The sequence below is a fragment of the Hyposmocoma kahamanoa genome, unplaced genomic scaffold (assembly GCF_003589595.1).
Source record: "Hyposmocoma kahamanoa isolate Upper Pololo Valley unplaced genomic scaffold, ASM358959v1 102, whole genome shotgun sequence".
Taxonomy (NCBI): domain Eukaryota; kingdom Metazoa; phylum Arthropoda; class Insecta; order Lepidoptera; family Cosmopterigidae; genus Hyposmocoma; species Hyposmocoma kahamanoa.
In genome coordinates, this window is record NW_020653337.1 from 16311144 (window position 1) to 16383232 (window position 72089).

The 72089-nt window shown below is 34.8% G+C and overlaps 3 protein-coding genes across 4 annotated transcripts in view; all 3 read right to left on the reverse strand.

Moving 5' to 3' along the window:
• LOC113231509 (alpha-tocopherol transfer protein-like) overlaps positions 1 to 5382 on the reverse strand; it is a 13770-nt gene extending 8388 nt beyond the window's left edge. The window contains exon 1 of the mRNA XM_026465836.1: positions 4783 to 5382. Coding sequence (XP_026321621.1) covers positions 4783 to 4966 — 184 coding nt within the window. The 5' untranslated portion in view covers positions 4967 to 5382. The remainder of the gene's footprint in view (positions 1 to 4782) is intronic.
• Positions 5383 to 9122: 3740 nt separating this feature from the next.
• Positions 9123 to 50630, reverse strand: LOC113231518 (clavesin-1). 2 transcript variants are annotated; one of them, XM_026465850.1, is made up of 6 exons: positions 50362 to 50630; positions 46625 to 46871; positions 28216 to 28372; positions 23387 to 23529; positions 11644 to 11805; positions 9123 to 11326 (listed from the first exon to the last, which is right to left on the reverse strand). In XM_026465850.1, exons 2-6 carry the CDS (start codon positions 46850 to 46852, stop codon positions 11141 to 11143), a joined length of 876 nt encoding a protein of 291 aa, XP_026321635.1. In that variant the 5' UTR covers positions 46853 to 46871; positions 50362 to 50630; the 3' UTR covers positions 9123 to 11140. The 2 variants fall into 2 exon arrangements, with proteins under 2 accessions (XP_026321635.1, XP_026321630.1); XM_026465845.1 differs by having other exon boundaries at positions 9124 to 11326; positions 50447 to 50630.
• Positions 50631 to 71489: 20859 nt separating this feature from the next.
• LOC113236060 (general transcription factor 3C polypeptide 5) overlaps positions 71490 to 72089 on the reverse strand; it is an 11549-nt gene continuing 10949 nt past the window's right edge. The window contains exon 8 of the mRNA XM_026472063.1: positions 71490 to 72021. Within this exon, the coding sequence (XP_026327848.1) occupies positions 71938 to 72021 (84 nt within the window). The 3' untranslated portion in view covers positions 71490 to 71937. The remainder of the gene's footprint in view (positions 72022 to 72089) is intronic.

Below are 72089 nucleotides of genomic sequence, written 5' to 3' on the forward strand. Positions count from 1 at the left end.
TTTTATGGCAGCAAAATTCAAACCAGAGTCAATACATATGTATTATTTATGGTAGTGCACATGCACTTACTTCCTTACACCTATATAAAGACGAAGATTCATTTATCGCAGACTTATTAACATTATTAGAGTTGTTTGTATATGGCATCCTACAACAATAGTATCTTAATAGCTTTTAAGAGGTAAACTTGTCGAAAAACTATTAATACAAGTATGTAAAATATATATGCCTATTTTGTCAAGTCGTTTAAAAACTTAACCCCTCAGTTCAAGATATTTATGAACAAGTTTAGTGTAAAGAAGTTTTAAACATTCGGGAATTGTATCCCCTTATATAAATCTTGCGTTCTATAGAATTCTGCGTACAAAATAAACATGTAATAATAACAATAAATGTTTGACAACCTGTCAACCCAATGACAGGTTGTGGGTGACCCAGCGGTAACAGCACTCTATATATATATTTCTCTAAATAAGTCTAACTGAGCAGAGTCTGGGTGTTCTGGGTAGCATTGTTGCCAGAGTCGTTTGGCAAAAACTACATTTCGTTATCTGAAAGTTACATTTTTGCTGCAAAAACTTCATTTTACAAGTGCGTTTTTTTCAATTAAAAATTCTAACTCTGAAAGGTATATTATAATACGCCTAAATCCTAAAAATAAAAAGTAAGAGTACCTACGCTCAAGAAAACTCAAGCTATAACCAACAAGTAATTGGTTGACTCCATTTTGTTGGCGCCACCACGGAATTACTTTTTTGTCTATTTGGTTGCATTCGTAAAATAATAAGGTTAAGTTTATAACTATATAGCTGATTTTAAAAATCTCAACGTCCTCAAAAGTTACGAAAATTGTCTTCAAAACAAAAGTTGCATAATATTACGCAAGAAGGTCGTAAATTACGAAAAATGTATGAAATCCAACCATTTGACCACACTGCTGGATTGTTGCCTGTGTACTCAATTGTGAGGCACTTTTTTTCTAACAAAACAAGTTTTTTTACCATTTAGACCAAACATCATTTCTTTCTACATAAGTTTTGATATAGTGGCTCTCTATCTACCGAGCCTCAGAGGATACGAAAAGGGCAATATAACCTTTGCAAGCAAACTCGCATAGGGACCTTCTCAGTCGGTCCAGACCCCAGATCAGCCCGTTTGCACAAACTTCATCCGATTCTCAAAAGGTTAGTAACCTTGGGTGCACGTATAGCGCAAATTTAATTTTGAGACCGGATAATTAGCGTGGTGGCACTGTTATCTGTCTATTATTAGGTATTTATAAAGGAAAAAGAAAAGAAAATTGTTAATTTTGCTTTTGGCGCTTATACAAATACATATAGGTACACTGTAAAATACTACTTACATTATAATTATAACTTTTTTATAAACAAAAACCGACCTGAAAAATTCGTGGAATTACATCTATTTGTTAAGTTTTATTGAAATTGGTTACCGAAAAGTGCACAAAACCGGATTCACCCCCTAATTTGTCCCCATTAGAGGTGGAATATTTTCTTCAAATTTAAATGGGACCAATGAAAAAATAATCATCAAAATCGGTTCACAAATACCGTAGTAATCGCGTAACGTACACAAAAACTGTACAGTCAACCGTGACTATGAGACATGTAAAGGGCCCGAAACATCGGTTTGTTTGAAAAAAACAAATATACGCGATTTAAAATCGGAAAAATAGTTTCGTTTCCTATACATTCGCATTAAGAACTTCCTCCTTTTCTGAAATCGGTTAAAAATAAAATGACACAGCGGTTAAACGAATTTCTTGCTATAAAATGTTGGATAAAGTAAATTAATGATCAATATTCTTATCTATAGATATAAGTACAAATAGAGAAACATTCAATATATGTATAGAATTAGATAATAGCGACTGTTCCTTAATTGATATGCTTCTCTCATACATTGCAATGAAAAGTGTTATCCGTTGTCCGCATTAGTGCCAATGGACCTTCGTTAAGAGAGGTCAAATTTAAAAAGCAGTTATTGCGTATAAAGAGTCGTTTATTAATGATTTCAGTTTATGTTGAATGATTTGTATTTGTGTTGTTGCGATGTTTTACTACCATGATATGCAATTGATTTTTGTGAAATTACTCCACTAAGTAGTTTGTTATAATTATTAATTGCTCTTACAAAAATTCATTCATACAGAACTATATATTTTTTTTTTATGATACCAAGTGAAGGTACGAACAAGTGGTAGTGGTGGCCTGGTGAAAAGCGACACGCCTGTCCACAACAGTTGCAGCGCCACTCAGAACTTTAAATCGCATAGATCTGAGGGGCACTCCCACTGGGCCCGTCACCTCATGTGCCTGTAATTTCACCAGCACCCTTACTCTTCAAAACCGGAGAGCAGTAATACTCACATTACTGCTTGACGGTAGAAATAGGCTACACTGCTACTAATTAACTTTTTATAATTTTTTCCATGAAACGATGAAATTTATTTAACATTTTACTTTAAAAAAATCACCATTTGGTTTAAAAATGATTATTATAGTAAAAACCTTAGAGCATGGAAAACAGTAAGTAAAAACTGAACGAGAAATAGAAGTAAGTATATAATGACATAAATTCGTTCGAAATTCATAATTCATTGTTTGTGAAAACACAGGTTACCTTAAGGCTCAACTCACACTGGCGCAGAGTCGAAGCGTCGCGTCGCGTTCTGTTTTTCAACTACAACGCCTGGCAACGCGACATCGCTCGTATTAGTGCGCCCGGATCACAGTGTGGTCGGCGTCGGACGCCTCACTGCGCTCAAGCAACGCGCGGCGCTTGACTTCGTATTGGTATAACATAAATTTGTGCTTTAATAATGGGACAATGGAGATGAATATGCTATAGGCGAAAAACATGACGCGTCGCGACACTTCGACTCTGCGCCAGTGTGAGTTGAGCCATATGGAAGCTGATGACTTGTACAAAATAAGTATAGTTTCACTTTATCCGGCCAAATATTATGCACACAAACATATTGAAGGCATATTATACAATAACACACATGCACTTCAACAGACTAAACCAGTGTTTTTTTTTTTAATAATGTCACACACAAGGATTAAATAATTCAGTCAATAATTTGAAACGTGGTGATAGGATGGGTCAAATTTAATGATAACTAGATGTCAAAATAATATTAATAATTTTATAAACGTCAAAATAAATACATAAATGTCAAAAATTAGACAATGAACACTGTTATTCTATAGTAGTTTAATTGTTTTTTTAAATAGCATAAGGTTTTTCTCAGACCTTAGTATGTACTTACGGTAAATTATTGTAAATGTTTACCGCCATTACAAAAATACTTTTCGTTGTATAAAGTGATCACTTTTTGAGGCACATTTTACTTTTAAGTGGAACGCGGTTTGTAAGACCTACTAACATAACAGCCAAAATTGTGATATTATTTACATTTCAAACACTTAAGCACCAGCCATTGGCTTAAATACCAATTCTAATTTCCATTTCTACGTACAGAGATGAGCAAGTACCCGACGCTTACCGGGCTTAAATCGGATTAAAACCCATTAATGCCCGAAATCGAGGGCAAAAACTATTTACAACTAAACACTAATAAGTGTTTAGTTTACTCGATTTACAATAGTAAATCGAGCTTTGTTCAAATTTAATGATATTATTACAAAATGTTTATTGTTTTCTGATGTAGACGCAAAATATAGTGTAGGGTATATTTATTTATGCCATATACCCGCATAAGTTAATGCGGCAAAGCTGTACAAACTACTGTCACTTTTTTAAACTGCTGCTCTACTTAATGGTCCATAATAAATACTTTCTACAGCACATTTTTCCAAAATTCAAAGTTTGTATCTAAAATCGGTCAAGTGCATGGTCAAGTGGCAATAATTTTCAATTTTTAAACAGCCATTATTGAATAGCGAACTGTAATCGACCGTGCTACTCAATTGACAAATACATTGTATAAATGTCATTAGACATTGGTAAATATATTATGTAATAGCAAAATTTCAACGGGTTAATTATATGCACTCACAGACCACATAAATACTAGTATATGCACTTTATATTCAATAGCGAACGCCATAAATGTGTGTAAAAATGCAAGCACTAACATAAAAATATGTAAATATTTATTTACTTAACAAAGAAGGAAAAATCACGAAATAGCAGAAAATATAGAATACGTTTATGATTACATTACAAAAGATTGGATAGGTTTAGCATCAAATGGATTGGATACGCTAATTGATTATTTATCGTTACCAAACGATAATAATTAAGGAAAAAGATAAATATTAAAAGGTAACGTAGAAATAAAACTGTATTATACATTGTGAATAAACTTTGCTAAATTAGATTATTACTATTCTAATCCCTTAATTAATGATAGTAGCAGTAGAGCTCCTTTTGAAAGAGTTCGCCAAGGAAAGAACTTTACCTATTTCTGCCGCCAAGCAATAATGTGAGCATTACTAAGTTCCGGTTTTGAAGAGTAAAGGGTGTTGATGAAATTACAGACACATTGGACTTGTCGACATATGTCTCAAGGCGACAGGCGCAGAACCAGTGCCCCTCAGATCTTTGCGTTTCAAAGTTCTGAGTGGCACTGCAACTGTTATGGAAAGGCGTATCGCTTATCAACATGCACAGGACTTGTTCGCCCTGCTACTTGGTATTATAGAAAATTATAATAATACATTAAAAAACGTCAATACAAACGATTTGGAAGAGTTTGTAAAAACCTTTATAAAAATAAAAATTAAAAACACCTTTTAATAATTCCCTTAGTTCCCGCAGCGCCTGCTCTCGAATTTCTGGTGTCTCTCTCAGTTCTTTTTCTGCCTTTTCTATAAGAACCTTTTCAGTAATAGGTTCTTTCTCCAATCTTATTGTGTTTCCTCCCCAGTCTACATACGGAGTACCATTTTCATCATAATGGATCTCCATTGTCATATTTAACAATTATTTCCTCTTTGTTTTTTGTTGTACAAGTTTTCTTGTATCGGTGTCAACAAGTCCAAAGACGCAAGATCAACTTGTTGAGTGTGTTATAATGTCGTCACTACCGAACCCTTCACTCGTTTTTAACTAATCGTAATCTGACACAGTTTTGCTCAGTTCACCGTTACTGAATCACAATTATTTATTCCAAAACACCGCCCATATATTATTTTCTGCCAAATATAATATTTCAAAATTAAACTAAACTAATTATAATTTGATGAATAATTTTACAACTTCTTGTGTGCGCAAAATATCCAAAAAAGCATTGGTGAAAGCTGCCGAAACTTTTGAAACGAGCGTGTAGGTAAATATATATGAAGAGGCCGGAAAGAGGTTCGACCCACAGCGGCGTCGGAACGTACTGACCGGGTACTGCGCACGCGCATCTTACGGTGTCCCACTACTCGTGGAGCCCACAGTGGACGCTCACTTGTGCCCAATAACCATGATGACAGCGTCGACTATTTCCTTCTCTGATCGGTGTGTCATTATATTTTCTATGTTTTATGGCAGACATTTGCTTTCATATTGAGTGTGCTTCCAATGTTCTTGCATTTTATTAGATATAATAATAATAATAAACCTTTATTGATTATCCAACCAGCTATTATGTACCTATAATCGTTCTCTTGCTTTGGATTGAGGCAGAAAACTTAAATTTTTCTTATTGTTTACATATTCATTTGAATATCAAGTAAATATACTTGTACCATATTTTATTCTATGAACAACAACAACAAAATTGTACAAGTTGACTGTACAAAATGAGAAAAAAATATTGAAGCCTATTTGCTCGTTAAAAAATTTAGGCACAAATAGTTTGGAAAATTTGAAAATATTTTTAGGGTCCACTGAAAATCAGCGTCACAGCCTTTTCTCGGTGGTGACAATAGCTGAGTGGGATCCTGTTACATACGCCACAGCCACGCACATGACACTTAATCTAATTTTTCTTTTTTTTTTTAACGCACACACTCAACATTTTGTTGTACAACACAATTGTGTTAAATATTGCATGTTTGCTTTGTTGTTGTGTATGATTTTATTTTTATTCCTTTTTTTCCAGTTATTTTTATTTTAATTTTTTGTTTTAATGTAGCTTCATCTTTTTTTTATCTTCATTTTATTACTGTGTATATTTTTGTTGTGGCATAGTAATAAAAGATTTCTATTCTATTCTATTCTAAATTATTTGTCATCTCCGTGGTTCTAGTTTGCAGTTGTATATATAAAAATTGACTGATTCATTTGAAGTGCTAAGCAATAATTCACACAGTTGACCCAAAAATAGGCGGGGAAATTCAAACAACATACATATACTTCCTTTGTCAATTTTTGTATCGCTTCCATGTAATAGAGATGGAATGATTATAGAATGTAGAGACATTTTTTCTTTTCTGTCTCTCACAGTTATTTTAATGACACGCATGGTATATATATGTGGGATTAGTTGTATTTTTCGTATTTTAATGTATAATCTATTTGTGTTCCTACCTTTTTGCTGAGAAGTATTAGGTATTAAGGAGAAATAAGAAAGGAGTGTCAAAAGTTGTCAGATTTGTGTTACGTTGTTTGCCGTACAAAATAAATAAAATAATAAATAAGAAAACTCGGTTTATTTATCATGGTTAACACAAAATCCATGAGGGAGATCTGTTTAGCTCATTCAGTTTGTCAATAACGTAAAATGTTTTCACTTAAATGTTTTTAATTTTAATAAATTATTTTTTAATTGAAAGTTTGAGCATTGTTACAAGATATATCTGAAGGAATGGTGCCTAAATCCGGAATTTGATGGATGTATTTTTTATTTACACAGGTTATTATATTTCGGCAAAAGCCGACCTCTAAAGTTTCTTCCTCATAGGAAATTAAACTATTTTTCCGGATTTAAATCGAGTATATTTGTTTTTTTTTTTTCAAACAAACCGATGTTTCAGGCCCTTTGCAGGTCCCATGGTCACGGTTGACTGAGGTGGTACAGTCTTCAACCAGTTATGTCTAATATTGATGCAAACCACCCTATTTTTTCACTATAGTTACAATAGTTATTAATTCAATACCTTATTTTTAATTTTACAAAGAAAACATTCCAATTTACGCTACATTAAGTTTTTACAAATTATTCTATTGAATGAATATTTATTAAGTTGAATTTATTATTAATTAATAACAGAAATTAGAATAAACTAAAACATAAAATTAGTACTGCAGTCTTATGTATGTTTGGGATTTTTTCATTAGAGGAAATACTGGCTCCCAAACTGGTGGTACGGAGAAACCGTACCACCACAAAAAACAGCCTATCTCTTGTGGAATAATGAATTCTACCTACAAATTGACGGTATAGCAATGGGCTCCCCGGTATCTCCCGTTGTTGCCGATATTTTCATGGAAGACTTCGAGGAGCGAGTTTTACCCATGGCCCCAGCTAGGCCGAAGATTTTCAAACGGTACGTTGATACTTTCACAATATTACCTAAAGATAGCGTACCTTCTTTCTTGGACCATCTTAATTCTTTTAGTTTCTTTTAGTACTAAGATCCAATTTACTATGGAACAAGAGAATTGTGGTACTTTAGCTTTCTTAGATGTTTTAATTAAAAGAAATCCTAATAACACCTTAGGCCATACTGTATTTCGAAAGAAAACCCATACAGATAGGTATCTCAATGGTAATTCCCATCACCATCCTAGCCAGTTAGCTACCGTGGGCAAATCTTTGTTTCAGAGAGCACGTGGTGTCTGCGACAGTAATCATCTGGCAGGGGAACTTCAACATATAAAGCAAGTCCTATATGCGAATAAGTTGAAGATTCCACGCCAATGCCACAGGCCCCGCGTGAAACCACCAACAGTCGAGCGAAGACCTGCCATCTTACCTTACATGAGAGGTGTTACAGACAAGATCGGAAGAGTCCTCAGGCGCGCATCAAGACCTATTTCAAGCCCCTGGGGAAGATTTCTCAGTTCCTGAGACCCGTGAAATGTAACATCCCCTTACAGGATGCAGGAGTTTACAAGCTTGACTGTGAGTGCGGTCTCTCTTATATTGGACAAACAAAGCGAAGTATTTGTACCCGCGTCAAAGAACATATAGCTGATGTCAAACACCGTCGCGTAAACAAGTCTGCAGTCTGCGAGCATGTCATGGATAAACCTACACATTCAATGAAGTTTGACAAACCCCAGGTCCTTGCAAAAGAAGTCCGTTATCTACCCAGGATGCTGCGAGAGGCCATTGAAATTAAAAAACATCCTACTTGGTACTTGGTGCAACGGGCTGGTATCCGCAACTCGACGACAAAGCGCCTATTTTGCGTGTGGATAAAAACATCCTAATTTCAACAGTGAAGATGGTTTCTCCGTGCCACCAGTTTGGGATCCAGTATTTCCTCTAATGAAAAATCCCAAACAGACATAAGACTGCAGTACTAATTAATATGTTTTAGTTTATTCTAATTTCTATTAATAATTAATAATAAATTGAACTTAATAAAAATTCATTCGATAAAATAATTTGTAAAACTTAATATAGCGTAAATTGGAATGTTTTCTTTGTAAAATTAAAAATAAGGTATTTAATTAATAACTATTGTAACTATAGTGTAAAAATAGGGTGGTTTGCATCAATACTAGACATAACTGGTTGAAGACTGTACCACCTCAGTCAACCGTGACCATGGGACCTGTAGAGGGCCCGAAACGTCGGTTTGTTTGAAAAAACAAATATACGCGATTTAAATCCGGAAAAATAGTTTCATTTCCTATAAAAAAAAGCTAGTTGCTCTTTTTAGTGTATAGTCTACTGTATACTAAATAAAATTTAAATAGAGTGTTTCTAGGAAAGAAATACTTATATCTGTTTCTTAATTGCTTGGATAGATGGATATGGCTTGATCCTTCTTCTAATTTTAGTGCTTCATCCAAGTCTTTGCGTCTTTTTGTGATAACATATCACACACATAAAGTGACGATGAAATCGACGATGGAGCAAGCAATCTAAATAATGTCTATTCACTCTCGCCTTGAAAAGGCCCAAGTTATAGATGCCGTTCTGGGGATAAAACTGCACGCAAGGAACTCTACTAAAATCTCTTTTTTTGACACAACAAGGCAATAAAAAACCGAAATTTAATTTATCAAAGACCTTTACTTGTATAATATGTCGAAATAAAACAATTTCTTAAAACACCGAGCTATGTCACATACTATCGTACAAAAACATTGAGCAAGTGTAGTATATTTTTAATTTCCAAAGTACAGTATAATGTCATTCAATTCGGTACAAAATATTATTTTTGGAATGATTTATTTGGTACAACACACAAAATGTTGGAAGAGCAGAACTTAAAGCCACTAAAAGTCGTTGCTTATAAAAATTACCAGGCGTTTTTAAACACAAATTTTAAATAAACACTGACAGTGGCGAAACAACGCGGGACTGGCTTGTGGCGAAGAGTATCCAGGTCAAGTAGACCTCAGGATCTTACACGCGATAACACACAACTAATGTTACCTATTGATATAAATAATTATAAAACAACTACGACCACAATTATTTCAAAAGAATAGTTTACAAATTCGCTTAGATCATGTGTTGTTACGCCACTAAATACTTACTAATACAATGACATTTAAAACTAACTAATTTTGGTGAACATGGTACAACTGGCACAGTACGTCTCACAGCCACAGTACCTAAAACATCACTAGTAAATAACGTTTTTGGAACTTAATTAGGTACAAAATACATATAAAGAAAAGTATTTTCATATACGCTGAAACACGTGTCATGATTATCGCTCACAAAACCTCTTTATTCGAACGTAAGAACATAATTATCTACTTAAATAGAGCTAGATAATGCCATAAAATATATAAACATTTTTGTGGCTTATTCCCATCTGATCTCCTAAAACCGATCCCTGGGGGATCCGTTTCATTTTAAAATATTTTCTATTCCCGTCGGATCCCTAATGCAGGGAATCGAGAATACATATTAATATTTTATTCCCCCCTGATACCCTGTTACTTACAAGGTTATTTTTGGTAGGTACTGTGGTACAGTCAACAAGAAAATGTATTTGAGGGTTGTGCTGTATTTTATTTATTTAGTTTATTAGAAATGAACAACATTCACTGTACTAACTTACATAACTCTATTAACTTTGATTTCAAAACTTCTTTTTCTCTTGTCTGTACTTACCTTACTAATACAGTGAGGGGATCCATTGGGAGTTGCAAAATATAGAGGGGATCCGTTGCAATTTAAAATTGGCGGTGGATCAGTTTTGGGGATCAGACGGGAATAACCCGTTTTTGTAGCACCAAAACCATGCTCAGATTGTACTCAACATAAAGAAAAACAATTAGCTACCCTTTAACATACCGGTACTCATATCTACTGATATTTAGTCGTATATGGAATTTACTTATTGTCAGAAGTCAATTCCTTATTTAAATCGTCCTACCCATTATTAGGAACAGAATTTTCTATTAATTATTCCTACCACATATTTTAACTCAGTATCGTAAAGCTGCTAAAGAATAGTCACAGAATTGCCGTACATTTTTTAATAACTTCAGTAATTCGTAACGTTTGTTCAGGCTTTTACTTTTCCCGCAAACTAAATTCGGCTACAGTAATTAGCTACCACTAGGTCAGCTCGTTTTTTAAGGCTACAAATTATCTTGCAATATCAATAGCGATACTATAAGAACCCTGCTAATATTAATATGAACTCTCCCAACTGCTCAGAACCTCGATTATGGCAAATGTCTAATTTACAATAAACTTTAGCAAACACAACATTTTGTAAAAATAATTCACGTTTGGTATGTTACAAATATTAAGAAGTAACGGAACGTAGGAAAGAGGTAATGACTCATTCTCAGTTTTGTACTCTCTGCCTTATTTCAGTGGCAATTTTTATTAGGTATTTAAGTATTCAAGTACATTATAGTACGATGCTATATTCGAATATTAAAAAATATAACACGTTAACATGCCCGAGAATGACCGAAATAACACTGAATGGCAGTGTAAAAAAAATTTGTGTTTGCTAAAGTATTTAATAAAATACTTATAATATTAAAAAATAAAAATAATTAAATGCTATTCTACGCTTTCTTTGCGAACCCGTAGGAATTCCAGTTTTGTATGTGAGGCAGAATTTCGTTTATAACAGGGTACCATTCGGCGCCAGAGTAGTCCAAAGTAGGGAGCTCGCCGCCGTAGTCTGCAGGAAGGTGGCTTGGCGCAAGGTGCTTGTGAAGGGATGCCATCTTGGAGCCGTGGAAGAAGATCTATAATAGACATGGAGGATAATCAATGGTTACATCTCCGCAAAGCATGTGCGCTTGGACTTACACATAGGGCAATGTCCTCAGAGAGTGAAAATTAACTTATCAATATTTTATTTTTTTCTGTATTTGCTTACAAACGTAAAATTACGTACGTAAGCGAACGAATAATTAATTCTATATTTTTCAAAATTTTATAATAAATGTTCAAAATTATTGAGTATTTTTCCCGTTCTCCTCATCGCCAGCGTCTCGGATTTTCTTCCAATGTTATTTGTTAAAAAAGAACGTTAAATACTACATAAATAAAAATCACTTACTCTGGTCTTAAGCTTCTCACGGATGAACGGCTTGAACATGTTCCACACGACGTTGAAAATCATGGGCTGTTTGACAAAGTGCACCTCCTTCAGCCGGAGTGGCATCGCGTCCTGGATGAAGGTTAACAGTCGCTTGGAGAACGCTGGTGTCAAACCCATGGTCTATAAATAAAATGAGTATTCATTAAAAAAAAATATTTATTTTGTACAACTTACATTAACAGTACTTACTTATAACCAAACATGTAAGTCATACTCATAATATAAGGGTTGAGTCGATCATCGACTAAAAGCAAATTGCGGAATTCGAACCACAGAGCTTTGGGTGTTGACCGTCTCCAAATATTAACCAGGGCATGTTAGAAATTTTGATTGTGTTCCTGAACCCGTCAGTACCTATTATTAGTCGTATTTAGAGACTCGATCAAGGCTATAGCTTCGTCGAATGGTGTCCGCCTTAGCCTGATGGGATAGAAATAGGAATTTGAACTCATAGAGGAGAGTTAATGAGACATCCTCTTATGACGATGCTGACCTCCTACGTCGTTATCCCACATTTTTATCATCCTCTTTTTGAAATTTTTAATCGTTCTCGAATTCTCTTTTCGTTCACTATACTTACGTTTATTCTATCAGTCGTCATTCCCATCAAAATGCTTGACACGAGAGGATGTCCCATTTCTCTGGTAAATTTAGACTGTTGTGTGAAAATTGTTTGGGCGCATACATTTTTGCGGAGAAATTCAGAATGTCGAAGCTACCGAGCACCACTATGCCTTTGAAACAAGATCCCGATATGTCAAGAAATGATAAGCCTCTACAAGTACATCATTAGGGCTCTTAGAAGTCAAGGAGAAGAAGCTGAGATCACATACAGGCTACAATCTTATTAAGTCAAAAATATATTTTAGAAGCGCCAATTTTCGCCTCTCTTTTATAGGATATGATAGAATATGGATATGATCTATAGGATATCATGCCTAAAATAAATGGTGTAGGGTTAAATGATTATTTACTCCATATAAGAGCACTAGGATACAAATGATACCGTCATCGAATGATACCGATACCGAATTAACAATCTCATATAATATCGACCTAACGAATGTGTAACATTCCATAATCGATGATTTTGATGTTCACCTAATAGCATAATCATTTTTCGAATTAGTATACCCTATTCAATTTGCATGAGAGAGAACAGTCATACTACGCAAAGCATTCCGCTAACTGGGGAGGGCCGCTGTACCGTCCTGTACTACGTCAATCGTTCCCACTAGTTCTATCGTTTACGTCCAGGCAGTCTCCATTTTAAAATTTATTTGTTTTCTATAATGTGGTGTACGTCAAGCTTCGTAACGCGGTGTACGTAGATACTGAAGTGTCAAATATATATGAGAACAATGACCCTTATTATGTGATTCGATCTTTGCTTTGTTTTATTGTTACTTAAATAAATTTTTGATAAGCGACAACGTCATTGCCACTATCAAGAAAATTATTGTAAGTCATTATCGTGTTTTCCATTATTTATATTTAAATAGGTCAATATACAATACATCACAAGATTACTCTACGCCGTGTTAAAAAATAAGATTCAAACGTAAAATTCTTCTAGACTCTCAGACATACTGATTTCTTTAAATTGTTGATAAGATTCTTTTTTTAAATTTTTATTGAAATGACATTAAATTTTTTTTATGAATGTTCTCCACTAGTTTGTTATAATTATTAATACGAATTATTAAGACGAAATACTTTCATAGATTTCTCACAGATGGCGCTACGGCTAAAAAAGTTGTTGAAAAACCAAGTACATAGATACGACAACAAGCACATAGAAAAATTCGTAAGGTCTGCTGGTTCGTTCCGTGGCTTAGTTAGCATAGCGTCTGCCTCGGTTTGCTAGAAGACGTCGGTTCGGATCCGGCCAGATCGGATAATTTTTTTCTAGGTATATATAATAATAATGACAACGATTTTTTTATTCATATTTACCATCTATCTTTAGGAGCTACGCTCCCGTTGTCGATCGATGGAGCAATCGCCTACCATCTTTGTTTAGCGCCCTAACCGTGAGTTTCTGATACGATTGTTCATAGGAGTAAATAAATAGAGATGACTATATGAAAAAAAAAACTGTTTCACACTAGTAAATATTCTGATTTCTGATTTAATCAACAAACCACCATACAATTTACCGTGCTAAGTGTTATGTACGTATAATTATGTACTACGAGTATACTGTTATACTCGTTCGTATTAAAGAAACAATCGACATAAGTCATCGTCCGAACAGTTTAAATCGACTATAAACGATGCTCCTTTAATAATTGTTCTTTGTATTCATAATCATACACCTAGCAATAATGTAATAATATTATAATTTGTTGTAATCTTATATACACACTAACACCTTGTCTATATTACATGTATACGAGTATTTGTCCCTTTCGGATACCTGTTCTGCAACATCAACATTTAAAATGTAATACGAAAACTTGTACTTTCTCAACTTGTACTCCCACAATCGTTGAATGTCAGAATCTGCAGACGCATCTAACATTTCTAAGTTGGAAACTAGATTTTTTTAATAATACCAACTGACGGGACGAACAAGTCGTGCGCCTGGTGTCTTTTTTATCGCAAAAATCTAATACTGCTGCTACGCCTGTCAGTGTCACCCTGAGACATAAGTTGACAAGTTCCATGTGCCTGTAATGTTACCAGCATACTTACCCGTCAATACCGACTCGCAGTAATGCTCACATTACTGCTTGACGGTAGAAATAGATAAGGTGGCAGTACTTCCCTGGAGGAACTCTTTCACAAGGAAATCTACTTCTTCTAAGATAAATACAGGTGAAATCTAAAAAGGGCACCGCCAGTACCTATGTAAAAAGAAGATTTCACGTGAGTATTCAATGGAGGTGTGAATGATCTTGGTGACGTGACATGTTATTTAATTTATTTATTCTTATTTGTGTCATAAAATTACACAGTATTATAGTAAATCACCAAGGCACTGCGAAATTCAATGACTAGATAATATTAATAGCAAAACGCAGATGATAGCCGCATCCATCCTCTCATCTCTTTGGTGCAGATACGAGAAGCGCATTAAAACAGTATAGAGCGCGAACAAGTAGTGTCTTACTGTGTGACACAGTACGCACCGCCGGCACTGTCAGAAGATGGTGACCACGTGGCCGCAGATTAAATTTATTTAGCGGGGGGGACAAACAGGCGCACCAGTTGCGCTTCTAATTCTGGGCCAACAGAATCTCCTCACAAGATTCTACCAGCAATATTCATCGGACCAAAATTATGTCTTAGGTACTTCCGAAAAATTTCCCTAGACCCCAAGGAGGAATTTCGTAGGGTATACAAATGGACGCACCCATAAATTGACTTATAAGAATCTTAAAAAAGTCTTTTGAATTTTCTTTTCAATGTTGGGTATATCTATTTTATGTATTATTCGATAATGTAGTGTAGTATAAAAAATGTAGTACATTTGGGCTACTCGCAAGTCACAAGGAACAAAAATGATGTTAAAGGACCTGTGAATATTGACTCGAAAAGGTATTGTCACTGTTTGCCTTTGTTCTTATCGGAAAAACCAACTTCCCTTCGGGCTTTGACAACAAACGCCGGATGTTTGACTAAAATATTGCTCAGATAAATGTGTTAAACTATAACAAAAAAGTTGTGCTAATAGACACAGGATTTACGTAGGAGAATCCATACAGTACTGGTAAAACCCTTACAATAGTTTGAATATGAAAATTAGACGTACTATAATCGAAATCAAAGCATGTAGATAACGGTTAGTAGAGGCAACTTTTATGGAACACCACTTATGGAAAGTGACGATGAGTTCGACGATGGGTTATGTACACCTAAATAATGCCTATTCACTCTCGCACTATAAAGGCCCGAGTTATACCGTTCAGGGGACACATCTGCAGGCAGGGAATCCCACTCCATAGCCGTCCGCCATAAAAATGTCGAAACGAAATTTCAGTACCAATGCAATGTACGAAACGCGGGAAAATTAAAATCCGTTGATCTTCAATTCTACGAACATATACACAAAAAGAAGGGTTGCAAACGGCAAAACGTCTAAAATTCCTTTTATTGGATAATGAATTCCATCATTATTTTTATGTTTGTAATTTTATTTTTATTTAAAGTCGTAATATTTCGCCAATAATTTACATTTATTTATATTTTTTAACTAAACTACTTTGTTTTAGAGTAATTATTCTTGTTTATACATATTAGTGACGATCATAATTATACCTTGAAATTATATTTTAAATTATAATATTTTGACATTGAAAATGCTTCTATCCTATTCAGTAACTTATATCTACTTCGTCGCTCTACAATGAATTAATATTCTTTAAAGAACTAACGTAAATGGCAGAATAGAAAGGGAAAGCAATAATCGCGATATATTACGTAATATTAAGTACAATATACCTTTAATTTTGGCAACAATTAATGTCTTTATCCGAATTCAGTACCGTACACGCTCCATGCATCTTGGAGTCACGCAGCGACTAATCGAAACCGCACCTCTGGCATGAGGAACACTGTACAGCCTCGGACGTGACGACCCTTGAGCCGAAACCCTGACTTAACGATTTTCCTCTTCTCCCAACTCTAATCAATTTGAAAATCGAATCTTCCGATGTATACAAACCAATTTTAAAAATAGAAAGAGTTTTCAATTGTTTTGTGTATATGTTTTTTAATAATTAAATGATTTAAATTTTTCGATGTTCCATAATTGAGGCTCTCAGCGCAGAAGTAGTGTAACGCACTTTTAATTTTTTTTCTACAATATTATTTTAAATGATACTAATTATATTTGGATGCTATTTACATGTCTAAAAAATATTTAATAAATATATATTGGTAATATATTATTACTAATATTAAATTAATTTTAAATTCCTCATTTTAAATTTATCTTCTATATGTATTTCATGGGGTGACACAATATTTTGCCGAGATAGCCTCAATTTACTGTTTGATAAAATTTATGTCCGTCTAAATATATATGCACTCACAAATTTCCAAGCAGACTTTATGTAAATATGGGTAAAAATTGAATCATGAACTTCGTATATAAGTACAAGTAATATATACATATGAATCTCTTTGTGCAATAAATACCTAATGTTTACTCGTATGCAACACAATGCCAAGGAATGTAAATATTTGGCAACTAGGCGTAACAAACAACAAATAAGTATGCAACATTGTAATCAACAAACAGTTCTACGTGGTTTGACGCAAATCCGACTCTTTTCTACCGTATGCGTTTGACCTTAGGGTTGACGTAATATAAAGCTCAAAAAATTTTTTTACAGTTTATGTTACTTTGTACTTTGTCACTTTACTTCAATCAGAATTTGGCTCTAGGACGATGAATAATCCTATAATTAGGTACTGCGAAGAATTTGTTATTTACGAGAGCGATTTGGTAAGAGTAAAATACTAATAATATATATTTTCTAAATTATTGTTGAACACTTGACCAGGATATTCCAACGTCTTCAACCTACATAAAAATTTATTTTTCACGTCACTACTCGAAAAGGATTTCTTTCTCATTAGAAATTCACACTAGCGTGGAAAAGTTTTTTGAGATTCGAACTTGACGGTGCACCTAACTTTTTCTTTCGGCTAAAAAACATAATTACACGTTCAACTACGCGACTTGTCGCACATTATTTATGTAATATTTGGTATATTTTATTCTTATTATTATTGACATTAATTTGACAACGATAACTAATTTTGTTTATTTAAATTGATTTGTTATGCATAGTTCAACTGTTTTTCTTCCATCTACCATTTTCCTCGCTATAGTGACGTGAAAAGTTGTGTGTTTCGGTCTGCAGCAAAGTTGTTTTGCGTCTCGTGGCTTGAAATCGCGTGGCGTGCTCAGGATTCTATTTTTGAACCACTCGCGTCAAACAACAACTTTGCAGCCTTGCATTACAAATAACTATTGTGAAACTGAAAAACAAGCCTCTGTTTCAGCTGTCACTTCCTCATTTGATGCAAATCGGCCAAAAATCAAATAAAAAAGTCAAATGGAGGTGCGGCAATAGTTCGTATCATAAATCGACATGTTCTGATCGCAATTAAGAGACGGAATACTCGAAATTCCGTTTTCTCATCTTAAAAAATATATCGACCTCATTTTTTTATCTTAATTTTTTTTTAATGAAGAAATGAAAATTAATTCCGAAAAAAGTTTTTATTTAACATTAGAGTCACGCATTTATCAAACCGCCCTCATAATTATTTTTTTAATGCCTGGTGGCAAACGACACGCGTATCCATAACAGTTGTGGTGCCACTCAGAGCTTTAAATCACAAACAACTGAGGGGCCCTGCCACTGTGCCTGTCACCTTGAAACATAAGTTAACAAGTCCTATGTGCCTGTAATTTCACCAGCACCCTTACCCTTCAAAACTGAAACGCAGTAATGCTCACATTACTGCTTAGCGGTAAAAATAAGTAAGGTGGCACGGACCAACTCTTTCACGAGGAGTTCTACTGCTTCTAATCAAAAATTTAACCGAAGTTGTTTATTATTGAATATGTAACACACACAGATAAAGCACTACCTAACCAATAATTGTTTATACAAAATCTATATACAAAACGTATATACAAAATCTTCGCGGCGCTGCTTGTTGGCTCAGACAAAACGGATTGAAACCACCCAACGTCAAATACATCAAATGCACCAAAAACAACCTGTGCAAATAACCGCACCCTGATAGGTTCCGTCCGAACACACTTCATGAGCAAATGATGAACATCCTCAGGAATTCCTCATACTACAATTACTTAGTAGAATTTTTTAGATTTCTTATTATGTTTTTTTAATTTTTATTTTTCTATTTTCACGTTGCATTTGCAAATTGAGTTCACTCATGATTAGTTGTCGATTAAATAAGACTGTATATAAATTATTGTATGTACTATCGTAATTACTGTAGTGAGCCAGTAGTAAATAAAAACCTGTGGTATCGGCCAACTAGAAAAAAGGCATAAACAGTAGGTACATCAGTATGTATGTAAATAAACGCTAAATACTGTAGAAATCAAGTATATGATCGATATATCACACAAGACATATTTTTAGATTATTCTTTTTCTGAAAATCGTTTTTTTTTTATTATACTTAGATAGATAAATAGTGTATTTGTCACAAAATACACATGTGGGAATCATATATAAAAAAAAATAGAAAAAACAATAGTACCAAATAAATAACACTGCACAAATAAAATCTTATATTATACATTTATATTTTTGCTTATAACACAAGGAAAAATTAAAAAAATATATTAAATATTAAATAAAATAAGAAAAGGAAAAACACAAGCATATGGAAAGCGTTACAATAAAAGGTACTTGACGCATTGCATGCGTGCGCTGTGGTGATAAAATGGCCGTAGATCAGCGTAATTGCTGCTCAATTAGAGCAACATACTGATATTCTGCTACGCCCGAAAATACTTTTCATACCTCTCAAAGTGCTTTTATCACATAAAAGTCATAAAAATAATACTAACTACTTGAAACAAAAATATGTAATGTGAAATTTTATAACTCTTATTAAGCATAAAAAAGCTATCGACTAATTTCGTTCGTAGAATCTTTAAGACTCTCCTGAAAATTTGTTATTTTGAAAATGTGACCTTATTACACGAAAGGTGCGATATGTATTTACCAAAAATTCTTGTAAATATACAGTGTCAAAAGACGAAAGAAAGTTCATTCAAAATTTTAGGAGAGTACTCATAAAATTGAACAATTTCCGTTAAACACCATTTCCGACTGTTTTATTTTCTCCTCATACAAAACAAGACTAAGTGATCGGACAATTTACAAATATCGACTTAGGAATCTTATCTACGATATAAACCACTATAAATTCAAAATAAATACGTTTGAAAATATTTATGACAATAATAAACTAATGCCACTCTTGTCAAAAAAATATTAAAGATTGTTAAAGGAGTACTAATTTAATAATTACAAAGCCAACAGACTTAGTAACAATATCTAGCGGCGATAATGCTAATTACAAATGCTCCGTTATCGAAGATCCTGTTCACAGTAGGTATTACTATATACCTACTAATTACTTAAAAAAAGATTTCGTAACTTGTTGAAGTCAACATAGAAGGGGTTAAAAGGACATTCTTTGTTATTTTACTTAATCTGTTGGTGTTAAACATCTCTGCTGGTTGTGTGACTATACCTAAACAAACACTTTGTCCAAATACATTACGTATAAGTAGATTCCGGATGATTCAGTAAGTTAAAGTTTTCAACCTACGTGATACTCATAATGAAAATATTTTCAAAGGCACAATAGTATTTATTTTGGAACGTGCAAGCCGAGTACTGGGATGTGAATTCGCAAAACATTGACTGTGTAAGAAAACAATATCATGATAGTTGTATTATTGTTGTCATTTCGTACAAAACACACGTGATTAATAATTATAGCTCACTTGTTAATATCCCATTAACAGCAGAGCAACGAAAGTGACCGAGTATTGGACTGTTAGAATACGAAACTTCCGCCTACAGTCGCCAGTCTTCACCAGACATATTGACACGGAATCGCACTAAAGGTTCCTACAGATGTGCTCGATCGACGCGTATTTTTTTTTATAACATCAAGTGACGGGACGAACAAATCGTGCGCCTGATGGTAAGCCTGACCTTAACAGTTACAGTGCCACTCAGAGCTTTGAAATGCAAAGATCTGAGGGGCACTACCATTGCGCCCGTCACCCTGAGACATAAGTTGACACGTCTCATGTGCCTGTAATTTTACCAGCACCCTTACTCTTCAAAACCGGTACACAGTAATGCTGACATTACTGCTTGGCGGCAGAAACAGGTAAGGTGGCAGCACTACCCTGAATGAACTCTTCCACAAGGAGCTCTACTGCGTATGATCAAACAAAACGAGTAAATTTGCAAGCAACAGACACATCGTTTTTTTGCCGAACAACATTGATCACATAAAATCGAGTAAACGTGTAAGAAACAGACGATCGATATCGTATTTTAGTAGCAATAGAGCTCCTTGAAACAGTTGGTCCAGGAAAGTACTGCCACTTTACCTATTTCTGCCCCCAAGCAGTAATGTAGGCGAATTACTGCGTTTCGGTTTTGAAAGGTAAGGGTACTGGTGAAATTACAAGCACATGGGACTTGTCAACTTATGTTTCAGGGTAACAGGTGTTGTGGCAAAGCCCCTCGGCTCTTTGTGATTTTAAGTTATTGTGAACTGGTCGCTTACTACCAGGGCCATAAATTGTTCGTCCCGGCACTTGGTATCATAAAAAAAACGTGATCATACAAAATCGAGTAAATGTGTAAGAAGCAGACGATCGATATAGTATTTTTTGTAGATCGACACGTGTTCTTGTAGGTAATAAGAACAAAAAAGGAGTTGTGTGTCCGAGCGAAACGCGCACCGTCTTTTCGCTCTCTTTACATGGAGTGGAGTGTTACCTTAAAGGCTCAAGTCACTTCTACGTTAATAAGTGTGGTGGGTGCTTCCTCCATCCACACTAGTTGGCGTTGTAACGTCAACGACATATTTAACCAAATAACGTTGAACTTTTCTGACTTTATTAAAGTTAATCTAAAAATATAGTATGATGTAATAGAAAATTTACAAATACGTGGCAAGCAACAATCGACTTATCTAAAGTTATAAATAACTTATTTACTGATTGCATTACATAGTGAACAAAGTAGACAGTCGTACAAAGTAGAGTGAAGACATTGGATGACAGGCCATTTGTCACTTGGAGTGTCAATGCGCTGAACAATTCGGTGCGCACGCATAGTGAAAGTGATACGAGTCGAATTGCTGATTGCTCATGACCAAATTACAACCACGTGTAATGCATCTACAATATTAAAAGTACAATATTTTGCCTACCTACAAGTTTCGTACTAATCTGCACTGCAACTTTTCTTTATTTATTCAAAAATTATCAATTTTAGATTTATTTATAATATACAAAGAAGCAACGACAGTTACGTTTTCAAAGTAAACAGTATGAAATATATAGTTTTACAAACAATGAATCACACCAAAGCAAAGAACTGTTTGGTGGCGAGAAAAACACAAGGAAGACTAAACGTTACATGTATTGTTTCATATATTAAATTTTAGATACCAGTCCAAAACTTTTTATGCAATAACATCAGCATATTTAAAAAAATAAACCACTGCGTATAAACAGAGGACAAAAACCTCGAATATAAAATAATACTATTTCATATTCCGACTAGGTCACTGCCTAGCCGGTGTTGCTTTCTCGATGCAAATAATCGACAGTCAACGTGCCAACGCGCCACCTGCGCAAGCAGCAATGAACTCTATAACAATTGTCGTAGAGGTCAATAAAGTATAACAACACAATTTACGGAAAGAGCTCGCTATGATCTACGAAATGCGCAATATTTTTCGCCAATATGTTTTCGCTTATCGTGCATACTGATTGTAACGACATTAAATTTCGTCACAGAATTTAATATCAGATTAGTGAACTTAATCTACATCCTATTCGATATAATAAAATCTTTTATCTAAAGAGAAATAACGCGTAGTCAAATCCTTATAATCTGCGATATTAGTTTGCAAGAAGTAAATTATGCATGCCCTAAGTTATTGGGGATTGAATTATTTTTTGAGTCATATCTTTGGGTGTTATCTTGTGTCAAAATTATGACTAATTTTATATATATAATACGTGCATTAACCTCGTGGTAACTGGGACTAATTATAATCGTGTGCTAATTTAAGTGGGATTACGGTTATAGAGCTGGTAATCCACAAGATACCTTCAATGATCACTACGCCAACTGAATTTTTGGACCTGTTCTGTTTTTATTTTGTTTCTAATTAGTTTATTGCTTTTTTTGAATTTTTTTTTTGTTGCTTTTTTCACAAAATTCCGGGAACATAATATTAGTAAATAAATGTGGCAGTTTACAAAAATAATAGAAAATGTCCAAAAAATGAAGTTGACGTAGTTTTCATTGGAGGTATGGAGATGTTTTGGCTTGAATTAACAACAAACTTATATTTATTTACGAATAAAAGTATATTTTACCGATAACGCACCCGATGATTATGAACCTGGAAACGTGGTGAAAACTTAGACAAAAAAAGGAACGTTAGGTAAAAAAAAATAAACTCAAGAATCATCATCATTCTTGGTATGATCTACTTCAACCTGCAAGAGATTACTACCTAGCAATTTGCTACCTTGAATTTGTAACCGTTAAAATTATTTATATATATCAGATAAAGTGATTGAATGTACTAATTTAGCTCTAGTAAAACGCAGAAACTCTCTAATGAAAAGAGATTCCAAACCATTTAACATAGCAAATATTATCAAGGTTCTGCGTAGTGCCTCTTGTAGCCTAGCGTTAGCAAATGAAAATACAGAAAAGAAAAGGCTATAACAATAGAATAACGTAAGAATGGTGAAGGGAAAGGAATTCGAGAACGATTCAAAATTTGTAGCTGATCATAAAGGTGGAATGACGATTAATGACGTCAATATCGTCACACCCTTATAATTACTCTGGTAACAATCATAGAGCGAAAATTGTTTGGATTTGTTTATTTATATGTGTTTAACTGTAGAATATACTGACTTGTGCCCATCCCATGTTGTGGAAGTCCATGAGGACGACAGTGCCGCGCACCTGCGACTCTGGCTCTAGCATGGCAGCCACGTGAATAAGGTAGAAAAGGCGGAAGAGGGAGTCCGCAGTCACTTTCTTCGGGTCCCAGGTCCCTGTAAACAGACAAACAAAATTTATGGTACTGGAAATGATAGAAACTGGTTTTTATTAACGCATTATAAGGAAATATTATATTTATAATTCATCATTTTGTTTTGTAAAAAACAGGTTGTATGGAAGTTGTATTGTGTGTGTATAAGAATTAGCAGCAGGCCCATATCTTTCTACTTAAGTTTTGATTCAACCTCTTGATTATACTGGAAGGCCACTATAACCTGTGCAAGTAAGCCCGCACAGGGACCTTATAACGTCCTGACTTATATAGTCCTGACCCCAAAGCAACCCGTGGATAGGGTTGTCACAGACCGTTGTCACGGACTTCATCCGGTGCTCAATAGCTAGTCAGTGCTTAGGTGAGCGATTCCGGGTGTGCGTACAGATCCCTCCTCATTTTCCAAATGGATATGCACGTACAGCACCCTTCCTATTTTCCAGGAAGGTGTGCAAGTACAGCATTCTCCCTATTTTCCAGAGACTTTTCGTTGCACAACTAAATGTTGCAACACAAAAATTAGCAGCAGTAGAACCCCTTATAAAAGACTTCGTCCATGTACTGCCATCGTACCTATTTCAACTGCCAAGCAGTACCTAATGTAAGCATTACGGCGTTAGGCCTTTAAAGGGTAAAGGTGCTGGTGAAATTACAGGCACGTGATACTTGTCAACTTTAAGTGTCAGGGTGACGGCCACAGGTGCGGTGTCCATCAGATCTATGCGATTTAGGCTTTCAGTGGTACTGCAATTGTTGTGGACGTCCACGCACCTTGAACTTTAGAATTTAGAATGCTAAAAATCACGCAATGGTAAAATATGTTAAGTCCTATCGTCGTTTATTTTTTGTTTGACCTTAAGATTGAAATGCCTAATTAAAACTTATTTCTCTTTAGAACGCTCTGTAGGTAAAATTACTATTTTGCACGTAAGGTTCTTTACCTCTCACCTACAAATATTAGTACTTATTAAACTACTATTAATGATTCTTAGAATCTGTAAATGTTTACAGTTTTTACTATATTTTGTTTTTCAAAAAAGTCACAAACAATATTTAAGTCTAGGTTTTTCACTCATTTCAGTATATTTTGTATATTTATCTATCAAATAACGTGAAGCATGCTTCCAAGTCAAATACAATTTTACGTTATTTATTGCCTACATTATCTACCCAGCATGTAGATAAATGGCTTGGTAATCGTTTAACAACATGCCATAGAAACATTAAATATTATACTTAATAAGTGTTATAAACTTAATTTCTTAATAGACAATGTTCTCAATTGTCTTAAACATAAAACACTCGTTCGTAACAATAACATTCAGTGCAACAATTTACATATCGCGGGCTAAATTCGTACGGCTCGTAACCTCCGTTAATGTGAACTTTTGGGTTGACACGAAAAATAGAATTACTAGAAACATATCGAGTTCTTAAGTTTTCGCGATTGTTACACATAGGAAATGAAACTATTTTTCCGGATTTAAATCGCAATTAATTCGGATCAAAATCTTCCGGATTAAAAAACAAATATATGCGATTTAAATCCGGAAAAATAGTTTCATTTCCTATTACTAGAAACAATTATGCGACAGTCTATGATTATACTTTTATTTTATAACTAAAAAGTGTCTAGAATTAACATTATTAATATATAATAAAATTTAATTAAATAAAAATTTATATTGTTAAAATAAAATCATTTGTTAAACATATGTAAATTGGAATGTTTCGTTAGAAAAATTAAAAATAAGGTATTTAAATAAGTAATAACTTTGGTAACAATAGTGAAAAATAAGGTGGTTTGCATTAATGTTAGACATAACTGGTTGATGACTTTACCATCTCAGTCTCGGTCCCGATAAAAAACGATAAATTATTTCTTTAAAATTGAAATAGATATTATCTGATTTAAAAAAAATCGGGACTTAATCGCGTGTGAAATATATTTTATTTACCGCGACGTTTCGGACACGTTGCAACTGAGATATAGAAATCTACGGTTGCAATACCCATGGTCCCGAAGGGTCATCATGGACGATTCCCGTCCCGACGAGCCCCGATTTTTAAAATCAAGTAAAGTGTGAAAATCGTGAATGTTTAAATCGTGAGTTTTGCTTACGGCTAAGGAGGAACTCTTTGCCAGGAACGATACAACCAAGGTATATTTAAAATCAAGAGTGAATAGGTATCTTCCCTAGATGACTAAAGAAACGTACGTAATACATATATGCTAAACGTACACTCTTGTCTCTAATGCTCAGTAACATGAGTGTACGGTCTGTCTGTACAATTTAGTCAGGAGAAGTCGTCTGCTGGCGTCAGAGGTGTAGTCAGGACTGTTTAATCTTTCTTCTTCACCGGTATTTTATATTTAATTTTTGTGGATTTAGGGCGCAATTTATTTTGTTACAAGTAATCCATTCCATTGTAATTGAATACACGTCTTTACTGGTTGTAAGTATCTAGTAGTTGTAAAAGCCAACGCGTTACAACCTACGTCCGCGATCACGTCTGCGGTGGCTTATGTAACTTCGTTTTTCATCATTGTAACTTCTACATTCATACTGATGTGTTCAAACCACACGTTCCATATCAACTATGTTTACATTACTGCTTTTTTTAGTAAAAAAAATTAGTAATGCTGACATTACTACTTGGCAGCAGAAATAAGTAAGGTGGCAGTCGTTCCCTGGGTGAACTCTTTCACGAGGAGCTCTACTGCTACTAAAAGTTTTTAGTGCGGTTTTGGTGACAATGGTTCTGAGAGTAATCGAGGCTTAAGGCCCATTCCATTGTTTTTTTCTTCCGTGTCCATATCCTACGGGCTACAAATGCAATAAAGCAGACTTATTAACTTGACCATGATTTACATTTAATCACTTCAAGAGTGATGTCTCCTAAAATACGGGTTTTCATAGTTTCAATGTTAAAGATTAAAGAAATTATTAAACATTTATTCATATCATATAGAAGTTCATTAAACCTAAGTAGTATGTAGGAACATTGGGAGCAAGTGTCGGTCAAGTTGCAATTCTCTTGTTCGAATTTGCCCTTGTACACGTTGTGCAACGTAATTGCTCATATATCCTTATAATATAAGAAGATTTTAATAAGATTAATATAGTAACATAAAGTTATTAATTTTTACTGTCATATAAAGGTCACATTTGATAAATTCAACATCTTTAAAACAGAGTAGTTTTAATTAGTCATAATTAGTCATTAAAAAAAAATATATTCAAACTCATTTGAAAGCGTAATCATATTATAAATATAAAATGATGATCAAAATTCGCACCATTGGTAATATAAGCCACATTTAATGCTTTTATCATACGAAAGTCATAAAAATAATATGACTCATATGAAACAAAATTAAATATTATATACATATATGTTCGTAGAATCTACAGTACAATAAATACAGTAGAAGTGGTTACTTAGCGTCTGACGCTTGCCAACTATAGGTCTCGAAACACCTACGTGAACTCAGTCCGCCATTTTCGCTTTGTATGGTACGGTTGTGTCATTCTTTCGTGCAAATTCTCTAAAATCCTAGAAAAATGCCTTATTGTGCTGTTTTGGAGGGCAAAAATGATAGCCGCACCAAAAATATTACCCGTGGTGGTATTTCGTATCATCGGAAAGTCTTATTTTAATAAATTTTCAATTTTCTGTTTATCGAAATATTTTTTTGTTACAAGAAATGAAAGTAAAGCTTATAGCACTGCAATGTGGTCCCTTCTTTTTTGGAGAACAAAATTAATAACTCAAATTCGTCGTCGTTCAGTGATTAACCACGAGATGGCAGCACATTGATTGAAATTTCAATATAATGTCAAATCGTCCTAACTTGCAATAATATGCATTGATGGTATTGAACTTTGAAAGTTACACAATATTACAAAAATTATTAATGCGGAATACTGCGGAACACGTTTCTGCTACTCTTCGCTGATATCATAAGTTGTAAAATCCATGTCACTACACATCCCAAGTCGAATATTGGCGATTTTTACTTTTGGTTGTTATTCAAATCAACATAAAACGTGGATGGATAAAAATTATCTATAAAAATTATATAACCAAGATAAAATTATTTGTTATCCATAAATAGGGCACCAATTCTCTAATAGAGCTTTAAAAATTTTGTATACTACTATAATATTTATGCACATTTTTCACACTCCTTTAATATTATTCGAATTACATCAACGATGTTGGCGACGATGTGTCCCCTTACCCTTCAATACACGCAGCTATGCTCACATTACTGTTTGGGGGCGGAATTGGGAATGGTGTAGTACTAACCTGGATGAACACAAGGACACTCAACACTCTTTCACAAGGATTTTTTTACCGACTTCAAAAAAGTAGGAAGCGTTTGTGAACCGACTTTGATGATTCTGCTTTTGTTTTAAAGAGGGTACCTCAGTATTGGTCTTATTTAAATTTGAAGAAAATATTGCACCTCCAAGGGTGGCAAACTAGGCGATGAATCCGGTTTCGCGCGCTTTCGTGTAACCGATTTCAATAAAACTTTGCAAATAATTGTAATTCCACGAACTTTTGAGGGCGGCTTTTTACAATTATGATAACAAGTGACGGGATAAACAAGTCGTGCGCCATCTCTGCTGCTACTGCAAAAAAGTTATAAATCAATTTAAAAAATTGAAAGATTTACCTCCGACGCTCACAATGAGGACTCTCCTTCCTTTGTGATCTCTGCCTTTCATAACGTTGACAACTTTGTGTTCGAGGAAGGATTCCTTTTCATGTTCAGGCACCAGACCGTCCAATAGAGATGCGTTGTCGCGCTTGAACTCGGCTACGCGTCGCATCTAAGGCAAACACATAACAAATCAATAATCTAATGGGTAAGTATATAACACGTATTGGGTAATAATTAAAATACTTTTGAACAGTAATAATATTATCTATTTGAAATAAAAAATATATAAATTTATTCATTTTTAACCTAAAAAATAGATCACAATTAAAAAAAATAGAATTGATTTCAAATTTAAAATAAATAACACCAATTCGAAAACAGTCTCTGATCTAAATCTCAAAGTATAACTAGAGAGATTACGTTTCATTTCACAGTGACCTTAACTTTAGAATGTCAGTTTCATATTTTAAGTTGAAATATTATATCGCTAAGGTATTATGTAAAAGATTAAAAAATGCAGTCAATTCGCCTTGAATTATTTCTTAGCTGCTTATTGCCTCATAAGACGTATGGCAACATAACAATTAGGCGGTCAAACGTAATGGACGCCGGCGCAAGCAAATCGCGGTGAAATATAATGCGCTAATTAAACTTTGTTGCTGAATTCAAATACATTTGAACTATTACAAGGTTCATCCTCACAAAGTAGTAGCATATATAAGTATTTTTATGTACACGAACAGGGCTACACTTGATGCAAGAATATCCGAAAAGGTAATTGCTCTACAATAGTTATGAAACCTGTTCTTGGTCGTATTAGCGTTATTTTTAATTAAAATACATTCTAACTAGTATACAGGTAAAATTCCTAGTTGCAAATAGCATATTTGAATAAAACACTTTTGATGTGTATATGTATATGTATAATTAATCTAATATGTGATGGTTTCTGATAAAAACATAGTTGAATATTTTAGCATTTTACAGCATCCGTTTTTGCGTCATGAATTTTACTACATATTAATGATCGATTAGGTATCTTTTATTAATGTATTACATTTCCACCTGACCGTGTTCCTCAATAATATTTGCTTTTCATTTTGTTTTTGTTTTGTTTGCTTATTTTCAATTTTGCTACCATTGCGTTATCAAGTTTTACTGCGTACCAAAAACATGTTTCATTTAAGTGTACAGTGAAATTGAGTACAAACCAAACAAATCAAATAAAATTGATTCTTCTTGTGAAGTGTAGCGAACTTTAATTGATGAAATATTTATATATTCAACCAAAAAAATTATCTGGAGCAATTACCACCGGAATGCGATCAGCTGTGGCCAGTATGGAAGTCGCCATATCGACTTTGCATTCAGAGGTAGGTCGCTGCAGAGACAAGATGAGTTAATGGGGATGCTAATCTAACACATGTATGCAGCACTTGCTGTGCTGTCTTTTTTACCCACACACCTGCACTATGGAAGATCTCAAAGTGGCAACATGCTTCCTCTAAGCCCTATAGTCCCAAAATAAAATTCGCATTGACATAATATAAAGAAGACTAAATCATCAAATGGTATAATAATTATAGAGGTATTGTAAGTAGAATTAAAAGTAAACTCAAGTACTTATGACGATACATTATAATAAAAAAAATTAAACTGAATCTATCGACTAAAATAACCGATAACTCACGTATCTAAGTCGAATTTTTGTTCGATATGACACTGTTTTATCTTTAAGTCTCACTGTAGTTTTCTATTAAAAAAATTACCATATCTATCTATATTTTACCCGGAACATGAATGAGCCTTTGTTATCATAACACGCACTATTTGCATTATTCGTAACAATAGAGCTTATTTCCTCGTTACTTATAAAATCGTATGCAATAAAGAAAACTGACCAATTTGTGTAAATGTTTTCGAGCTAAGCTTATTATCTAATGTCTAGTTGCCTAAGCAGTCACGTTAGATATAATATATTTACGTATTCGTAACAGGTAGTTCTAGAGTAATAATATTTACATATTCTTTCTCATCTGCATGATATTATAGGAGAAAAGGTAAAAATAAAAAACAAGAAAATGCAATATACAATTTTTTAATATTTTTTTTATATAATATCTACTAGCAGTCGCCAGGCTATAAATATTTTTTTAGGTAATTTTTGGTGTTTGAGAGCGAGAAGTATACATGTAGAATAAATTTTAGTATTTAAGAAAGTCGGTTAAATCTATATTGGATTAGCCCGAGAGTCAAAACGAAGTGTCCCTTTCAATTCGATTTATTCTATTTGTCCCTAACGTGCGTCAGAAATTAAAATAAATGGCAACACTGACTAATACGAAGCCTTTCATGATTATCCAAGATGTTTTGCAAAATTACTTTTCTTCTTTTTCTTTTGTGTTAATCGTGTAAGCACATATTAACACCGTGAACATAGAGTCATAATACAACATGCTTAGGTCAATGGGTCAACAGATACAATAGAAACTATAAAACGTAACTCAAAACCATCACTAATACAAACAGTCACATAAATTTCAACTTTGTATTTTAAGTATGTACATACACTTCTTCGCAACGATGAAGATTGTTGTCCTTAGAATTAAATTACCCGAAAATATATTTAAAAGAACTTTACTGAACCTAAAAATAACCTTCGTTCGTAACGTATAGCTCAGAAAGAAAGAACTTGCTCATTCATCAACGTCTCCTTTTTACATAGACACCCTAATAAAAAAATCTTATTTAGTAGTTTTATATAGTCATTAATAACTTGTAAACGAGGCAAAAGCATTCAAAAATATTCATGGTTTCTAAGTTTTCCTGATGTACAAAATAGAGTAAAAAAATTAAGGCCTTAGGAAATGAAACTATTTTTCCAGATATCTAAATCGTGTTTGTTTTTTCAAACATACCTAACGTTTCGGGCCCTTTACTGTCGCCGTTACCTACTTGAAACGGCGCTTGTGACAAAAACTCAAAACCGAGAAAATAATGTTTCAAAACAAAAATAGTTTTTAAATAACACGCGCCCTTTCAAGTAACGGCGACAGTTTACAGGTCCCATGTTCAACATTGTCCGTTTCATTTACTATGTGTGACAATCGTGAGAACCTAAGAAGTCGATATTGAAAGCTTTGTTTAATAAACATATCTGCCAACAATTGGCAAATGAAAAATATTTTTAGATTTTCATTTTGCACCTACTGTAAGCGATATACCCTTAAGAATCCTTAAAAATAAACAGTGCTATAGCTCCAACGGTATGTTCACAAAATCTCAAGGTATCTGTATCGATTCCGCTCACCGCGGCATTTGCAGCCGCTATACCTTGGCAACCCAAGTTGATAGATATTGCCCAACGTGCAGTGACGGGGCGAGTGATTGCTGCAAGACCTGGCCCTCAGTGTTACCTCATCTTGAATTCCGCTATTAATTTAATTGGCTTGCCGTATACATACGGTATGGTTTTATATCATTTGGTGGGACAGGTAGGGTTGTAGTCGCTATCACAGTAAAGAGCACTATTCAATCGTGGTATATGCAGTTGGAGCCCTATTGATTTGTGTGTAAGTCATTCTTTCTGTGGCAGTTAAATCGCTTACTCTAATTTTTGCAAGGTTTGACGAGGTTGACTGCAAAAATATTCACATATTGATAATTCCACTTGGTAGCGTCTGAAGCAGATTTTTATGTTAAGGGAATTTTTAGGTCCTATGAAGCATGGTTTATCTTGGATGCCACATGAAGGTTTCTAAGTTTGAATTGCTGGCTGTTTCTCCCAATTTCCAGATATATTTCAAAATACCTTATACATTATAAATGTTTTTTAGGTATATCTTATAAGACGCTCTAGAGAGACATTCGACTCTTCGCGTTTTGATTTAGGTGAGTTTACCAAGATTGATTTGTATGGAACCAAAATTTGAGTTATAATATTAAGTATTTGTAAATGAAAAAGGCCACACTCTATCTAAATTCTGATCAGTCATACTTTCACCTTGCTAATTACAATATTAATGTTTCTTAAAGAATTAATTTCTTTTACTCGAACATTGATTGAATCTAATATTTTTTAGTTGTTGTTTACCTCCCATGTTGAGCGTGTGAGTCCACGGAAGTATTTTACATGTACTCAACATAAAGGTGCTAGGTAAGATATCTTGACGTATTTCACATAGTAATCTGTCATTCAAAATCATCTGTCGATCAAATATGGGCACCAAATTGACTTAAAACAATGTAAACTCGAATTCAATGAGCATTGTCATTGCGCATATGACCTATACTTGACATCCACAATACGTTTCTTCTGTTTAAAACAGACAACAAAAAATAGACCGTCTTTAAAAAAAATACCTCTCCAATCAGTAAGTCCGAAATGACATTTGCCAGAAATAACGTTGGTCGAATTTTCATAACCTCGAAAGTAATTTTAAGAGGAAAATGTTTTGTCTTTTAAACTTTTTTTTTTGGTAATCCGGGGGAATCTGCTTACAGATACCCCGGCCCGGCGGGGGCAGAGCCGGGGTTATGTGGGACTGGGTAGAACCCTGAAGGGGAGCAGCCCGACCGCACTAAACCCCCGGAGTGTTCCTCCTCTCCGCTGTAGGTGGGGGTACGGGTACGCTGTTGCACTCGTCCGCGCCCCCACCAGCAACCTTGCCTAACCGAACCTAATCGTGTCTTTGCGATAAACATCCAAGATATCCCGAAAGAACAACCGTTTCGTTATAATTCGGTTTTCGATGTATTGAAAAATCTAACAAACGTTATTTCGGAAAAAAAAAATCGAGTTTGTGATACCCTCCACTATGTGTTAAAATATTTTTTTGTAATTTGTAGTAGCGGCCGTTTGTTTATAGGAATAAAATGTTTAAAAATAAAGACAATTTATAACTTAAAGTAACGCAAAAGTGAATATATGTAAATGATAATAAAGTACATGATGATGATGATGATCGATGGTATTTTTATGTACAAAAATGTTGAATAATAATTTTTTAAGTACATTTAAAATAGCATCCAAAAATAAAATAATGGCATACTGTAGTATCATTTAGTAAAGTAATATTTTAGAAAACAAATTAATTTGGGTTACACTACTCAAATGCTTGTACATATTTTCCTAAAATTAAAAATAACTTGCATCTTTGATGATAAAGAACAAAATACAAAGAACATTATGTGCGTTAATGTAACAAGTTCCCTGTGAAATATATCATGAAAGAAATATTTGTTATTATTGGAGGTCCGGTCACGTCTTATCTTGAGATAACTGTTGTTTATAACTAACTAATGCTTACAATCGCTATGTGAAGATCCGTAATTATAGCTTATCGGTGGCTTAACGCAATAATTTAATGCATTCAAGGTCGATAAAGAGTAAAGACTTTAGGTAATTCGTCTTAATAAGAAAAGCTGCTTACAATATATATACATATACATATATATAAAATATGTTTTATAAAAAAAAATTAAAAACAACTCCAAAATAGTTGCCCAAATTATAATAATCTATATGTCAACACAACAGTGTTTTATAATAGCAAACTCAGATGTTAAATTACATCTAAGACACTGATTGTGCGAAGCAAGTAAGTGAACGTGTATTTTTATGATACTACGTGATGGGACGAACAAGTCGTGTGTCCGGTGTTAAGCGACAAACCTCTCCATAGCAGTCGCAGTACCATTCAGAGCTTTGAATCGCAAAGGTCTCAGGGACACTGCCACTACGCCAGTCACCCTGAGACATAAGTTAACAAGTCCCATGTGCCTGTAATTTGATCAGTACCTTTCAAAACCGGAACGCAGTAATGCTTACATAGTGATGTAAGCAGTAATGCTTACATAGCGATGTAAGCATTACTGCGTTCCAGTTTTGAAAGCAGTGGCTTAGAAGCAGAAACGGGTATGGTGGCAGTACTTCCCTGGACGAATTCTTTCACAGGGCGCGTTACTGTCACTAAAAATTGTAAAATAACTTAGTGTTACAATGGCACCAGAATGAAAATTGAAACTCGAGGGGTGGAAGATGTTCTACCTCGTAGAAACTAAATGCCTGATTGTAGTGTATTGTTACAATAGAACAATTTAGATAAGTTATCAGAAATGAGCGATAAAACTAAAATAAATAAAATCTCTTGCGTCCTAACACCCTGTACAGTAACTGTGGGCTATCGGTCGTCCTGTGGTACATCCGGCTCGTCGTCATATCGACCGATAACGAGCGAGGGCGCACCGCACGAACAATACCGCTGCCCTTTGCTCTACATAGAAACAATTAGAAGCCTCCTGTTTCAAATCTATTGTTTCTTTAAAAAAATATTTAGACCAACGATTTCACGCATTCAATGTCCTTGAACTGGAATTTGTAACAATGCACGTGTGTTTATTTTAGACTATGTTACACTTGATATACTCCTAAAAATTCCGTATATTTTCAAAATTACCGCCATATAATTTTTCGACTGAATGAGTTCGACTCTCACCGTGTCCCATCACAAACTCTTTACCGTCAGACGTAACTTCATCGTGCGAATTTGTGAAAATAAACATTAACAATATTATTTTATTTTAGCATTTATTGTTTAGTAGTGTTTAAAAAATATATAATTTGTAGGACGTTGCTACAAATTTACGTAATTTTAATTTTGCCGATCTGTCATTCTAGTCAAGCTAAATGTTACGGAGTATAGCAAATGTTGCAAAGTGAATTGTGCAATATACAAAATATGAGAAACTAACAAAAGACAGTTGAATAGTAAAAATCCTAATACATTGTCCACGACCAGCCGAAAAAAAATAGTAGAGAACTATTATTTTAAGATATTCATATATCTTTCAAAAATGAATTTTACAAAATAAAAACAATCCATGAATTGTAGCTCCACGCCCACGCTCTACTCTTAATTTTATTTTTAATGCACATTAGAAAATGTCCATCTGTATTCCATAGTTTACAATATCACATATCTATTTTTGGGCTCTTTATTAGACGTAAACTGTCACCACAACAGGGGAAAAATATTAATATATGAAGAAGCTGTATGGTAGAACTTTTGCCTACCCAAATATATAGAAGACATAAAAAAATTACTATAGAATAATAAATATTAGTTATACAAAAAACCAATCATTATAAAATCTTTATGATGGTAACATGTATACATTATTTAGTTATATTACACATGTCTTGCGAATCGGTAAATACATAAATATAAGAATTGTATAATATCGTGTAGTAAATAATACAGAGTCCTTGGAAATGTGGTTTCTCTGCCTTATAGCTTGTTGCAAATCTTCCGCAATGCATGTAGAAACGTCGTTGGTTATTATGTGATTGTTTTTGTATTCCTCCATTTACAAAGACTGTTTTAGCCACATTTTTTTAAGAAAATGGATATAATATTTCTTTTAAGCAACAGCAATGCCAGAATCTGACCCACATATGTAACAACGTAATGTAATGCTCAAACTTAATTCAAACTTTAAACTTTACAAAAACTATTATTTGAATGCTACAGAACTTACTAAATATATTTGCAGTACCTACAAGTAATGTAGGCCTTATTATTTTAGTATAACAATACAAGAACGAGCGGAAATTCTAGATTATAAAGTAGATATATTAAAAAATAAAGGAAGTAAATAAATTCAAAACATCTGTGATTACTGTTTTCTGTACGGAGCAATGGTATTACGCCAAACGTGGAGTTGTCATTAGAAAAATTTATAATTATTGTTTTCCTAGATAACTGTGGCAGAGCAACAGATACATCGTGCCAATAAAAAAGCCTCATGTGAACATAGGATCAAAAAGTGCTCTATCACAAGAAAGTCATAAAAATACGATCTACATAAAACAATCTCCCTGCGTATCCGTGGACACCTGTCTGGATCACTTGGCGAGTCTTGGGACTTATTTTCTGTAGCTACAGGAATGACAACAAATTATGTATAGTCTGGTGGGGCAAGAGGAACATACTTTATTAACCGACTTCAAAAAAGGAGAGGCTCTCAATTCGACGGTATATTTCTTTTTGTTTTTGTAACGCGATATCTGTACGCGATAATATCAAGTGACGGGACGAACAAGTCGTGCGCCTGATGGTAAGCTACAAGCCTGTCATAACAGTTACAGTCCATCAGAGTTTTACATCACAAAGATCTGAGGGGCAATGCCACTGCGCCTGTCACCCTGAGACATAAGTTAACAAGTCCCAAGTGCCTCTAATTTCACCAGCACCTTTACCTTTTAAAACCGGAACGCAGTGACGCTCACATTACTGCTTAACGGCAGAATTAAGTAAGGTGGCAGTACTTCCTTGGACGAACTCTTTCACAAGGATGCTACTAAAAGTTGTCAATTTACAGATGTAGCCTTATTATACCAAAGGTGCGAAATAAAACAATAACTTACAAATGTCGGGTGATTGAATATGAGGACGCACGTCCGTTGGTTATCGTGAAATCCGTTGGCTACGATGATAGGTATCTTTCGTTATATCAGGGACCAAATTTTCCGATGTTCCACGTCAACAGTTAATAAACAAGGTAACTTATTAACTACACCTGCCTACACGTGCTGGTTTGATTGTTCAAACAATTTAATTCAACTAATACATTTATTAATTGAAGTTAATAAATATGCAGTGTTTCAAAGCACGCTAGTCTCTTCACGTGACACGTGGTGTTGAAACATTGTTCAGAGTTTATTCAAACAAATCCTTGCGTAAATTAAAACAAAGCTAATTCGTTGTTTATCAACTATTGGTCACTTTACGAGGAAATACTTTTTAGTACAGACATCGTGAATGAAGCGTACCATAGAACTAGTTGAAGCTGTTATTTCTGTATGTGTATCAGCTCATAATTACACGTGCCACTGCTGGGTACTGTTTTTTGAAGGCTAAATCCTCCAATCAGCCCAGTATGCATTTGAGAACTTAATAATGGTGATTTCCGTTACAGTTAAAGCTAGTAATAATCGAAATTACAACTTGTACTCTCTTGCCAAGAAGGAGGTACTACGAGAATTTATTTCTCTGATACCTTTTTTAAGTCTACCCCTACTAATAACGTTCAACCAAAAAATATAATTCATATAATTAATTCATTCATTCATTCATTCGTTCTTTAACTGTTACTATCCAGACATTATATATAATTTATATCCATGTGCAGGCAAAGGCTCCGTTCCCTTCCTCCATTCATTGCGATTTAACGCCGCTATAAACCAAGATCTCATATGAGCATCTAGCTCGTCACGCCATCCTCTTCTAGGCCTTGCAAGTTGCCATCCACTCTGTGGTAATTTTTGCCCACAGTTCGCTTCACGAACAAAGTATAATAATAGTTATAAATTCCTGTTAAAAGTATTGTATGCACATTAATTATAACGGTTGCGCAGCCGTATTGCGCAGCGCATGCGCCTGACAGAAGTTGTTGACATTGGCTAGCAATATTTACACTCCAGTTATTTGTACGTAAATATTTTTAAACTATTGCAATAGTTAACACCTCCTGTTTATACTTTTGAAATACTTGAATGGATCAATGCTATATATACAAATAAAAAATTTGTATTTTTTCATTTATTCATGTTTTTTTATTTATATTATCACCCATTGACGTAATTTAAATTTGAGACCTCGCCATATCGAACTTATTATTCTACTGACAACAATAACATATACAAACAAGTATCACTTTTCAAATGTTCAAATTTCATATTAGTGTAATAAACAGAGTCGTTACAACTATCTCCATCCGGAGGGGTAAGCACGAAGGTTATCAGTCCTTATCAATCGTTTTAACTGGCTCGACCTCAGACACTAATAACTAATCCTACTCATATTCTTCTCGAATAATGTTCTGTAAAATGTTAAATTGCACCAAATTAAATGTAATGAATGACTAATTGATTATTTATATTCATTTTGATTAAGGAAAATGCATATAATAAAATTATATCTATTCTAAAAATAAATATTGCCAGTTGTCTGGCAAGAAATTCATGACAATCGACGCGCAAACAAGGTGAGTAAAGGAGCTATGATTTACGACATCCAGCCACGCACAGTCAGGTCGACATGACCAAACTGTGTTCCTAATTTACCTACAAAACTCTAAATATTCCTTTCTCTTTCTAAATTCCTGCAAATATACATGTTTTTAGAAAGGCCAGGTAGTACCCTTAACCGACGAGCTGGTACAAAAGGGGCAAAAGACGCGTGTCAGAATTGTAGCAAGTGGAAAGCTGTGAACTCTGCCTACCCCAATGGGATCAAAACGTGAAATATATGTATGAATTGTATATTTCTATCCGAAATATTGATGCTAATAACTTTAGGAAATGAAACTATTTTTCCGGATTTAAATCGCGTATATTTGTTTTTTCAAAAAAACCGACGTTTGGGGCCCTTTACAGGTCCCATGGTCACGGTTGACTGAGGTGGTACAGTCTTCAACCAGTTATGTCTAATATTGATGTAAACCACCCTATTTTTTAACTATAGTTAAAATAGTTATTAATGAAATACCTTATTTTTAATTTTACAAAGAAAACATTCCAATTTACGCTATATTAAGTTTTACAAATTATTTTATTGAATGAATTTTTATTAAGTTCAATTTATTATTAATTATTAATAGAAATTAGAATAAACTAAAACATATTAATTAGTACTGCAGTCTTATGTCTGTTTGGGATTTTTCATTAGAGGAAATACTGGATCCCAAACTGGTGGTGTGAAGAAACCATCTTCCCTGTTGAAATTAGGATGTTTTAATAACTAATAACTTTTTTAATGAGTACTTTCGTCCATAAGCCGTATTCGCCTAATGGTTTGATCTATTACCGCCTCTCGATCGTGGGTCCGAATCCGGACTTGGACCTGTGAGTTTTTTTGGAATTTATATGTAAGCAATTCAATGATGTATGTGAAGTACTTAAATACACTTAGATTTTGAAATCGGCCACTTCGAAAAGGGTCCACTGAAAGCCAACCCTGTGGCTCCGCCGCAGTATTTGCTGAGTTGGTCTCTTTACAGTGCAATACACTTTAAGCATAAATCATAATATTGTAACATGTGTTTGTGGTGAATATTTTTTTTCTTTCTTGCTTAATCCGCACTGCTTTTGCCTATTGCCGCTTGGGAACTGCAGACCAAGTCCTCTCATTGTGAGAAAAGGTGTATCCACAGCAGTGGGACTATATAGGCGAAATATTATTATTATTATGACAACTTCGATATTATATTGAAAACAAATATACTACTGTACGTTTATTATGTAATTATTTACATTTTAATACACTTAATGAATACTTTTTTTAATAAACATAGTACTTATCGAATGCAGTAAAGTCTGAAAAAGTTATATAAACAAGGCATGTATAATATGAATTGCATAATAATTATTACAATAATTTAAAATCTACTCAATAGAAATGGTGATGAACAATGTGCAATTTATAAGCACTAAATCATAATTATTGATTGTGTAATGAGTTGACAACAAACAAAGTTGGACAACAACATTGATAGTCGGTCGAATCACCAAACAGATGGCATTGCCTGACTCTACACTACTATCGTGTGTTGATACCGATTATAAACAGTTATACCGTTTATTAAACAGAATAAACACTTGGTTATCGACCTCTGGTTATTGAATAACATAATATAATAACATGTCGTGAATTTCAGAATCATCGTGGTTTTCAACATGTATTACTTGCATGAATTCAATCCCTACGTGTAATACAGTGTGTAATGTTTTTAAATGATTCTGTACAGCTCTTTCATTATGTAATGATTACTCAAAAATAACAAGTTTATAAGCAACGTCTTTCTGTCTAACGTCAGGTAATTACTTATTTATTTACTCGCATCATGGATAACACAAAGAAATGTATCTCGTACAAACTTGGACCCTGTTAGGTGTTGCAATATAATAAGTACACATTGACTTCTCAAATCTTAAAAAATAAAAATACCAGAAAACATCTATTAGTTTTTCTTTTAAAAGAATACTAAATGTGTATTCTATCAGAAGTTACATTTATCTATTTTTCTTATAGCTTCCTATCTGACAAGAACTCTTCTAAGGTATCAACAAGACCCTAAGTTACGATTTCTCCAAGATGGGCAAATTTATCTGTTTCGTGGTTGAACTTTTTCTTTATTTCAAGAATAATATTAACAGGTTCTCGTCACTTCTCGTCGTTGTCTAATTGACAACGAGATTCCTTGTAGTTAATAAAATATTTGGTACACCGAAATCAGAAAACAGTACACCGATATCAGAAATTATCCACTGAAATGATAAATGTACTTACTTTTGTAAAAAATAATAAATTCAATCAACAATACACACTTAAAACCTTTAGTGTCGTTTATTATACAGTTACTAATAAACGTCATTCAATAAAAATAAAAGAAATTCGCTACCTCTCATTCCATTTGTCTATTGAAATCAATTGAAACCAAAAAAGTGAGAATATACTGAGACTTTTGTGTTTAAATATTACAAAGTACCATTAAGTTAAGATTGTTTAACATCGACTTTCAGAAAAACCCGAAATTATACAAAATGCATTTTATTAAATTTAATGACAAAACAGAAATAGCTAAAAATTTAAAAATATAAAACAGTTTAACATTGATAACCCTTTTTCAACTAAAATTTATGAAAATTACTAGAACCTCCACTCCACAAATGAATAAAAAAACCAAATTAGACCTAAAGTAATAAAAATCTACCCAGCAGACTTTTGACAAAAAAAATATTTTGTGGACTTTACTAGCATTCAAATTGTACCAGTGCGAGTAGATGTGAGGAGCATGGAAGCAAGGTTAAGATCTACGATACATATTGAATTTCATCGCATCCGTACTCGCCGGTGGTATTGTGTAAACTTTGTCGGATTACATAACGACTGTGTGTTGAACATTTATTTCTCACAAGTTGCCTTATTTTATTTCTTTATGCTGTAAGAAATTTTTAGATAAGCAGTTTTTCATAAGTAAAGACTTTTCTTAAAAAACCATAAAGTATAAACTCTTTTTTTAAGCAGCTTCAATAGAAGGAGCATGTTTTCAATTCGTCTGTATATATTTTTTTGTTGCATGTTTCACGATTACTCCGACATTAATTTGTGAACTAATTTAGAAGATTTTTTTTTTGTCGAAAAGGGGGTATCTCAACAGTGGTCCCTTTAAAATTTTAAGAAAATACTTCACTCCAACGGTGGCAAATTAGGGTATGAATCCGATTGATTGGATTTCATCCACTTTCTGTTAACCGAATTCAATAAAACTTGGCAAATATGTGTAATTCCACAACCTATTGACGTCGCTATTATAACCAACTCCAAAAAAGGAGGAAGTTCTCAATTCGAATGTAAGTTTTTTTGTATGTATGTTACGCGATAACTCCGTGATAATAACTTGTGAACCAATTTTGATGATTCTTTTTGTTGGAAAGAGGGTACCTCAGATGTGGTCCCATTTAAATTTGAAGAAAATGTTCTACCTCTAAGGTAGGTTTTTTTAGTACTATGTACTGAGGTTATTATTTCAGATCTAAATCGCGTATATTTGTTTTCTTTTTTCAAACAAACCAACATTCCTTTTACAGGTCGCATAGTCACGCCCGTCACAAATATACTCGAGAATCAAATGCGAAAAAATACTGAAATTTGAAGAAAATATTCCACCTCTACGGGTGGCAAACTAGGGATGAATGACTTTTGAGATAGGTTTTTTAGTAATCTGTACTGAGATTATTTATAAAAAAAGTTATAATTAGACTGGTATTAATTGACTGGTTTTTGTAAGATAATATCTACGATGACTGTACGACAGAGATTGTTTTTACTATACTATAATAACACTTACTACAAGTACAAACAAAGCGAAATCCAAGTTGCCTGATTACAAATTATAGGTTATTACGAGTCCTTGACGTACAAACGGAGTTTTAAGCACATAGGTCTAGGACGGCGATACGAAATCGGTCAGTAACACCGCGCACTTAATTTGACGCTAGTTACACAAAAAACGATTATGTTTTGCACTTAATTGTTGCGAAATATATGTATATGTCGGTGTTCGTTCCAACTTACGGTTAAGGTAATCTAGTGCCTTACCCGTTTGTATTATATATAACTCGTATTATATTTGCTACTAGGTTCTTTGTATTATATGTAACTTATAATATATAACCAAGAAATTACGAAGTAAAATCAAAAGTTTAATTAATTTCTTGCTTAAACTAAATCAAAGTTCGTTTTGTATAAAAATGCTTAGCTCGCCATTTTTGTTAAGACTACATTGGAAATGCTGTGATAGAGCTGAAAACCCCTGAGTACAGAAAATGAAGACAGATCATATCGCCAAAGATTTAAGGAACTGCTATGCTAATGAAAACGACACGTCCAACAGAGCAAAAGTTGAGGTAAAATGCAAGAGCGGCAGACCCCACCAACAGTAAGGCTAGCACGACAGTGCGCGCGCGACTTGCGCGAGAGCGACATAGAGCGCGAGATACTGCTATTCTCGCATAGAGAATCTCGCGCTTAGTGTCTCTCGCGCGCAAGACGCGCGCGCACTGTGGTGCTAGCTCTTCAATTAGGAATAATAATACTGAAAAGAGAGAGAGAGAGCCATTTTGGCTTTGTCGAAATCAAAGTTCGTGTTATAAATCTCAGCCACAGTCCTATGAAGCACGAATAACCACTATCCGAGGGACAATGTCAAGTTATGAGTCTACCATTACATAAAAACAATGGACCGTTTTTTAAACACCCGGATAATCGCGGTCAGTACTTTATTGTATTCATTGTTGCTGCAAGTAAAATAAATAACATCTCTACTCTTCCTACATAATCTGTCGTAAGCCACACGTAGACTTTATTTCTATATAGGTCAATTATATTCAGCACTAAAATTATAAATGTTGAAAGGTAATGAACAGTTGCCATACCTCAAAGATGTGTGGTGTGAGGTGTGCTCATTTTAGTTCTTTCAATTTATAAACACGTTCCCCTGTAAATTTGAGAATTTGAGGCCATAATTCTTCAGTCGACTCAAATACCGATCTATGAAAGGACACAACTTAGAATGACCTCCGCGGAGGAGGTACGCACAAGATAGCGCTAGCATCAACTCATATCGATGGCCAAAACCTAAGAAATAAGTATTCTTTACATAAAAGGAATCCATCTTCTTTATAGAAATAACACTGTAGCAATATTGACATAGCACTACATAGCGCTACGTAGCTCTTACGCTGCACAGGGCTTTAAAATAGATGCAAGTAAATATTAAGCAGTTCCACTTCATGTTTCTACATGTTTTATACACTATGGCTGATATATGTATATGACCATACCTATCTTTAACTTATCTTAAATCTTAAATTGTCTTCAGATAAGAATATTGTAAATCGCATAGCGAGCGATTTGCTTAATTACGTATTTCAAATGCTATCAAGTTGACCCCAACACATAAACTAAAATTTTAATCAAAATGTAGAGATATTTAATATGAGATGATAAAATGTAACATAAATTGCTCGTAAGTGTATAGTGTCAACGATGTAGGCTCCATACAGATAAATGATTCTTGCCTATAATTAATTTAATAAGTAGACTTTCCACTTGAATGGTATATTTGATGTCAACAACATAAAACAATTATCTCTTTAATAAAATTTATTACTTACTTGTTAATCTGTCTAGAACATAGGTGACCAAACTTTCTATCTTGTAGTAGGTCACGTGTAAATTTATTCTATTTTAGATAGACCCCTCCCCTGTCTTTTATGTTTTTTTACAAATTCACCAACTTCAATTGTGTTTTGACAGCTAATGCAGTGCTACTCACTTTTGTGAGTGAGTATTGCATTGTGCATTAATAACTTTGCTACATATATAGCTCAATATCTTGTTTGTTGTGAAATGTTTACTTTATAAGTAATTATATATCTATTGTAAGAAAGTATGGTATAATTACGTAGGTATTATCTGAATAATGTGAATTATTCCATTTATGGAAAGTCATGGTCACGACCTGTCTCAGTGGAATCCACGCCAGTGGAGCCCCATTAACGTCTACGAACCCCTGTTTTTTTTTTACTAACGTGACCGCTTGCAGCCCCGAGCAAGTTCGTTTGGGTCGACATAGTTCACTTTGAGAACCAATGGTCTAGAAAAATGTTCGTTATTTGCAAAATTCAGAAATTAGTAAAAATTGCATACTGCCACTATTTTATACCTTTCACTAATCCGTATTATGATGTGTCTTTGCGGACTAAACTTATATTTAATGTTTCCTTTTTTGCTTTACATTAAATTTCGCTACGCTTCAAGTAATCACTCACTTAAGGCGATAAGAGTAATTGACCTGCCACGTCTAATTTTGAAAAATTAATACTGTCTTAATTTTGATCGTGACTGTATTTTAAAAAAATAACAGATTTTATAACTCTAGTTGTGGTACGCAATGCAATAGCTATCCGCGGCGTGTCTGCCATTTCACAGATAACCCAACGACCTAGCCCTCATCGCGACAGCTATCGGAATATATTCACGCAAACTGGGACACCGAATGACGTAACTTCTTGTCACGTGTTAACAACAGTGACGTAATAACGTTGCTGCGAATATACAATTGTAGCTTTTTTTTAATGGCACTAGAATACCCTTTGCAAACGTCGAAGTAAAAGGTTAATTATAAATTTATTTATATTTTATTAATCCGTCAATTTTGATGACCGTTAGTTAAAAATTACCTGCAATCTGCAGCTGTAGCTAACGGAAGAAACCGTACTTGTAAAAGAAAATCATCGAAAGAATGCGATTGATATACTACGAAATTGAGGAGAATCACTCTCCAGTTAAATTGGGGAGTTGTATAAAAATATTGCATTTATGACTTAGGAAGTGGATGCGTAATTGTCCACACAACTTTATCGATGCTCAAAAACTATGGCCAGATAACAAAAATTTGAATAATGGCGCATGCACTAAATTTATTCTAGGTGGCGAATTTTACATCTGTATATTTAATCTAGAAATTAAATCTCATGTTTAGACGTTCTAAAGTGAACTAGCACATACAAATACAGACGCCACAGCCACCGGAGGCGAAGCGGGAAAAACTGTTTAGCTAGATTAAATGGTTCAGGTATTTACTATTAAATAACCGGCTTACAAAAAATGTACGATACACCTAAGGATATTGTCTAAAGAATGTGCTAATGTGTTACACGATAGGATGTACTTTATCTGACCATTTAAAATCATGAAAACAGGGTCAAATAAAAGTATAAAACGAATTATTTAAGAATAAAACATCTAACTTTATAGGGTCGATGCCCTCACTTAGGTATCCATTATTTGTACTAAGTGCCATACAAATTGTGGATACCTAAGTGAGGGTTTATTTTTAGGTAATTACAAAGATTTTGCTAAATTTTGGTTTTCAATTGAAACCCTATTGGCTATTAAATTCAAATTTATCCCAAAATTTGTGAATTGTTAACGACACGCTGCGCGCTCTGCTGCCCTGTCATTTGCTCTGGGTGTTCTTATTTTACAAATATTAATTTACCACCTCCTAAAATCTAGGCTCTCTTTAAAATACCTCGCCTTAAAGATAAAGAGAAGCGCTGGAAACATGTTTATTGCACATTCCGTCAATGTACATTTCAGTGCTATTCGCATGATTTTTCGCATGTTTACTTTACAAGTTATGGTTATGGTTAACCTAAAATAAGGCATAATCAGGTTAGAGATAACTGGTGCTACAACTACGTTTCACTTTATTTCGAAACGCGCTTGATCTCCGTCACCCGTTTAGAGCGGTTGCACACGCGCCTGTACCAGCGCGTCTGCTCTGGAGCGACTCAGTTAGTCGCGATGCAGTCGCAAATAGTCTACTGATACATAAACGCGCTACTTAGGCAGCGATACAATCGCGATAGAAACACCATGCGCATTTTTAATGATTCAATATAAGAGACTCCATCAATACAACCCACCCATAGTACATAAGAAGGGTGGCGAAGCAATCGCGCGTTTCAAAAACGCGCGTTTGTACCGCTGCTAATATTCGACATGTGTAGGCTCTTAAAGACATAACACAACAAGTAATGTGTAGGAGAAGTTTTTAAAACACATTAAAATGAAAATATTGACATACAATGTTTAATTTTTAATTTAATGACATAAAGTGCTTAAACGTTTGATATTATGTAGTAAAGAATTATCACAAAATTGTTTTCGATTTGTTTATCAGCAAATGCGTAAATGTTACTCATGCTTATACGTTTTGCTTGAACACAACAATTCCGACAATGAGCCACGTACAACATTTTAAACAAAGAAATATGGTATGTACTCACAAGTGCTAGAGCGCTCTCGGGATACCACTTGCACGGCCGAAGGAAAATGGTGAGCAATTCGTCATCGTCGCCAAAATACAAATCTTTGTTCTCCTTCAACAGCTCTCGTAGCCTTTCAAGAGCTTCCCTGACTCTCTCTGGCGTTTCTCTCAGCTCTGTCTCGGCGACCTGCTTCGTCTCAGGAGATAACTCCACATTTCGTTCTAATTTGAACTCGGTGGAAGTCATTTTGGTTGAATAATGCTACCTAAAAGGAAATAAATTTAAAATAAATTTTCGAATGAATACCAAATTCATTTTAAACCGTAATACACATCTATAAATAATTAGACCTCTGTGGCTTAACGGCTTGCACTGTCGGGTTCGATTTCCGATGGGACTAATTTAGGAAATAAGCTTTTTCAAATTGTTTGCAATCTCTGGGATATCTGGAAAGTGACCCAGATAGTAGCCCCAGTGGTTGGAGATCAGGTGAGTGAGATACGCCCATAAATATAGGAATATGTTAGGTCCATAATACATATTTTTTTAAAGCAGTGACAAGTGGTTGCCGTATGTATTTACATTTTGTGATTTTTTGTGGTTCTTAGCAACTACACTATAAAATATCGAATAGTACAGTTTTTAGTTGGAGGTAATTATGTAATGTAACATGTCTTAACATTATAGCTTAAGTACAGTTCACTTGACACGGTGGGTTGGTGTTTACATTTCAAGTGGCGACCGAACGGACGATACGCATACTTAAATTCTAGAGTTTGTAATATTTATACAACGTTGTAGATGTATATCAACTATATGGCATATGAACTACGTGAATCGTCTTTAAGTATTTTGCTAAACTAAAAGTTTTTTGTACTTATTAATAAAAAGATCGAACACTTAGAAACAATTCCTTCGATCCGGCTGGTTTCGAACCAACGTCTACTAGCAACCATGCCAGACGCTATGCCAACTAGGCCACGGAACGAACCAACGGGCCTCACGAATTTTTCTATGTGCTTGTTGTCAGATCTTTGTATTTGGTTTTCAACGACTTTTTAGCCGTAGCGCGTAAAATTTTTTATTTATTATTATAATTTATTTTAAAAAAGCCTTGATAGCCTGGGGGTTTGACCTACTGCCTCTCAAGCAGAGGCTGTGAGTTCGAATTCGTTTTTAAGTTTTAAGTTTTTCGGAATTTTTATGCGAATTTCATTCGAAATTTATCATGATGTTTTCGGTGAAAGAAACCGCGTAGGACATGCGTGTCGAAGAAGATTCACAATTTTCGGAAAACGTGAGAAGTTTTCAACCCGCATTGGCCCAATGTGGCGGACTATGACCTAAACCATAGGTTCACCAAACTTTTTGGCCACTTAGGCAAAATAAAAAATTTCAACGCCCATCACCACAAAAAATTATTGAAAACACGTATTTTTTATATTAACTTAACACAAACAAATCACGATGAAAATAAATTATATATTTGAAGTATAGTTTACATAGATAATTCAAGTTTTCTTTTCAAATGAGGTAGCACCCGCTAAAGCATCAACGCCTCCCAATTGCTTACGAGACCTTAGGACTCCTCAGCGCCCACTCCAGGGCGGTAGGGAAACTATCTATTAAACCCTCGCCTGAAAGGAGACCCGTGCCCGGTAATGGGACATATAAATGAGTTGATGATGAAGATTTTATATCAATAATCTTTTCGTAATTATTTTTATACCTATCCAAAAATCGTTGAAGAATCTACAGTTTATTAGCCACACAACATGTTTATGTAAACTTCCTCTAACGGACGGATGGTCAAGTAGACATGACACTGGCCGCAAGGCAAGGCCTTATTGTGGATTCTTAGCATGTCATTACAAGCCGCACGTGTTGCCGCGCCGTTTCAAGAATTCCAAATCGAAATTACGATTAACATTGATGCATACCTTTAACCCAATCAGGAAAATTAAGTAACAAATTGTGATTCTAAGCTCGTCAATTCATTCTATAATATCCAGTTCTTAGGTTTTCGGGATAGTTTCTACACATAGGACCCTAAATGACTTCAAAAAAAGGAGGCGGTTGTCAATTCGACAGTATGTTTTTTATGTTTATTTTTATGTTTTTGTATGTATGTTACGCGATAACTCCGGCTCATTTGTGAACCGATTTTTATGATTCTTTTTTTGTTGGAAAGATGGTACCTCTGTAGTGGTCTTGTTAAAATTTGAAGAAAATGTTCCATCTGTAAGATCCGTTTTTTTAGTACTCTGTACTGAGGTTATTATTTCAGATCTAAATCGCGTATTTGTCTTTTCAAATAAACCAACATTCCTTTTACAGGTCATGTAGTCACGGCCGTCACAAATATAAGCGATTTAAATCCTAAAAAATAGTTTCATTTCATTTTATAATTCACTTTATTTCAAAAACACCTAATGTAGGTCATTAACTATACACTAGAATGCTAGCAACATGAAACGAAAAAATCAAGAAAAATTATCGCTTAATTACGTAAATAATGTAAATCGGAAAAGTAGAAATGCATAATCGTTCTCTCGTAAAAAGAAGACTAATTTCATTCATTTAGTTTATCGACATTAACAGAGCAGCGATAGATCTAAATTAGCTAGATATTCAATACGCATTATATTGTCCAATCAACTGACTCAAAAAACAATTGATTATTTGATACATTTAAGGATATTAATACCAAGTATCTAAGAAATATGTTTATATTACTAGATGACGGGACGCACAAATCGTGGTGAATGCATTGACTTCACTATAAATCAAAAAGTTTTTAATTTATGAAAACTAAGTATTATTTATTATAGTACACCTATGCTTAACACGAAGAAGTTTAACTCGTTGTCCCAAAATATGGAAATTTCATCTGGATAGTAACTAAAGTTAGTTTTGAAGTTAATGATAAAAAAGGGTTTGGGTTAGATAAGTGGTGATATGCAAAGCGGCATTAAACTTATTATCACTGTCATTGTTGTCTTTGTAAGTAGGAAAATAAGTAAACATAAATGCAGAATATGAATCGAAAACGTTAATACGTAATTTTTTGTAACATACTATTATTGATAATTAAAAATATATATGTAATGTGCGTACGATATACAAGAGAAAATAAATTTCATAATTCGTAAAATCATCAAATTGATAAAAATGTTCCTTAGTTCAGTAACCTTTGCACGAGTCCAAGTTATTGCATTACATTTGCTCTAAATTAATCATCTATTTCCTATGATGACGTTGTCTTGACAAAACGAAATCCGTTTTCAATGTATTGCTTACATAAATATTCTATCATGGCCAGTATTAATTTTCACATACAAAGAAGAACTTTCAACAAAATTTCTAGATTGCTACCTATATGAATTTAGAAAAAGTGTAGTAATTATTGTTAATAAAATTCTCGCCTTATTTGTCTTTCATGTTGTGTCAAGTTATTCTTATTATTACATTATTCAACGTTAGTAAGTTTGAAGTAAGTCATTTTAAGGTTCAAGCCTACTTTACATTTCAAGAATTATAATTACCTTCAGAATAAACCATTAAAAATCATGTTATTATACTAATTATTGCGTCCCGGTACTACCAACAACTACGATTCTCCAAAAGATGTATTTTAATAATAATTTGAATGCAAAAACATTACACAAACTACTTGCCACTACAATAAATAACCAATGAAATACAGTTTCACAACATCGGGTATTAGAATGCACGAAAACAATGGGTCAACTCACGACACAAATCACGAATCGATGTAGCGCCGCTTCATACGGGCTTCTCGATTTAAAACAAAGAAAAAAATCGTGAAAATTCACTAACCTCACTCGCGGTAGAACTCACGCGCCGGTGAAAAGCACAAAGGGCGGGAAATCGATCGACAGCGGGTAAGAAACACAAGCGAATGTGCGCGCGCGCAACCTTACAGCTGTTTTATAGAAGCAAGATAAGGCAGACGGTATTCGCTCCCCGGCCTCCGCCGCGAGCCGACAGACGACCGGGGCGGGTGATCAACGTGTTGCAAGTCTGCAACAGAGGCAGATGGGGTTGAAGATTAAAAATATATGTATAAGCATTTAATTCTGTATCTGTCACTTAGCAATTTTATAACAAAAACAATGCGTTTTTATCATCTGTGAAATATCTCGGTTTTTTTTAACACTTAAACAAATCTTTTGTCATTTTACTACAAGCAACTTTATTCATAACTTATAATAATTAAAAACAAAGTCGTAATTACCGTGTTTCTTAGCAAATAAAGAAAGGGCATACCTTTTGTTTCTTTCACTGGCACTGCGCCAAGAACTTTGTCCATTTAATGTGACAAAGAAGTAATCGGCGTGTTTGAATAAATAAAATGTGCACATTTACTCGTAGGTACATCTCCATACACAAATATGAGATACCTACCACGTAGATATAACAGGTGCTAATTCAATTAAATTTCGTGCCAAAGTCATAACTCTAATATGCTATATATTATTAGTAGCAGTAGAGCTCCTTGTGAAAGAATTCGTCCAAAGTAGTACTGCCATCTTACCTTTTGTTGCCGCCAAGCAAAAATGTGACCGTTACTAAACATTTTTGAAGTATGCTACTGAAATTACTAGCACAAGGGACTTATCAACTTATGTATCAGGGCGACTTGTTTGTCTCGTAACTTAGTATCTTAAAAAATACTGCAATAGTACACAGCGACACTAAAATGTATAATCTAACTAACTATTCGTTACTACAAATTAAAAAAATGGTCATTAGGCGTAAAAGCGTGTATATTCAATCGACAGTTTACTAATACCATCTGGGTCTACTGTATTTAAGTAAACGCGACCTTTCCTTGCGCAAAACAAAGATTTTTACTATTATATTATATCGTATTCAATACAACTAGCTTTACTATTTTATGTACATATCTGACGTTTCTTGAACTGTAACCCAAGTAACTCGTCATTAATCGAAATAGGTAAGCATTTACGACGTAGGTATTATTTATGTAAAAATTTTGTATTTGTACAAATGGTTTTTTTTTTTAAATCCAAGCAAAAAAGCCATTTTTTTAAGTATGAACTATCTTTTTTTGTGAAGAATGAAATTCACAAAAACTTCCCCATTGTTATAATTAACAAAGGCATCACGCTGTACGCACAACGCGTTAACAAAAACGTTGTTTTATAAAGCGTGTAACGTTTTAATACGTTTTAACACTGAAAACAGTAGTAAGGTATTGAAATTCGTAATATTTTTTAAATAATTTGCGATTTTGCAGAAATGCCATTTTGATGATGAGGTTGACGTTGATTTTTTTATTGTATGCACCATTGCATAAATTCTCATTAGTAGGAGATATAATAATAATAATAACAGACACCTACACGAATTTCCTGTGCTAGGAATTTCATAGTGATATTACAGGCACATAGCACTTGTATTATATTATTTATGCATTATATTAACCTTAGAACTAAGTCCAAACTCATGGCACCACGAACCCTTCATATCTTAACGATATTCTTCCGATATTTTAATAGTAGGTATACGTTTTTACAATAACATTCCGGAGCATTACTTATTAAGATTATCATTTCCTACGTTTAAAAACTAATTATTGAATATTTTAATTGAAAAGTTATATTTTAGTAGCAGTAGTTCATCCAGTGAAGTACTGCCGCCTTACCTATTTCTGCCGACAAGAAGTAATGTTATAGTGTTCCGGTTTCGAAGAGTGCTGGTGAAATTGCAGGCACATAGGACTTATGAACTCGTATCTTATGGTGACTGACGCAGTGGCAATGCCCTCAGATCTTTGTGATTTAAAGCACTAAGTGGCACTGCAAATGTTATGGACAGGCTTGTCGCTTGCTACCAGACGCACGACGTGTTCGTCCCGTCACTTGGAATTATAAAAAGAAAAACAGAGCAACGGAATTCACTCTGGGGCACTATCCCGAGAACCAATTTAGAAAAGTTCATTTTCGAAATTGGTTTTACCGGGAATCGAACTTGCGACCTCATCACCCGGCGCCCACAACACAAACCGCTAAGCCTCAGAGGTTGTCAAAATCGTATTGTCTCAATACACGGCCCAATTTTGCTTAATTTTGTTGAAACCTCTGGTAACTGCAATTCCTTTGAGACTCCGTTGAGATTATATATTACAATTACGACAATATTTGTTATTCTAAAATCTACTTGCAATGACAAATAGAGTAAATAGAGTGTCAGTGGAATGGCTGTGACGGCATTCAATCACTAACAATCGATATTACCTTACTAAAACTATCACGGAAATTACTATGCATGGCTCAATATTTATCACGTTTAAGAATAGAAGAGCAGAATACCAAAAAATTGCAATGGCAGCTGAGTAGTTAGCTCGGTGACTAGCCACTGACAAGCGTCTACTCTTAACTTTTAGCAAAATACCAAACGTACAAAATCCTACCATTGCCACTCTATCCGACACACAACTGAGATGGTTTAAAATTATTCACGTCAATACGGTAAAGAAACTAATTGTACAATTAAAATGCGTGTGTAATAATAATACACCACAATTAACTATTATCTAAATAGATATAAAATTAATTATTTTTACACATTGTATAAAACAATTGGAGACTAAGGTCAATTACTTATCGTATGGAAACTGTGTCATGCGACGGTTGCTCAACAACCGCTTGGCTGCTGATGAAGAAACAACGGAGTATCGTTTATGTAACATCACCCTAACATCACGCAAATTAAGTTTTGTTTAAGCTGTGTCATCATCACCACACCATAAACGCCCTGTAAACTGTTTGAGCACAGAGTATCCTCCAAAAATCCACCCTAATCTCTAATCTGAAGAATTTTATGAATATGCACCGATATACTGCTTTCATTACGATATTTTTCTTTGTCATAAAAGCAAATATTATGTATTTATTTATTTATTAAAAATGTAACTCATAACAATACGTTCCATTAGGCAACTTTAGTAGCAGTAGAGCTCCTTGTGAAAGAGTTCGTCCCGGGAAGTACTGCCACCTTACCAATTTCTGCCGTCAAGCAGGAATATCAGCATAACTGTGTTCCGGTTTTGAAGGGTAAGGGTGCTGGTGAAATTACAGGCACATGTGACTTGTCAACTTATGTCTCAGGGTGATGGGCGCAATGGCAGTGTCCCTTAGATCTTTGCGATTTAAAGCTCTGAGTGACACTGATATTGTTACGAACAAGCGTGCAGCTTACCATCAGGCGCACGACATGTTCGTCTCATCACTTGATATTATATAAAAAAAATTTATTAATATGACACCCCATAAGGGTATTTCACATTACAAATATAATAAAAAATATGGATTATGTTACTACCATGTCAAAAATCCTGTCATCAGTCTTCGTCAAATACATAAAATAACATAATAAAGGTTAAACTAAATTAATTAAATAACTACGTAAATTTGTAGTATAGTATAGTTTGAAAAAAATAGTCATTTAAGCTATACAACATTTGTCAATTAGATTTGCGAATTTTATTTGCAATATCAATAACTTCTTAATTTAAATAAAAAAATTAAAAGATCCCGATACTAAACAATGTATCTACTCTAAAAACTCAGTCACCATTCGTAAGCTAAAAACTCGGCAATACTAATAACGAAAGAGACCCTAAACACTGAAAGTTTGCCGCCAAGCAGTAATGTGAGCATTACTGCGTTCCGGTTTGGAAGGATAAGGGTGCCGGTGAAATTACAAGCACATGAGACTTGTAAACTTATGTCTCAGGTTGACAGGCGCAGTGGTAGTGCCCCTCAGATCTTTGCGATTTAAAGCTCTGAGTGGCACTGCAACTGTTATGGACAGGCGTGTAGCTCACCACCGGGCGCACGACCTATTAGTCCCCTCACTTGATATCATAAAAAAAGTATCACGGTGGACCGGTGTCAGGGATTCAGTTTCAAGAACCGGCGAACAATACGTGACGTATCCAGCAGGACCGCCTTCAGAATTTGTGCTGGAAGCGACATGTAATTATTATTATTATTATTATTAGGGTGGCTTCATTCAGGGCCTGTGCAGCCCCTCATCACTGCGACCATTAGCTGATCCATTGTGGTCACCTCTAATTAAAGGTCGGAGTCAAGACTAACAGCATTAAAGAAACGAAGGATTTTCCTGGCTTTGACAGTTATGATGTCCTCTGATTGTGGCCTGTGTCTTCCCAATATATAATTTAAACATTATTTAATTGTCATCCGTCACACTTAAACGATATTAAAGGTAGTGAAAATTCTGTTAAAAATGAAATAAAAAAGTACTTGTAGGTTAATATAGAAAACTGTCATTTCATAGTCTCCCTATAAACTTTTATGAAGTTTTTAGTTTAGATTTATTTGTAAAAAGTCATTGAAAAAGAAAGCTTCGTACGCCCAGCAAGGGGCAGCAATTAGGTAAGGAGAGGAGGAGATTCTACCGCCTCGTGGTGGAATCTACACTCTCTATTTTCTCTCTGCCCAATACGTGGTGGATCTAGTTAGCATTCTGATGCCTTTTCAGTCTGGAAACTGAAATTCTCTAGTGTTTAGCACTGTAGGCAAACATATATAGTTATACACTTTTGATTGTATAAGATATTGTACAATATATACGTAAGCATAAACTTCAAGCGAGAAACAAAATTATTATTAACATAAGTTAAATCTTTTTTTCTTGTACGGTTTGTTTGAATCCGAAGAAGCTGTTTATTTAAGGGAATATAAACTTTCAATCCAAAGTTTTAATTTCTCATAACACTTAATTAAATAATAGATGAATTACCAAAGCTTATGTTTGATTTATAATTGTATCATAATAAAATATTGACAAAGTAAATATTTCTTATCGCTGTTGTTTGAAAAATTTTCCTACAAAGATGACAAATAAAATTGTTTTTATCACAATAAACAACCTAAATATAAAAAAGTCTTGTCAATAAACTTCAATGATTCATTGTTAGTCCAATAATCGATCAACATGTAAGTAGTACAACGCATTGACTTACAAAGGCTTATATATCCGCACAAAGGTTATTAAAATACGGGCAAGGGCAGCTAAAGATAAGTAAAAAAATTTAAAAATTCCTAGCTTCGATCACGTAACGCTCAATATTTAACGTGCTTGGTATCATGCAAGAGTATAAATAAAACAAAATGTAGAGTTATTGAAAATTCACGAACCTCTTTGAGTTTATATGGAAATGTATACAAGAGCTATGTTGAAAATCTTCCTTACATGTACCTTATTTATGAGGCATTCAATATTCTCTTCGAATGCAATTCAGATAATTTTCTTTGCAAAATTCCTGGCGCGTCATTCAACTTTCATAAGGACATAATATTTACCTCCATTCGCAAACTTCAACGCATGTTTGTCTACAGAAATTTCCGTATTCATGGTCATATCAGTTTGACTCCATTCATGTAACAATCACGTTTTTAATACATCAACAACATAATAAAAACAATAATACTAATGACCTGATTTATACATATGACTTATATAAGTCAAAGGTCAAAGCTGTCTGTCAAGTTCGCTATATGAACTATTAGCTTTACATTGTGATCAACACCGGCTTTACCTATAAGCCGGATACGTATTAACTTCACGTGACAGATACAGTAACGAGATTTTAGTTTGCACGTGTCAAACAGTCTTCACTCGCTAGAATCAGTGCTTGGTTATCGTCGGCTCACTGCGAACCGCACGCTCCGCACTCGGCAAGCTCGCGAACCACGTACTCACTATGATTTTTGGTAACATAACATGCAACGGTTGCGGTGATAGCTCGGAGTACCCGGTTTGAGCCGGATACTCACAAGCGAGTCAGTATCTGTCACGCTACAGTTACAGCTTGCTAATGAATGCCCGGCGTCAGGGTGCAGGCCGTGTGCCACTCACAACCGACGCCTCCAGAGCCCGCTCCCTTCGCGACGCAAACCAAGTAAACGGGCTATTGCTTTCCAACAGCACGATTTGCAACCAAATTTCCGATCACTGAGGAAAATATAATTGTAAATAATCCATTTTTGTATATTCGATATTGTGCAAATTCAATTTACAATTATTGTTGTTATTATTCAATTTAATTATTCTCGTGTGTAAATATTGTATGTGTCAAATTTAATTTAATTTGATTTATTTAGTGTCGATTTGTGTTAGTGTATGAATTTTATTTTTAGCTGTCCTATTTTTATGACAGGCCATGGCAGAATATCAGCGAGGGCTATGTAATTAGTATTGTCCTCAGATGCTGAGTCATGGACCTTTTTGACAAGCTTTTTTTGCTTATTTGTTTTAACTTTTTTATTATTATTATTATTTCCTCTTTATTGTATTGTTTTTTTTTTTGTATTTATTAACGAATTATTTAATATCTTATAATTGTTTGTGTTTTATAATGTATTTTGCATATCAAAGAAAGACGACATTATTTTTATTTATTTTATTTTGATCGCGTGCCTACTAGAACTAGCGATGACTGTGATAGAAGATATTCATTGAATCACAACTCAGTACTACGTACCACGACTTCTGAGTAATATACCTACTGAAGTTTACATGAAACGTGACACTGTAATGATTAATATTGATCAAGTACAAAGATGAACGTCCAGCTGGACTTGGATCTATGTACTTAAACTAATAACATTAAATATCAATAATGCATCCATATATTCTTTGTTTGATATATCTCTGTCTAGGTAAGTATATGTAATTGATGATAAAATATCTTAATGACGTTTCTCGAAAGATTTCTAATTTTGATAAATACTTCATTGACTACAATGAGGTACAAAGTACAATACTAACAAATAATAAAACATTTAAACACTACAGTTACAGATAAGCAACACAAGTACGTATTGGCATATAAATAGAATATGATTATCTAACTCGATTAAAGATGAAGGTGTCATTCATAGAGGATAAGCAAAACAAATACAAATTTACACAGTCATTTGTAAAATATTAATAACCTCGAAGGACTATACTATTACTAACATCATAAACAACAACTTTTGTTCCTTACTCTTGTACGAAGAACAGGAGTAGACCCCCTTATTCTAAAAACTTTACTGATAGCCATTACGAATACCATGGAAATAATACAGTAATTATTACTTATTGACTAATTATTAGTTATTAATTAACTCCCAGGTTCCATTCCCGTGCCGGAAGAAATATTTGTATGATCTACATTTATTTCTCTCGTGAGTTTGGGTGTAATTTGTGGTTGTCTATGTGTGTGTCCATGCCACCCGCGATACAGGGTTACCTAGTGCGGTGCTATGAGTGTGTGCGCTTTATTATATTATTTTTGATTGATTGCTGACCAGTCAGGCAACATCCAAACCCTACAAAAGTATTTAACCTGTGTTAGCAGATAGTACCGTTGCCGCCACGGCGGGCAAGCCTCAATCGAATTTTTATCAACAAATGGCTTATAAGGAAACTAAAAGAAATTCTGTAGTCCCAAAACCAGTACAATAAAACTGTGCATTTGGGACCCAGAAAAGAATAAAATATAACAAAGAGTTAATACAATTTAAAGAAGACTTAAACTATGTTAGATAAATAAAGAGCAGTGTGTATCACGAAAGTAGAGAGTAAGTGTTGAGTGTGTTGTGAGTGGTACTGATTCAACAATGAGTGTACCTATTTGTGTGAAATCTCTATAGGTGCGTTATATGTAATTGTTGCTTTTGGATGCATACAAGGTCTTAACATTAGGAGATTCGGATACCAAAAAAAAAGAACGAACTTGTGATTTTGTGAAGACGACTGTAAAGAACAGCCTGTTTATTATTATTCTTCTTATTAACATTATATTTGTCACTATTTTTCATATAAAAAACTATTCCTCTTAACGCATATTATAGCAATATTCATTTCTTTAAACTTCCCTCTATTATTGTTCACATTCCCAAGAATATTAAGCATTTTGTCAATATTAAATTTAAATCTCAAATGACATAAATAAACATTAGTAACTAATTGGAACGACAATATTTATTTTCTTGTGCGGCCAATGACTACTTTATTCTAACCGCAGAATAAAACATGTTTATCAATAGTCTGATAATAATATTATAGTATAGTTTTACAGAAAATATTAAAACAAGTTTTATGACGAAATACTTTCATTTTTTTGCCACCGCTGAGACGCCGACTCTAAGTCTACTACCAAATCTCCTCATCAGTGGCGGAGCTGCTAGGAAAAAATAAAAATAGTGACAGATCAGCCTTGTTTTAATGATACATCACAATTTTTTTTTAAACGTCATCTAACCACGGCAGAGTAATAACAGCTTAAAGGTAAAAAATGTCATTTACCTCCATTGGAGTTCTGGAGTCTAACGATTTTCCTTTAGTTCGCTAGTTATTCTTTGGCGGAAGTAGCTACCAGCCTTTGCCTTCGCAGGCTTCAACGTGGCAAATGATGCCAGGCGTCCATTGGCGGGTCGACATGGCAAGGGATCCGTCGGCATGCCTACATGCAACCGCACACCGACTCTAGTATCTTTAAGCATGCCTATAAGGATTATAGGCTTCTTTTTTTATGATAACAAGTGCCGGGACGATAAAGTTGTACGCCTGCTGGTAAGCGACACGCACGTCTAGTGCCACTTAAACGCAGTAATGCTCACATTAAGTACTGCTTGATGGCAGAAAAAGGTAAGGTGGCAATACCTCTCTGGACGAACTCTTTCACATGGACCCCTACTGCTAAGTACTTGATAGGTTTATTCTAAAGATATTTTATACGTAATGATAATCATCATTTATGCGTTCTTAGGTTTTTGGGATTGCTAGATATAGAAAATAAAACCATTTCTTCCGGGTCTAAATCTCTTGTATTGTTACTTCAAACATACCAACTACGTCTCGAGCACTTTACAGGTCTCTTGGTCACGGCTGACAGTTTGTAAAACACAAATACCTATACATGATTTAGTTCCAGAAAAAAATAGTTGCATTTCCAATCATCATGTTCAGTATATTTTTTTCAAATAGTATTTCATAAAAAAGTTTAATAAATTTAAAATTTGTAAGGGTGAGCACCGAGGAAGGTTCATCAACTGACAAGCTCATAACTAAAGCAAAATTTATTTTTATAAATAATTTTTAATATAAACTCAACCAAACCACGTGTAGGTAGTGTAAATGTTTACCATTACAGTTGAACCTCTGCCTGGACAATGCATAATGTAGGAAAGCCCATAAACTTAAAGGTTTTGACCCCTTTTGACAGCTCAATCGTTACACCTACCGTGACAACTCCGGTGTTTTACCGTGTAATCTAGGGTAATTCCTAATTGATCCCATTTGTTTTATGGACTTACTACCACGTAGTTAATAATAACAATCTAAACAAATGTGCAGATTAAAAGTAAACAATAGTTATTTGTCATGCAAGGCTGCAAAATTGTTGTTTAATGCGAGTGCTTGCATTGAAATCTGAGCAAGGGAAGGAACCTATGTAAGATTACTACTCGCTTCCCTCATGGTTTAAAAATAGAATCCTGAGCATTTCAAGTGCGAGGGTTTCGAGACACGAGATGCAAAACAACTTTGCTGCAGAGCGAAACACAACTTTTCACCTCAATATAGCGAGGAATATGGTAGACAAAAGAAAACAGATGAACTATAACAAATCCGTTTTAATAAACAAAATTAGTTATAGTTTTCAATTTAATGTCTACAATAATAAGAATAAAATATACCAACGGATCGATATTACATAAATACCTAGTCAGGTCATAAATTCTGTCACATGTTTAATATAAAATAATTGAAACAAGTTTATTCATTATGTAACCATTTATATACCAAAATGAATTTAACAAAACATAGATTCTTATGACACCAAAGTTTATTCAAAATGACCTCCGTGATTTTGAATACAGGCTTTCAATCTGCGCGGCCAGTTGTCTATCGCAGCACGAACAAGGTCCATGTCAATATCGGCGGCTGCCTTAATCAAGGAGACATCCTTGAGTGACTCCAAATTGGGATGAGGCTTTGAGCACGCCTTTTCCTCCAAGTGTTGCCATACCTTGTAATCTAACGGATTCAAATCTGGACTGGAGGAGTCAGTCAGCCAGTCTTCGTGTCGGATGAAGTCGATTGAACGCGCCGCCAGCCAGTCTTGTGTGCTCTTCGCTCTATGAGCTGGCGCCGAATCTTGTTGGAATACCCAGTGCCTGTTATTGAACATGGTATGAGAAACAGGTTCCACAAGGTTCGTCAGGACTGTATTTTGATACACAACTGCATTCGTTTTTACACCTTTCTCACAAAAATGTACCTCTGTTAAGCCCCAATAAGAAACTCCCAACCATACCATGAGCGAGGATGGAAAATGACCTCGTTGGACACGCGGAATACGGTTGCTCGCTTCTTCACTACTGTGTGCGTACACCTTATCATTTTGTTTGTTGTAGCTCTCTTCTACGGTAAAAATTTTTTTATCTGAAAAAAGAATTTTCCGATATTTTTTTCCCGCGTACCGCTTCAACAAAGCGCGGCATCTCTTCAGTCTCAGGTCCATTAGACGAACATTCAAACGATGTCTTGTTTTTCTTCGATATGCCCGAAGCCCTAAGTCTTCAATTAACACCCTTTTCACCGTGGTTCTGCTTAACCCCATCTGAAGGGCCAACGTTTCTGCTTACGTTTGGGATTTCTTTGAATTCGCGCCTTCACAGCTTTTATCACTGCTGGAGTCCTAACAGACCGAGGGCGACCACTTCTTGACCTGTCGTCTACACTAGAGTCTTCATTGTATCGATTGATGGTACGATGAACGAATGTTTTGGTTATATTCATTGACTTACAATTATATGGACGTCGGGTCCGCGCTAAAAAGTGTCCGCACTTGTAAGGCGCTAAAATCGTATACAGAGCGCGACACTCCGCTTTAGTCTTCATTTGTTCTACTGACAGCGCGATACTGCGATGACATTACAATTTAAATTTCGAATAGGTTGACTTGGGACATTTTTTTCGTGGTTTTTGTATTAGACCCGTCGTCCATTTATTTGTAAGTCAATGGTTATATTCAAATTTTTCAGTATGTCAAAAATTTGAATTGGCGCGTAACCGCAACTATGCAACGCAATAACTGCAACACGGTCTTCTTTAAGCGTCCACTCCATATTTAAAAATGAGTAAAATTCTAAAAAGGATACATTTTTATTTTCATGAACAATTCGAAATTCAAATTCAATAAACTTTTTTGTGGCCAGCATTCTAAAAGAAAAGTTTTTACTGTGTGACAATACTTATGACCTGACTGTGTAATGTACAACAAATCGCGTAGTTGAGCGTGTCATTACGTACTTTTTTTTTTCATCGAAAGAAAAGTTAGGTGCACCACAGCCCATCGCCAATTTACAATTTCAAAACTTTTTCCACGCTAACGTGGAAAAAACGCTTTTGCGCGCAGATTTCTAATAAGAACGAATGCCTTTCCGAGCTAGTGAGGTGAAACGGAAATTTTATGAACTCATGTACCTAAGTCGGTCTGCTAGGCGTGAGCTTTCTCAGAGAAGAGAATTTAAAGAGAGTGTCCGTCATACTGATGTAATGCGGTTAAGTCTCCAAGCCGCACGTGTCTTCATATAAGTTTATCTCTAACAAAAAGAATATTTCCTATATGCTTAAAAAAAAGCTGTTGTTGTCCCGGTATATAAATCTGGTAACAAAGATCAAATAACGAATTATAGACCTATTTTGTTACTGCCAGCAATATCTAAAATATCAGAAAAACTTATAAATAATAGACTTGTATTGTATTTGGAGAAACAATCCATATTATCTAAAACACAGTTCGGTTTTAGATGCAAATTATCGACACCTGACGCTGTGCATCACCTTACCGATTTTTTAGCAAGGGAACTTGACAAGGGTAACAAAACAGTGGGGATATTTCTGGACCTAGCAAAAGCTTTTAATACAGTTTGTATACCCATCCTATTGCAGAAGCTTGAATCCCTATGTATAAGAGGTATACAGCTAAAATTATTTGCAGATTATCTGGAGAACCGCTCCCAACGTATCAAAATAGGTGACGTTTTCAATTCTGATTTCAAGAGTACTGCATTTAGAATTCCCCAAGGAAGTATTTTAGGCCCTACTCTGTTTCTGATTTACATTAATGACCTTTGTAATCTAGAATTAGATGGTGGGAAGATCATATCCTATGCCGATAATACTGTTCTGCTTTTTTCTGCTAACTCTGATAAGTACTAATAATAGATGATAACCTCTCTTTTAAGCACCGTATCGATGCACTAAGCGGTCGAATCCGTAAGCTATTTTTTTTTTTTTTTTTTATTGTGACTCGGCAAAATGACTGCACCGCGCCTGATGGAAAGTGCGAATACAGTCCAAAGATGAGAGTAACGGATGGAAAACACAAATATCTTCACTGCTAATGCTTAATGCTAATGCATGTATTTAAAAAACTACGCGCTTTTGCTGATTTTAAAACAATCAGGTGAGTTTATTATGCCATATGTCAATAAATTATTACATATTGCATTACATCTTGGGATGGTATTGCTAAAACTTCATTACTAACCATTGAGAGAGCCCAGCGAGCGGGTCTAAAGGTTTCTACCTTCCGCCCTTTCCTTTACCCCACTAACCTTCTGTATAAGTCTTGTAAGGTACTAACTGTAAGGCAATTATTTATTAAGTCCACAGTTCTCAAACAGCACATTGCACTCCCATTTAGTACTGAAAACACTAACAAAAGACGGAAAGATATTGTCTGCCCCAAAATTGTATTATCAAAACAAGTGTTTATTTCCAGATTTTTTGTGTTTCTTGGTCCAATTTTGTACAATAAATTAAACGCCAAACTGGCCATATATAATTTTTGTTACATAAAGGTTAAGAAAATTCTTCAAGAATTCCTTCAAAATATGTCCTACGATGATACAGAGAATTTATTAATTATCCCAAAATAAATGTTGTCTAATATAAGCGTAATAGGTATATGATTTGCATTTCATTGTTTAATTATTATTATTGTTTTGTTTATATTTCAATTTTTTTTTTGTTTATATTTAATCATCATATATTCACCTGTATAATTAGTATTTTTTTACCTGAAATACAGGATTCTCTTAGTTCAGGTACATGAGTTATATTTTAAATTTATTCGCATAATTAGTCTTTAGTTATTCATTTGTACAATACGTTATTCAATAAACAATTTTATTATTATTATTATTATTAGTTTTCTTGTATTCGACTGATGGTCGGATATTTGGAACCAGGTACGGGCCTAAGCCAAGTATTCTGGTTCGGTTGTGGTATTGTGAGGGGATGTGAGTGAGTGGTGATTTTTTGTGGAGTTTGTTGAATCAGGTGTATTTAAGAAACGGCGGACTATCGAGCATGTGTCTAGTACAATTGACTTTTGTAGAGGTATGTAAGTTTTAGGATGCAGATCTATCATTTTTAAGGCAGTATGAAGCGTTTTCGGTATAACACCAGTTGACGAAATCATAATGGGGTCTATCTTGATTTATTATTATTACTATTACTGTTACTGTCACTGTCACTGTCACCGTCACCGTCGCCGTCGCCGCCGCCATCGCCGTCACCGTCACTATCACTATCACTATCACTATCACTATTCTTCTTCTCTTCTTGAGGTGCCTCTTCAATCCTGAAGGTTGGCCGTTAGTCCTACGGCCTGCGCGTCTCTTTCCCTGCACTTTACCCATCATTATTAATTGCAGCAGCCTATATCTATCGTGCCTGAGCAGGTGCCCGAGATATTCTATCTTGCGCCTTTTGATAGATGGGATCAGTTTCGGGGTCATATGTACTCGCTGAAGCACTGTTTCATTTCGGACCTTCTGTGTCCAGCTAATGCGCAACATGCGACGATAACACCACATCTCAAATGCCTGTAAACGCTTTGTAGTGCCTTCTTTTAATGTCCGCGTTTCGCATCCGTACAAGACGATAGGCCAGATGTAACATAAAAGCAGCCTGACTCGGAGCTTTATGTTGAGTTGACGACAGCACAGTACCTTCCTCATTTTATTGAAAGAGGCTCGAGCAATTTCTATCCGGGTCTTGATTGCCTGATCGGATTCCCATGCTTCATTTACCCAAGCCCCCAAATACTTATACTGTCGTACCCGCTCTAGTTGTTTCCCAGCCACTGATATGTTTGGGTTCAAATCCGGATTTCTCGAGATAACCATGAACTTTGTCTTGTTTATGTTCATCGATAAGCCGGCTCTCTCGCTGCACTCATTAACCCTATTTACAATTGCTTGCAGGTCGGTCTCTGATGCAGCAATAAGAATAGTGTCGTCTGCATAGCGCAAGTTGTTAACGACTTTGCCGTTGATCTTAATTCCCGCTTCAAGGTGTTCGAGGGCCTCTGAAATCACAGCCTCCGAGTAAATATTAAAAAGCAGCGGTGATAGGATACAGCCTTGCCGGACGCCGCGACATATCTCAACTTGGTCGGTCTCCTCGTTATCAACTCTTATTGTGGCCACCTGCTTTTCATATAAGTTGCGAATAATCCGGATATCTCTACCATCAAGACCAATGTCACACAGAAGGTTCACAAGTTGTTGATGTTAACTCGGTCGAAACTATCACTATTACTATTATTATTATTATGAACCGTTTCAAACATGTAGGTGTCATCAATATGGTTTTCTTCACCGTTAAGGCGAAATGGTATCTTATTGCGGAGGTTCTAAAGCATTCTAAACGCGGATAAATTCATTGTCCGATATTTAAACATTTACCTTTTAGAAATAAAATATACTCTCTTACTGTAGAGTAAGCTCATAATCCTTTGACGTATTTATTACGATACACAGGAAAAAAAAATCATTTCAATATTTTTTTTATGATACCAACTAACAAGTAGTACACCTGATGGTAAGCAACACGCCTGTCTGTAGCAGTGTGCTTGAAATTTCACCAGCACCCTTACTTAAATGTATCTAATAACAATTGATTGAAACTGATTTCTTGATCGTAGTGAATTCGTATTTTTAACGACGAAAAACGGATTTTCAATAAAACTTTGGGTCTCGCTTCACCTTGAAGCAAGCAATCATGTTATAAATATACATCCAAAAAGTCTCAGCGGCCCAGGCTCCACGTTTCGTGATAGATAAAGTTTGAACTCGAACCGCCAACTTGAGGCTAATGTCCCACTATCAAAGGCCCAGAGTCCTTGACTAAAACTCGCACCTTACACACCTTACCTTTAGTAACTAAAATTCGAGTTCATTGCAATGATTCTCAGTACTGTTCTAAAAATAACTTTGAACGGAATAATTCCGCAATTACTTCTTCCATAATAGAAAGAAGACAATAGCATCGATTTGTACGAATTGTAAAAATGAAGGCTATCGCCCTATATATACGTATCAAAATGTAGGAAGCCACCATTAAATAATGGTTCACGAGAAACACCGTTACCTATCGTAACTCTACTTATTTTGCACAATAAATTTGTATTTTGACCCCGTGCATTTGAAAATTGTTACTTAAATGAGTCAGTGAGAGTGTAAGTCAAATGATGACAAAAGCCAACACTAGTGCCCTCGTTGAGATCTAAAATGCGCAGTATAAGTTTCCGGAACTGGCCACTTACCTAAACAATATTTAAAAAGTAATTACAACATTAGATAATGAAACTCTTTGGCTGTAGAATAAAGTTTGTTTCATCTGACTGTCACTTATTTTTACATTGTGGCATCATTTCAGAAATTGGTTGTCTACATCACCATGGATTTAACTCTGATTGTGAATCTGATTGGTGATTTTCTACGACTTTAAGTGTAATTTAACAGCTCAGCGATGCTTCGCTCGGCTTCAAACTGCTTTTGGCCATGAAGCACCGTGCAAGAGCAGATATTTATAGCTGGTTTGCAGAATTCAAACGCGGTCGTGTGAAGCTCAGTGACGAATTTCGTGATGGTCGACCGTCCACTGCTGTGAACAACAAAAACATCGATGCTCTGCGCTGTACGATCAAAACAGCCAGACATATGACATACCATGCGATTCGGACATCTTTAGGCATAGGCATGAGTCTAATACAATCAATACTACATAAACATTTGGGTATCTCAAAAAACGGATCGCGTCACTTGTTGCAATGCCATGCTTACCAGTTTCAACGAAGGAGCGTCAGTTTGATGTGGGACTTAGTAACAAATGAACAAAAGTAACAAACATGGATTTATAGTTACGATCCCAAAACAAAGCAGCAATCGTATGGGTCTTTCGAGATGAGCCGAAACCAAACAAAGTGGCGCGCGTGCAAAGTGCCTCTAAGCCGATGATTGCTTCTTTTTTTAATAAAACTGGACACGTGGCTACTGTTGCTTTGGAGAATCGTTGTATCGTGAATAGTGATTGGTACACGACCATTTTTTGCCGGAAGTTATTGACAAACTCCATAAAAATAACCGTAAACGCCGTATCATCTTGCGACGCTAGTGCCCGTTCTCACACGGCCAGACAGACAAATGAATTTTTTAAGGTGAACAACGTTGACCTTATGAGCCATCCCCCGTACAGTCCTGACCTGGCACTTTGTGGCTTTTATTTATTTCCAAAAATTAAGAACCTGTTACGCGGTCAACGATTTTCATCACCTGAAAAGGCTGTCGAAGAGTATGAAAAATATGTTTCAAAGATTGTTACGGAGGAGTGGCATAAAGGTTTTCAAAATTGGTTAATTCGTATGAAAAAGTGCGTTAACGCTAACGGAGAATATTTTGAGAAACAATAAATTCATTCCTAACCATTTATAGTATTTTTTTCTTATTCATTCCGGGGATAGGGAGGATATTTGAAGACATTTGACGACCTCGATGACCCAACGGTTTGCACTGTGCACCCTGTATGAGGAGGTTCCGATTAGATTCCAGCAGCTCGGAAACTGCGTCTTTTCCGAGTCTAGGCGCATAATTGCGATTCACAACTAGCCGAGCGGAAACTTTGACATTTCTAATCGGAACAATATTTTATTGATTTAACCCACAAATTAGAAATATATAGTAAAACTCAGGTTCATCTTGTCGCTCGGAAATCCATCTGATTTCGAGGCTACCCGGGCGGTTCAATTTCGATTTGAATAAAAATCAGCATGCAGGTAGGACCTACTTGAAGCGCAGGCCACACCGCGAACGAAGCCAACTAACTTAGCTCACGTAGTTACATGTAACCAACTATGCCAACTAAGCTAACTTAGCTCAGCTCAGCTCACGTAGTTGCATGCAAAGATAAGCTAAGAAAATACATAGTAAGTAGTGACTATGGACACGTGCGGGGGTGAGGGACGGTAAAAGTGCGACATATTTTACATAGCTAGCCATCATAGATCCCGCTAGCGGGATCGTTGGGTTAGTTTAGTTAGCTTAGTTCGTGGTGTGAACCAAAATATGAAAAGACGCCCCAGCTACGTGAGCTAAGTTAGCTTAGCTTCGTGCGCGGTGGAGCCTGCGCATAAGAAAGAACATTTCCAATTTCACTGAATTGGATTCTTTTGATCTGGTACTCAGAGTACCTACAGAGAATTCCCTAGTTAAAGATCAGGTGTAGCTGCCTGACACATTAACATTACACATGTCGTCATAAAGGTGATTTTGTTCCTACAATAGAAACGCTAAAATTAGTGTACATAACAACATACGAACAAATAGGGTCACCATCACCGTTTATGTAGACAGGTACACTATAGGTATAATAATAATAGTTTGTCTTATCTAAGTACACGTGGTGTGCAATGAGTAACTTCTTCATCGTCTTCCCGCCGTTTTATCATACCTGTTATGAATCCTATCCACTTTATATTTATAAATTTGAATCGTTTTCAAATTCAATTTCCTTTACTATTAGTAATCTCACGTTAGTTCTATCAGTCGTCCAAATTCTTGAACCGAGAAGACCCATGCCCATAAATGTTACAAGTTACCTTCATTTCCTTATTGTAAAACTTCACAATGATTAATTAAATTTAAAAAAATTACATCGTTATATGACCTTTTTGGGCTTTCTTTTCCTCATTTATCATCTCTTACAATAAACCTTGTAGACCTTGACTTCTGTATTCTCATTTCTCTAAGGCCACAAACGCTTCGCAAGAATCCTCTATAGGAATACTCAGGAACAAACTTGTTCAGTGATAAAAATTGAACTTCACCCCAATAAGCAACAACTAATTTATTACGAAAACTTGGTTATCGATAAGATATCTATGATAAGATAAAAAAAATATCAAATAAGTCTTGACACATCCTTGTACACTCACCTAATATTACACCATTTTAAAATGCTAATAATTAAAACGAAAAGTCGTATCCTTGATATAATAAAGCCACATGTGATCATACATCAAAAGTGCTTTTATCACAAGAAAATCATTAAAAAAAAATTACTATAATGTCAAATTTGGCCTTTTTAAGCATAAAAAAATTATCGACTTTCATTCGTAGAATCTTTAGACCTATCTCTTGAAATGTTGCCTTTTTGCAGATGTGGCCTTATTACACCAAATGGTGCGAAGTATCTTAAACGCTAATATGTAGAATTTCGCCATCTTGTACAATTTCAAAGAACTAATATAAAAACACGAAGGAGAAGAAGAAGATACGTCATCTTCTAACATAAATTCGGTAGAGCAAAGATATCGAATATGTAATCTAGTTATATCTTGCTAAAGGGTTATTTATATAAATACGATGAGCCAGAGCCAAGACTACGTCAAGCAAAGCTTGTCACTCGACCAGAGAACCAAAAAGTAACACTCGACTTGATTTATGGGCTTTGGACCTTAGACTATTTGAACATGCTTTGAATAATTGTTGTCGTAAGCGGCCAATGATATTATACTTGTTATGCGGTAGAGTTCTTGCCGTAGAGTAATTTAAATCTAAAGTGTCAAGCTGCCGATTTATCCGTATTATTCCTTAATTATATGTAGGAGTAAGCGTACAAAAGGAGGCATTGAGTGAAACTCCCTCGTCACTAATTGTGTCAGTAATTATTTGATAATAATAATTGTGGTCTATACGTTCTCCGTCATCAATTTGTTAGGCCCGCTGTGAATAAAACTTGAAATTATGTGTGTTAAGTAGCATATTCGCCCAAGCTATAAAATCCCTAAAAATCAAAAAACATAATTGTACAATTCTGCTTGCTGCCGGACATTGGGGAATATGAACTCTCTTATTTCCCCAATTCTGAAATATTACAATACTGAAACACCCAAATGAGTTATTTTACAACTCCATTCCCCACAAAATCCCCAATCAAATTTGCGATTCCCCAGACGTTTTGTTAAGTAGCCTAAAATCGCCTTTTCCTATTTTAAACATAGCCTAAATAACGCCGAGTCGCCGATCACATTTTTAGTCGCCGCGCGACCCTTCCAAGTAGCCTAAATGGCGAAAGATCGTCTAATTTGGCAACCATACTCATCACCAGCGACCTGTCAAACTTCTTCTACCCCGCCGAAAAATTGACACTTAGGGTCGTATTCAAGAACTCTACTCAATCCTTAAGTCAGGACTTGAATATGATTCAAAGCACTAGAAATCATACTCAAGTCCTTGCCATTAGGGTCATATTTCCAGAGCTTGAAATCATACTCAAGTCTGCTCAAATCTTGACTTGAGCACTGAGTACAGTTCTGAAACACGACTATTAGGATCGTATTCCAGAACTCTACTCAATGCTCAAGTCAGGATCTGAGTATGATTTCAAGTACTGGAAATACGACCCTAACGGCAGGGACTTGAGTATGATTTCGAGTGCTTTAAACCATACTCAAATCCTGACTTGAGTATGATTTTATGCACTGGAAATACGACAATAATGGCAAGACTTGAGTATGATTTCTAGTGCTTTAAATCATACTTAAGTCCTGACTTGAGCATTGAGTAGAGTTCTGGAATACGACCCTTACAGACTTACAACTCCATTTGGTGTTACCCGCTCTAAATAATATTTTGATTTGGCGAATAAACTGACTACTTGATATCCCGATAATCAGTAATCAACTATTTTAATAACGCGCCGTTATGTACAATTCTTTTTTTATTATTATTAAATCCATTGACGGGACGAACTCTTGCAACTGGTGGAAAGCGACACCTACCCTACCTATAACAGTTGCAGTGCCACTCAGAGCTTTAAATCGCTAAAAACTGAAAGAAACTCTGCGCCCGTCACCCTGAGACATAAAGTAGACAAGTCCCATGTGTGCCAATTAGTGCCAACTCTGACCTCGTATTTAAAATTAAACTAATTTTAGCAGTATCCACGTTTGAATTCAAAGCTTATGCAAAATTAACCAAACCGAAAGCAAATTTTAATTAAAGCAATAAGATTTAATTTAGTTTTTAGTTTCTAATCCGATTATATTTTATGTATTGCATTTTAGTATGTAGCAATGTGTAATATAATTACTGCTTCCGTGGCCGAACGGTTACCATGCCGGACTGCCACGCAGAGGTCCCAAGTTGGATTCCCAGGCCAAGAGAAATATTTATATGGCCTACGTTTATTTCTCTCGTGACTTTGGGTGTAATTTGTGGTTGTATATGTGTGTCCATAACTACTGCGACACAGTTTCCCCAGTGCGGGGCTATGTTGGTGTGTGCGTTATTATAATTATTATTATAAAATTATATGTTACAAAATACGTAGTTGGTTTTGTGAAGTTTGCTTAATTGGTTTATGTACCAACACCCTTCTGCCCTTCACCAGTAACCCTGTAATAATTTGTATGATTGCTTGTAACTTTCACTACATTTTGTATTGTCACTGTTTTTATTTTGTGTGCAATAAAGCTTATATTCTATTATTCTTATATAATATTAATCTGAATCTTTTTACAATATACCCACCTATAAATATTAATGGCACTAGTCCAACACAAAGGATTTTATTTCACTACAAAGTGGAATGTTAGAACAGCAATTAAACACTTTACCCCTATTCTTACAATAGTACAAACAATACTACTGTTTGTTGATAGGAGTCCAGAATATTATCTATATTGGGCTCAAGAGTTACTTTTTTAATATATTCAACTTATATTATGTCTAGACGTCGCAGAATTTAAAAATTAACATTAAATATAAAAGGTAATAACATTAGCCTGAATTCCTTTCACAACACGATATGGGTGTATATAATTAGGTAATATCAATTTTGCAAACTTGTCAACGTAACTTTTCAACAGTTAATGTTAATAAACGCAATGCAAGGCTTATTGAAATCTATGTATTAGAATTAGAAGCACCGTCTGATGAAGTTGAGGCGTCGTCGTCTGAGTTGGATCCTTCTTCGCTACTCTCGCCTTGCTGCGGAAACAAATAATATTTAAGTATTGTGTTTGCCAAAAGTCCGTACGGTATCAAAGTACAAATGA

Bases quoted from the DNA above. Each gene is read 5' to 3' on its own strand.
- LOC113231518 (XM_026465850.1), bottom strand. From the start codon at position 46,852: ATGACTTCCACCGAGTTCAAATTAGAACGAAATGTGGAGTTATCTCCT. The intron at 11,806-23,386 runs GTCAGTATATTC...TTTTATTTATAG, and splicing joins ACAACATGGGATGGGCACAA to ACCATGGGTTTGACACCAGC. The intron at 11,327-11,643 runs GTAAGTGATTTT...TGTCTATTATAG, and splicing joins GTGAGAAGCTTAAGACCAGA to ATCTTCTTCCACGGCTCCAA.